General features: G+C 37.5%; 3 protein-coding genes and 2 long non-coding RNA genes across 6 annotated transcripts; 4 read left to right on the top strand and 1 right to left on the bottom strand.

Annotated features, from left to right (window-relative positions):
* The first annotated feature begins 9,311 nt into the window (after positions 1-9,311).
* On the top strand, positions 9,312-12,171 carry LOC133852591 (ABC transporter B family member 25-like). The gene is made up of 8 exons (XM_062289363.1): positions 9,312-9,316; positions 9,474-9,604; positions 9,702-9,778; positions 10,210-10,275; positions 10,398-10,505; positions 10,765-10,872; positions 10,971-11,168; positions 11,930-12,171. Exons 1-8 carry the CDS (start codon positions 9,312-9,314, stop codon positions 12,131-12,133), a joined length of 897 nt encoding a protein of 298 aa, XP_062145347.1. The 3' UTR covers positions 12,134-12,171.
* Positions 12,172-32,679: 20,508 nt separating this feature from the next.
* Positions 32,680-44,836, bottom strand: LOC133852368 (uncharacterized). Its single transcript, XR_009895926.1, has 6 exons — positions 44,624-44,836; positions 43,930-44,014; positions 43,581-43,770; positions 42,871-42,962; positions 42,085-42,220; positions 32,680-33,161 (listed from the first exon to the last, which is right to left on the bottom strand). It is a non-coding gene; the product is annotated as an uncharacterized LOC133852368 (long non-coding RNA).
* On the top strand, positions 34,431-38,131 carry LOC133852464 (protein FAR1-RELATED SEQUENCE 5-like). 2 transcript variants are annotated; one of them, XM_062289222.1, is made up of 7 exons: positions 34,431-34,521; positions 34,610-36,861; positions 36,960-37,046; positions 37,134-37,202; positions 37,295-37,420; positions 37,502-37,800; positions 38,028-38,131. In XM_062289222.1, the coding sequence occupies exons 1-6, from the start codon at positions 34,443-34,445 to the stop codon at positions 37,778-37,780; spliced, it is 2,892 nt and encodes a 963-aa protein (XP_062145206.1). In that variant the 5' UTR covers positions 34,431-34,442; the 3' UTR covers positions 37,781-37,800; positions 38,028-38,131. The 2 variants fall into 2 exon arrangements, with proteins under 2 accessions (XP_062145206.1, XP_062145205.1); XM_062289221.1 differs by lacking the exon at positions 38,028-38,131 and adding an exon at positions 37,889-37,935.
* On the top strand, positions 38,263-40,938 carry LOC133851309 (uncharacterized). Its single transcript, XR_009895795.1, has 3 exons — positions 38,263-38,368; positions 40,024-40,123; positions 40,713-40,938. It is a non-coding gene; the product is annotated as an uncharacterized LOC133851309 (long non-coding RNA).
* A 13,526-nt stretch (positions 44,837-58,362) lies between the features above and the next one.
* On the top strand, positions 58,363-59,603 carry LOC133852590 (rubisco accumulation factor 1.2, chloroplastic-like). The gene is made up of 2 exons (XM_062289362.1): positions 58,363-59,018; positions 59,501-59,603. The coding sequence occupies exons 1-2, from the start codon at positions 58,363-58,365 to the stop codon at positions 59,601-59,603; spliced, it is 759 nt and encodes a 252-aa protein (XP_062145346.1).
* Positions 59,604-61,621: the final 2,018 nt, after the last annotated feature.

Here is a 61,621-nt window from a genome sequence, read left to right as displayed (position 1 = left end):
CCAAGGAGGAATTTTACGACTACCCCAATGCACGGGATAGACGCTTTTTATGCCACCTCCTATCCGAGGAGGACCCCCTTTTTCAAGGAGGAATTTTACGACTACCCCAATGCACGGGATAGACGCTTTTTATGCCACCTCCTATCCGAGGAGGACCCCCTTTTTCAAGGAGGAATTTTACGACTACCCCAATGCACGGGATAGACGCTTTTTATGCCACCTCCTATCCGAGGAGGACCCTCCTAGCCACAGAAGATGGTGGGTGGTGCTCTCAAATGGAGCTTTACCTCTCGAGCAAATTTGCTTCGGTATTGGAGAAGTCGAAACATCAGCACATAAATCTTCGTAGAATCTGCATATTGCTAATAATGCACGTATAGATGTGTGCTCTTTCCAAAAGGGGAAATAACAAGTTAGCATGAGATAAGCAGGTCTTTAGTTAATATTCCCCCCTAAATAACTGTGGCAATTTGTACAAAATTGCCCAAGTTATTTATCAAGGGTGCATCAATAAATCTGAATTACTTGTTTCAGACAACCAAATTTTGCTTCAAAGATGACTTAACACATCCTAGAGATTGCTGAGAACAATGAAGACTATAACAAGCCTCAGAAGTCTTTATCCGCAATGTTCATGCTAAACCGAGTTACCCCCTTACCCGAAGGAGGATAACCTAAATTTAAAAACCGAGTTACCCCCCTATCCGAGTGAGGGTAACTTAAATGTAAAAACCGAGTTACCCCCCTATCCGAGCGAGGATAACTTAAATGTAAAAACCGAGTTACCCCCCTATCCGAGCGAGGGTAACTTAAATGTAAAAACCGAGTTACCCCCCTTGTCCGAAGGAGGATAACCTAAATGTAAAAACCGAGTTACCCCCCTTATCCGAAGGAGGATAAGAAATTTTTTGCCGAGTTACCCCCCTTGTCCGAAGGAGGATAACCTAAATGTAAAAACCGAGTTACCCCCCTTATCCGAAGGAGGATAACTTAAATGTAAAAACCGAGTTACCCCCCTTATCCGAAGGAGGATAACTTAAATGTAAAAACCGAGTTACCCCCCTTATCCGAAGGAGGATAACTTAAATGTAAAAACCGAGTTACCCCCCTTATCCGAAGGAGGATAACTTAAATGTAAAAACCGAGTTACCCCCCTTGTCCGAAGGAGGATAACCTAAATGTAAAAACCGAGTTACCCCCCTTATCCGAAGGAGGATAACTTAAATGTAAAAACCGAGTTATCCCCCTTATCCGAAGGAGGATAACTTAAGTGTAAAAACCGAGTTACCCCCCTTATCCGAAGGAGGATAACTTAAATGTAAAAACCGAGTTACCCCCCTTATCCGAAGGAGGATAACTTAAATGTAAAAACCGAGTTACCCCCCTTATCCGAGGGAGGATAACTTAAATGTAAAAACCGAGTTACCCCCCTTATCCGAAGGAGGGTAACTTAAATGTAAAAACGGAGTTACCCCCCTTATCCGAAGGAGGATAACTTAAATGTAAAAACCGAGTTACCCCCCTTATCCGAAGGAGGATAACTTAAATGTAAAAACCGAGTTACCCCCCTTATCCGAAGGAGGATAACTTAAATGTAAAAACCGAGTTACCCCCCTTATCCGAAGGAGGATAACTTAAATGTAAAAACCGAGTTACCCCCCTTATCCGAAGGAGGATAACTTAAATGTAAAAACCGAGTTACCCCCCTTGTCCGAAGGAGGATAACCTAAATGTAAAAACCGAGTTACCCCCCTTATCCGAAGGAGGATAAGAAATTTTTTGCCGAGTTACCCCCCTTGTCCGAAGGAGGATAACCTAAATGTAAAAACCGAGTTACCCCCCTTGTCCGAAGGAGGATAACCTAAATGTAAAAACCGAGTTACCCCCCTTATCCGAAGGAGGATAACTTAAATGTAAAAACCGAGATATCCCCCTTATCCGAAGGAGGATAACTTAAATGTAAAAACCGAGTTACCCCCCCTTATCCGAAGGAGGATAACTTAAATGTAAAAACCGAGTTACCCCCCTTATCCGAAGGAGGATAACTTAAATGTAAAAACCGAGTTACCCCCCTTATCCGAAGGAGGATAACTTAAATGTAAAAACCGAGTTACCCCCCTTTATCCGAAGGAGGATAACTTAAATGTAAAAACCGAGTTACCCCCCTTATCCGAAGGAGGATAACTTAAATGTAAAAAACCGAGTTACCCCCCTTATCCGAAGGAGGATAAGAAAATTTTTTTTATTGTAACTTAGAATGCAAGGGCAAGTGGTAATGTACCGTCATCTTAAAGAATTCAAGCATTGCAAAAAATCATTTTCCATAAATTATCATATACTGTGAATAGGCTATTCATGAAATAAAATGCCAAGAATAGACTTATCTCGTTGCTTGCTCGGAATGCTTTGCTCGGGATGCTTTGCTCGGAATGCTTGCTTGGAATGCTTTGCTCGGGATGCTTTGCTCGGGATGCCTGCTCGGAATGCTTTGCTCGGGATGACTTGCTCGGGATGCTTTGCTCGGGATGCCTGCTCGGAATGCTTTGCTCGGGATGCTTTGCTCGGAATGCTTGCTTGGAATGCTTTGCTCGGGATGCCTTTTTTTTTTTTTTTTTTTTTTTTTAGTAATTAATCTCGACGCTAGAAAGTCAGATGTAGAGATATATTTTTGTTGAGTCTTTGCCCGATCGATGCTGATTGCACCGAAACAGTGTCGGCGAGCCAAAGTCCGCAAGAGCCGAATCACTGCTAAGGGAATCTCGGCAAATGCCCCTTGAAGAGACCTCTCTAGGCTCCAGCCGGGTTTCACATACAAAAACGTCCCTCTTGGCCGATCAGCAGCTAGCAATACACCTAATAAGAAAATAAAGAAACATCGCTATTGACGAATGTCGTTGCTCCCAGAAATGTGCGCCTGAAACTAACTCGGTTACGACTTCTCGGAGATCACAGATCGAGTCTTTCTGTTGCTCGGTCGGGTCAACTTCTGCTCGGCTGGGTCTTTTGCTGCCTAGACCAACCTGGGCCAGGGGAATGCTTGTCAAAGTGGGATTTATTCCCAACACCTATCATCACCAAGGTAGATAAACTCTCAGCCCAAACATTTATCCACAACGCTTCCCTCGCAGATCGCTTTTCAGTACTGGAGACTCAAATGCTGACATAAACTGACATCCACACCCCTGCATAATATGTAAGACTCAACCAAAGAGATCCCGAACGAAATGTAGCAACAACGGTTTCACACCCCAACCTAGTCCGAAACACAGCAACCCCAAGCTCGTATGCCTCATAGACCAGAACCATCGAATTGGTTGTGAACTTCATACCTTGCAGCTTTTTTCCCTCTCGGTAAACGTTACCAGTCTTCCCAGTCGGAAGTACCAATAAGAATCGACGCGGTCACAGGCTGGGGTGTGAACCCATGCATGACGCCCAGATGGGGCTCATTCAAATGGTCCCAGAAGAGTCTGAGATCATGGCCCATTGTTTGTAAAACTTGCAAATGAAGATCGAGCGACGGACAGATCCAACATTCCTATAGATTGCACTTAGTGCAATGTAGCAGTACAGACCAAGAGTAAGGACTAAAAGCTCTTAAACTAGTTTTCGGGTTCAACACTTCCCGCCTCCGCTCGGGACGTTTCATAGCGGTAGAGTCTTGATCCATTCTTCAAGCTCATATTTGTCTTCTCTTTGAGAGCTGGGATCCATTGAGAAAGTTCTACGTTGGGATGAATGGGAGTCGGGACCCACCTCCACTTATACATATTTCAAATCTTCTTTTTGTGAAGCAGGAGCACACTCCTCTCAGAGTGTGCACCGACCGGGTTGTCGGAAAAGCACAGAGCGGCTTTGTCAAAGAAGATCAGCCCCCTTTTTTTTTTTTTTTTGAAGAACATGTTGCAGCAGCATTAATTATTATTATTATTATTTTTTTTTTGCAGTATCTCGGGCAACGCATTCACCCACATTATCTACAACCATTCTGATCTTCACCGAATAATCAAAACATCCATCTGCCGCGCATCTCTCACAGACTGTCTTGCCGCACGGGAGACACAAACCGACACCCTCATCTCGGCACTCCCTGCAAGAGCTAAACGGAGAGTTCCTAATTGTACCGAAGAGAATTGCATGCACCAGGGGGGACCACGCGAAACAGAGAGGGGCACACTCCTCTCTGAGGGCCCTGCTAACTAGACACCCCGCCATCCCCGACCAGTTCGACCCATCTTCCTTCGTATCGATGGGTGCCTCTACTGAAGAGATGGGTCGTCTCCCTGATTCTGTCTCTGTCCGAGTTCAATCAACCCACCGACAAGCTCCTTGTGTAAACAGATTTGCATACTTCGACCCGTTGACATGTTGAGCATTTGGATGCTATCCCATAGTTCTAGTATTTAGCTCTAGTCTTTGGGGTTTGCTTCCTGACCCTTGAGGCTTTAAAATCCAAAATAAGAAGCACACTGACCCGACACGTTGGGAAGTTTACTGGGTGCTGTCTCGGTCGAACGTGGACCGGACCGACACGCTGCAGAGTTTACTCACCGACCACCGCGGACAGCCCGAGAACTTGCTCTGCATCTCAGGGTGCAAACCCATGCATGGCATCCGGATAGGGCTCACTCACGTGGCCCGACAAGTGTCCGAGGACTCACTGCTTCCCGGGTGGCGGGTGAGCCTACCGGATGTCCACTGGAAGTCACTGTTGCTCTTGGGCCTTATGAGCTCGACCTGTGGTTTGTAAGACTTGCAAATGAGCACTACGCGGTGGACGGATGAAGCATCCCTGTAAACTGCACTTGTGGAATCATGAAGCGGAAGCCATTTTGGATTATCAACCGGACAGCCCACCTGAAGCCAGAAGCCAAGGGCCCGCCTTTGTTTGCAAGCAGTTCTCATGACCGACCAGTCACGTTCAGCATGCTGTTGGTAAAAGAGTAACCCGAGGATTTCTGATATGCTCCCGCTTGCCCAAAACGACCAGAAAAGTGCCTCACAGATCGAGCCTTTGGATTTGCGGTCTGCGCTGGGAGTCTGGGAGCCCATTCCGCTGTGTTTTCCTTGTAACGAGTTATCGAACGGTGAGGACTGAGGGGGTATCGAATAGAAGGAGACAGTCTGCCTGAGTAGCTATCTGCAGTGCATTCCTTGCATACCGCCTTGCAACACTCCTTCTCTTTTTTTTCAGTTAAATGTTTTTTACCAAATTTCCCCACAACCCGAGACTTGTACTCTCCGAGGAGGCCAGTTTACCGATACTACATGGATTGCCGATGTGTGCGATTCAGTCTAACACGTACCAAGGAAATGCCGGCAGGAACAGTGCCACCTGTTCGTTGTCGACAAATCGGGGTCTTCGTTCATGCCTCCACGTGAAATTAATACCGACAACTGCTGGGGAAGCACCGACCAGTTTTTGAAGTGAGCTAACGAATGACACCGTCATCTCCTAGGAGACTTCTGAACGTCGCCTGGGCCCCCCAAGCTCGCCATCATGAACCTCTGGGAATTCATCAACGAAAACTCTTCACCTCATGAGTTAAGTCTCAGGGCGGAGGAACCGAGCGACTAATCTCCATGCACGGACCGAGAAGACTCCACCCAGCTTCTTCCGATCATTCGGCCACTTGGAAGCAAAAGCAGGCGCCTTCTAACAGAGTCATTCCCAGAACTAGTGGGTGACAGTTTGCCGAGACAAATTGTTGACGCTTCACTGGGTTAACAGTCAAGGTCCCTGGACCGTGCCTGAGAACAAAGGCCGAGGAAGCGGCTTTACTTGGTCGGTGGCCGTTCCTGCTTGCTGGCAAGCTTCTGCGAGGTGTTTTTAAGTAACCTAGCCGGTGCAATCAGTAGGGCTACGACGGTTAAGGCCCCAAGACCACTCTACACGCGGTCGAGCGGGACATAGAACTGACTGGGGCTCCCCGGCCCAAAAACTTGAAGTTGTAATTCGAGCTCCGAGTGACCTCTGGGGAGAGGCCGTCCCTTGTTCTGCATGCCGTTCCCGTGACCAACCTGCCATCGTCCCCGACTGGGGCGCTCGCAGATCTGGTAATGTTGTTTTTTTTTTTGTAAGCTCTGGGCGATATGACTGCTTCACGATATCTTTAAGCCACAAATAAATTGGTACGTAACCGAGTCCCAATTTCGGTGTGTGCACAAAACCTGTGATGTCAGTAGCTAGGTTTTGCCTCACTTGCTGAGGCGATGCGGGCCCAGCTCTCCACTCCTACTTTTTCGTTCCTATCAAGGTCTGAGACATCCTTCTTTTCCTCTTTATGATCGACTCACATGGATCTACTTCGCCAACCGTATGAACAAAGTTCACAGCATTTCCCACCGAGACTGCGATCCAAACCCCATCTTGAGTTCTTAATCTTTATAGCCGAAGAGAACATGTACAGAAGGTTTTTGACGAAGATAACACGGATCTAACATCAGTGAACACCGACTCAATATTTCCAAGTGCAAACCCAAACTAATAATTATAGATTTGCTATAAATAAGCCCAGATCTGCTGCCCAAAAATTCAGATCTGTGAAAATCCACAGTTGACGAAAGACGTGTTCTGCCGGTCACCACTTCCAGATTTTTCTTTTTGCAAGAACGATTGAATCGTTCCCACAGACGGCGCCAAACTGTTGATATTGATTTTCGTCCTGATGACGTGGCAGCCTCCGCTCGTCTTTTCGCCTGTAATCTGCGACAAGGGAAAGACCCACCGGGGGTTGGCCGGTGGTGCCTCCTCCGACGCCCAAGTTAGTAGGGAGAGTAAGAGAGGGTGATCGTATTAGATTGATTATATTATTTACCTCTTAGTTGATTGGCATATATATATGGGCTCTTTTTTTACTGTTGATGCATAGCAAAAGTCTTGTTATTGTACAGTGTGAACAGTGACCAGTAAGGTGTGAAGATATTAGGCATGGTGCAACATGCTGATTTCTGACTTGATTTGACCCGTACTAAGATCCTAATAAATGCTAAGGATCCTAATGACTCCCGACCAACCATATGTTCCCGAGACCTTGGTTACTCCCGACCAAGCATACATCCCCGACCAACCATATGTTCCCGAGTCCTTGGTCATTCCCGGCCAAGCATACATCCGAGTAGTCATTCCCGACAGAGCATATAATCCGACACGTGTACTACCCGAGTGGGGAATAATAATTCCCCAACAAATCATATTTTCAATAATATTAAATAATACCGTAATTGATGGGAGAATATTTTCGTAATATGCTGAGAATATTACGAAAAGATATGGCAAGTATCGTATTCTAACAAAATGCATTTTTGCTTGCATTGAGATGGTTGTAAGACGGCCTAAGAAGGATAATTAATAGTGCATTTGAGATAGAACTATCTAAATTAAAGGATAAGTTTACCTGTATGTGTAGGTCTGGTGATTATGTTGGTATATTTGTATCCTTGTTTCATATTTTAAGAGCCCATATTAGGTTCTGCGTTGTTTGCTGTCAATTGACCATAGTTTTTTTCAGTTCTCTGTCCACAGGACTTCGAGAATGGTTGTTTTCTTATGCAAGCGAAAGGGTTGTAGCTCGTTTGAGAAAGGACTTATTCAGTCACCTTCTCCATCAGGTTAGACACATTAATTCTCAGAATTAAAAAATCTGGAGCAGCCATCTTTGAGATACAAAAGTACTAAAAACACACAAAATTTGTTTTTCCAAACCATGCACTGTTTTCCTAAAAAACACACACACAAATGTACGTATACCAATTTCTAAACCACTGTACATGTTGGTTTGTTCCGTTCTTAATCAATCTATCATACTGTCAAGATTTTCAAACTGTCAATAACATCTTTAGTGTGAGATTCAAGTGTGGCAGGTTGAGCAGTATTAGAAACAATGGAAGTCAATATATATTTTAGATAATTATTACCAACTAATTCTATCATTCTCACACTGGTATTGATGTGAAACTCTGAATACCATTTTTCATGGTTGATCCTGCATCGTTCAACAGGAAATAGCATTTTTTGATGTTACTCGAACAGGGGAACTCCTAAGCAGGCTGTCTGAAGACACACAGATCATAAAGAATGCTGCAACTACCAATCGATCTTTCTTGGGCACTTGGAAGTCTAACAACTGCATTTATTGGCATTGGCTTCATGTTCTCATCTTCACGGAAGTTAACATGTAATTGATTTTATTCACTTACAGTAATGTTCATTACTCTAGTCCAATTTTGCTTACTGTATGTTTCATCCTGCTTAGTGTTAGCTTTGGCCGTAGTGCCAGTCATTTCCATTGCTGTTCAAAAATCTGGGCGCTATCTTCGTGAACTTTCACACTCAACTCAAGCTGCAGCTGCAATGGCTGCCTCAATTGCGGAGGTTTGTGAGCAAAATATCAATTTTGTATTGGAATTTATTTATTTTGAAATGCTCAATTCATGGTATTGGGAACCATGCATTTTCGACATTACTAACTTTTTTGTTGCATAAATCATTGTATTTGGAAAAATCGAAGTGCCAAAAAGAAATTCTAAAAGGCAGTTTAAGAGGCTAGATTTAAGATTATGATGAGTTTTATGCATGGCAAAGATGGGGTGCATGCAGGACAGGGAGAAGGATATTTAAAAAAAAAGTAGGAAAGATGAAAAAAAACAAAAAAAAATTAGTAACTCAAATGTAGTTCTGTACTGATTTGTGCATGTGTTCCTCTTGCTTCTGGTATCCTAGGTCAATTTATTGACGTTAATGGTTCTAGACAAGTAGAACAGCCAAGACATTATTAATTAAGAATGTTTGTCAATTTTTTAATTCAGAAAGTCAACCTTTTTTCTGAGCAATATTGCTTTTTAGGAATCTATTGGGGCTATTCGAACAGTCAGATCTTTTGCTCAAGAAGCTTATGCGATTTCAAAGTACTCGGAAAATGTTGATGAGACATTGAAGCTTGGCCTCAGAGAAGCTGTGAGTTTCTTGACAAATCACACTTGGAAGCTGTGAGTTCATATATTTGAGAGAATTTCTGAGCTTTTAAGGTTTGCTTTTTCTGCCACAGAGAGTAGAAGGCCTATTTTTTGGAGGATTAAATGCAGCATCCACATTATCTGTCATCGTAGTGGTGGTTTATGGAGCTTATTTGACAATAACAGGCTCCATGACTGCAGGCGCTCTTATATCCTTCGTTCTTTATAGTCAAACAGGTACTTTCCTCATTGTTTACTGCCTTGGGAAAATCATGTTCGAGTTTAGCTTTCATCTTAGACATAATCACAAGACACTCATAAAATTTCTAGGAAACTTGGCCAATATTATAGATTTTATGTTGTAATAGAATATTCTGAATAAATATAAAATAAAAAAATAAAAAAAGAATATTGAAAGTGTTCAAAGTATACGTGATAGGTTTCTGTCTTTCATTGTTTGTTTGAAAGCTTTATAGCTACTAAAACTTTACAAAACTAATAAATTTCTCCGTCTGCAGTTGGGTCCTCAATATCCTCTTTATCAGGAATGTATACAATAGCAATGAAAGCTACAGGAGCAAGCAGGAGAGTTTTTCAGCTCCTGGATCGCGTCTCATCCATGCAAGATCGGGAGATAAGTGCCCTATTGTATTGGGTCAGTTAGTTGCACCACCTCCTACTTTTATCCTCTTATACATTGAGATTGAAGTAATCTTGCTCTGAGTAACATTGAAGCCTTGATGGCAGAAATCCTGATGGAGATGTGGAATTGGATGATGTCTGGTTTGCTTACCCTTCTCGCCCAAGTCATACGGTACTTAAGGTAATAATGAGAATTCGTTTCTTGTGAACAAGATGATTGCATCATTAATTTGCATATATATATATTTTGACAGTGGAATCAGCTTTATTGATCTAACCCTTTCATGCATCAGGATTAGGACACTATAAACTGAAAGAAGAATAGTAAATTAAACATGAAGGAAATGAAACATTACTTCTAAGATTCAATTGAGTCTGCTCTGTTGCCCAGTAATCCTACTTCGGATTGAATTATTGAAAGAATCCAAATCAAGTTTATCATACTTCGAGCATTCTTAATGGCTTAGCTATTTTTATCTTTACGCTAAAATAGCTAGCTTATTCACTAAAAAGTCACTCCATCCGATTGTGCAAATCAAATGTAAAATGCATTTGTGATGTTAGCTCCGCCGCTGCATGTGACTCCATCTACGACCACTTTTTTAATTGCAGGGAATAACATTAAAACTGAGGCCCGGTTCAAAAGTTGCTCTTGTCGGTCCAAGTGGTGGTGGAAAAGTAATAATATTATCCTTACCTTTACATTTTCATTTTCATTTCCTCTTGTATCATTTTTTTCCTTCATGTGAAATGGGACTTTTTTTGAATGTTAGAATTATTTATTTGTCTATTAATTGCAGACGACAATAGCCCACTTAATTGAGAGGTTCTATGACCCATTCAAGGGAAAGATTTTGCTAAATGGGGTTCCGCTAGTGGAAATATCACATGATTATCTCCATAGAAAGGTAATTTAATTTGTTTTTGGATATTTTTCTGCTCGATCATGCATGTAATTTAGGGTTTAGTAGAGTGTCTTTGCTTGTCTATTATCTGCAAATTAAGAAAATTGTAGCTATATCAGAGATGAGGGCTGCATTCTGTATACAGCCAGCACAGAAGTTATAAGCATGCCCATGAACTGCTTAAGTACAGATATATTTGTACCTTATATTTGTAGCTATATCGTGAGATTCTGCGGCACCTTACATTTCTATATTTGTACAGATAAGTATAGTGAGCCAGGAGCCTGTTCTTTTCAATTGTTCTGTGGAAGAAAACATTGCCTATGGGTTCAATGGAAAAGCAAGCTCTACTGATATACAAACTGTAGCTGTGAGTTTAATCCTTCCCCTACCTTTTCCTTCGGACAAATGAGCGTCTTCAACTTTTACTTTTCTCCATTTATACTAATAAAGAGATAAATGTTTCAGAAAATGGCTAATGCCCATGAATTCATAGAAAAGTTTCCAGAAAAGTATCAAACTATCGTTGGAGAACGTGGGTTGAGGCTTTCAGGAGGCCAGAAACAACGAGTAGCAATTGCGAGAGCACTACTATTGAACCCAAGAGTTTTATTATTGGATGAAGCCACTAGTGCTCTAGATGCCGAGAGTGAATACCTTGTTCAGGTAAGATTGGCAGATCTTAGTAATTCACGGATTTGAAAAGTACCAAGTGTGTTTCATATATAAGATTATAAGCTGATGACATACTGGACCAGCACTTTTTGACTTAATTAATATTCATATCTAACTTTAATTTGTTTGTAAAAGAATTCATATATCGTTTTTGCCCTTTATGTAATTCTTTGTAGTTTGAGTATAGATTCAAAGTCTTATCTAGCCTTCCCCTCCAGAGGACCTTTAAATATTTCTTCCTACCCAATCATTTGTCATTCTTGTTGTTCTTCTTTCTTTTCACTAATAAATAATAGAGTATAACTTGTGTCCTATGTGCACAGGACGCAAGCTGAGTGTGTCACGTCAATAATTGATGATGTGTAACACCCCCAGCTTGTGTGCATAAGCACAAGACATAAACCAAAGCCTAAATAATAAGCTGCCTACTTTTGGTCTGGTCATTGGACCTGGTGGAGCTGCTCAACTTTCTTGTATGAATGTTTACTAGTCTCTCTGCTGCCCCATTTAACACTTTCTTGGCCACCCATAGCTTATTCCTTTCCAGCCCCAAGACGATCAGAAAAGAAAAGAAAAGAAAATGTGCACCTTTATTTTTATGCATCAGGAGCTACATCCTTCCCTTGAAATGCTTTATTAACATAACACTGTGCTGGCAACCACGCCTTTTCCAATCCATGTACTCTTAGAAGAAATTTTATTTTGTTCATTTATGAGACGGATCAATTAACCAATGCCAATGCTATGTATAGGATGCCATGGATTCTCTGATGAGGGGCAGGACTGTTCTTGTCATAGCACACAGGCTTTCAACTGTCAAAAGTGCAGACACTGTTGCGGTTATAGCAGACGGTCAGGTAGCGGAAAGCGGCAGCCACGAAGAGCTACTCAGCCAGGATGGAATTTACACTGCGTTGGTGAAGAGACAGTTACAAGCCACAAAGACTGAACTCTAGTTTAAAATGATTTATAGCCAAATCTATGAATCACAATGACTAGTGAAATTACGATGCTGGCTTTTCCTACTTCACATTGCAGGATGTATACAAACCTTGTAACTTCTCAAATCTTATGGATGTAAATAAATAAAAGCGTGCTTGAAGTTATTTTTAATAAATGGCTTTGAATTACTCTTGGCCCAAGCGTCTCTTCATCCTTCGCTGGTCGTTTGTTTCGACGTAAAATGTTTTTCGTCGTAAAATATTTTCAACGAAATCATTTTTTTTAAAAAAAAATTAATTAATTTTTCTGAAAATATTTTCTAGCATTTGGTTCATATGAAAAAATACTAACAGCGAAAAACCACTGGTAACAAGATTCTGTCACTGCCTGGTAGGATTCTAGCTACTTTCACCGGATTCTGGCGACAATGGCCAGATTCCAGCCAATTTTGCCAGAATAATTTTAAGTTTTATTTATTTATTTATTTTCATAGATTTCTATTTTTTTTATTGTAATAGACACGTGTCGATTTCTTATTGGGTATGACGTAGCTAACTAACGGATTATGTTAACTTAGTAGACGGAAAACGTATTCAAGGAGTGATTCATAATTATAATTTACCACAATGACCCTCAATGAATTTTTTGTATCACATGGAATGATTTGTAATTTAGCCCAACCCCAGGGACTAATTGTGCAATTATCCATGATAAAATAGAGACAAGAGTTTTTACATTGTTTGATCGATGATTTATGTCAACAGGATAAAGCCTAAAGGGCTACATTATATTCTTATTCATTTGATAAATTCACAACACACGATGCTTCTATTTATAGAAGAATTATGGAGAGTTTACGTAGATAAGTATGGTAATAAAATTTAATTTGATTTGATTACCATCAAATCTGATTACAATCAAATCAATCCGATTTGATTGCCTTCAAATTTGATTTATAGGAGATAACAAAAAGTAATTACTATAAATCTCTTAAATCAACCCCCCTAATATACTCTTAACATTGTTAACAATTTGAACAGTTTGATATGAAATTCACGTGTTCAGATAAATAGTTGACTAGTCTAAAATTTATTTGGGTACTTATGTTTTATATAAATTCTCTCACATTAACGGTTGAAATTGCTAGCAATTCAAACAGTTAATTACTATATTCAGGTTTCATATATTTTTAACAATTCAAATAGCTAATTACTATATTCAAGTTTCATATATTTTTAGCAATTGGAATTTTATTTAGAAATTCTATTTTCTCACTTTTTACTCTTAATTTTTTCCAAACGACAACTGTTGCCTTTACGTTCCTCTTGTTTGGGATCTTGACGCTTGGAAACTTCCTCATAAAACTTATTGATAGATAAAAACTGACCAACTCAGGATCTAGGAACTCTCGTTCCCTAATTACAATACTAAGGATACTATATATTAGGAATATCCTCCAACAATACGTAAGTAATTCTGAAAATAATAGCCTCCTTAGCAAGAGTATGAGCTATGAAATTAACTTCCCTAGGAATAAAAACAGGAGGATCTAAGGAACCCCAACTCATGGTGAATGCTTTCAATAAAATGGTCAATCCAGTTAAGGAAAGGTGTATCCGAATTTATCCCGCGAACCACTTGTAAAGCATCACATTTCAACGTAACATCCAAAAAATGACCAACTTCCTTGCTGAAGAGGACTGCATTTAGTGCTGCGCGCCATGGCTTCTGCCAATTACTTGGCCAGGGTCAGCTGAAATCTGTTGATGTATACATTTTGCTCCCAAAAAGTTACCCACACAAGTCTCTAGCTACAATTCCCATACCAATGCACTCATCCTTTGTGGTAATCGCCGCATCTCAGTTTACCTTAATAAAACCTATTGGTGGAGGCTGCCAATTAAGCTCTACTATGAGGAATACAACTGTCAACCTCTTGTATAGAAACATTTGGATCCTGCATATGACATTTTTTAAACTCATCAAGTGCATCAACAGCCCCTTTGAATACAATATTTGGATGGATAAAAGTACCTTCAAAGACTAATGTATTTCTCCTCAACCAGATCCAGCGGGCCAAAGCTGCCAATAAATCTAATTCATCATTGCTGCAGCACATGAGAAAAGAAGCAAAAGTGGAAAGGAAGCCAGTCCCCCACGAACAACTCTTCTGAAAAATTAATGGACTGGATCCTCACACATCTTGAGCTACTGGACAACTCCAAATTAAAGGGCATGAATGACAGATTCTTCCTCCCTCCAATAGTATGGACACAGATTATCCACCACAACCCCTTTGCGGAATAAGTTGAGATTAGGAGGCAGAAGATTATTGCATGCTTTCCACATAAAAGGCTTAAGAGAATTATGGACTTTAAGACTCCACAATGCTTTCCACACATCCATGCCTTTGTCTGTGTTTGAACATTCACCCCGGCTTCTTTGTTGGATATCCTTCCCCAAGTGATAGGCACTGCACACTGACAAAATCCCATTGATGGTTTCATTCCAAATCAGCCGGTCTTGTGGTGGCCGGAGAGGGACTAAGTGGTATATTAGTTATCACCTTTGCTTCCTCCGCATTGAAAATCTCCTTAATTAGAGCCACATTCCAGCCCCTTCGGTCATGATCAATAAGAGCTGCAACCCTTGTATCTCCTGGCAGTATGCTTACAGTTACAGGGGACTGCACTGTGAAAGTTGTAGGTATGGGCAGCCACCGATCGATGCCCCCATAGTTTGATATATATATATGAGACGATAAGCTAGTACTTGTAATACTTGCTATCATACAAGAAGCGAAATTTCGAATAGGTTGAGGATTTTTATTGTATAATGCACCACACGAAATCGGAATTTTTCTTGGATGAACAACCGTAAATTCTCAAGTCTGAAGCCAGTTGTTGGCTATTCTTTATGATTACTGCATGCTAAGCCTCCAAGAAGGTGATGAGGGGACAAGACAACGTGACTCATTTCGCGAGAATTTCCGAACACCACACGGCAACCCAGAATCCGACCGGTTGGGCTGGGCTGGCCTGCTCGTTCCAAGCCAAGAGTTGAGCCATGTGACTTGTGCGAAGGCTTTGGGTCACGTGGTTCCTAGAGTGATGGGTTCTGCGTGAGGCTGGTTTCACAGAGCAGCGTTTTTTCCTCCCGCTCATGGCAGTGGAAGGATAACGGGTCAGTGGCCCCTGGATCCAACACGGCCCGTTGGGTTGACCCCAGTTGGACCATCACATTTTTTGTTTTATTATTTTCTAAACTTGAAATTTGAAAACAATGGTTTTCGGCCCAACCTGTTTCTAAGTTCGTTCTCTTAATAAGAGCATTGTCAGTAATTTTATCAAATTTTACTAGGTAAAGTTGTTTTTTTCTCTATTTTGGTGAGTTACTTTTGTAATGTACCTCTAGTAGTCTCACCATTTTAACTATTTACTATTCTATTTAAATAATTTTTTTTTTCGTATTTCTTTTTTCTTTTTTTATTTAATCTTTTTTGAATGTTTGTCTTTTCCTAACGATCATATATTTGAATATTTGTCTTATTATAATGTTCATATTTTTTAAATTTTGTGCTATATTATATTTCTTTACTATATTTAAATTGTGAATACCAAGAAAATTTGTTTGTTAAAATTACATTTGGATAGTTTAGAGAATCCGAGATAAAATTGAAAAAAGTTTGATAAAATTTAAATAGAATTTGAATTTAAAAAACTTACCCAAACATGTTTTTAAAAAATAATAAAAAATAAAATGCTACCCAAACATACCCCTTTAATTCCCCAAAACCTGTTGGAATATGTAAACAAGAAATTTGTACGATTGGATTCCTAAAGTGTGAAAATATTATAGTTTTTTTTTTTAAAAAAAAAAACGAAGAGAGATAAAATACCAAATTATTATAATTTTTTAATAATTTAGTATCACTAAAATGATTAAGAAGCTGTTTTGGTGAGAATGCTATCCATGCTCTAATGGTCGGGCCCGAGATGTGCTTGTTTATCTACAGGCTGCAGATAAGTTTTGTTGGTATATTTATCTCTGAATATTACCTTGTCTCTTTATACAGAGTTTTCGTTCATTCTTTTTAATATATATATATACACACCTTTTTAATCACAGAAAATAACATACAATTATCTAAAAGAAAGTGATTCTTACACAACACACTTTACACAATAATTATACAACACATTTATATACATGGGGTGGGACTTATATAGTGGGTCCCACTCATATAGGTCCCATCCAGATCTACACATCTCCGTTGCTTTTTCCAAGACACGCGCCCTTCAACCGCGTTTTCTGTCGTCGTCCGCTCTAGCCCACCGGAAGCATAGGCCACGTCGGCCGTTGGTGTCCGACGCGTGGCCTGCACACGCTAGAGAGCCTTTTGCTCTTTGGCGCGTGTGATGGCCACGCTCCACCTTTTCTGGCAGTGCATGGTGGAGAATGGGGTCTACGATAGTCGATCTACAGTTGGGTGGTGCCGGTGACAGCGTGTGTCCTCCACCCGCCGCCGTCTTCAGCAGATTCCGCCCCTATCTCTTTTGTCGGCAACCTTTTTTTTTCTTTCTTTTTTTTTTTTTTTTTTTTTTTTTTTTTTTTTATGCTTTTGTGTTGTGTATTCCTCTTGTTTCTCCTGTACAGTATGCTTGCGTATTGCTCAAATTTTATTGAAATTTTAGTTGGCTAGATGATAGATCGGCCCTCTTTTATTTGAAAGTGTGCGTTAATGTAAGAGAGGCTCAAATGTAATCCTAGTAAGGTTTATTGTCTCTGCGCAGGTAGCTGTTTTTTAAGTTAGATTTTTCTGGCTTAGAGTATAAGGGGTCCTGTCCCTCTATTTCTTAAGATGTATGCCTTAGAGCTTTTAGATTTTATAATAGCACATGCTATTTGTTTAAAAAAATAATAATAAATAAATAAAAAATAAAAAATAAAGAATAAAGTGTGTTGTGTGAATTTATCTAAATATCCAAACAGTTGCGCTAGTATATCTTCAGCTTTTTCTAAGACACACGCCCCTCAACCGTGTTCTCCGTCATCGTCCGCTCCAGCCTGCCGGAAGCAAATTAATATATATATATATATAATCCCCCACGCAGACAAGAAAGTAACCAAAGAGATGGATGGTACCAAGGAAATGGCCGCTACCTGGAAGCATTTGTTTTTTTCTAGGACAACCATGTAAAGTGATCGGCCAAGACCACTTCACATTACCAATCACATGGGCCATGGCTTTTCAATCTGACAGTCAATCTTGCTCTGGCTGAAAGTTTTCCCTTACCAATTGGAGTGGAAACAAATTATATATTCAAAACTTGAAGCAATGCCCACATGAATAGTACAGCATCGACAGCCATTATCTCATTTAATATTTTTTTTGTCCATAGAAGATAATAATAAGATAATATAGGACTATAACGGAGATTAGAAGCCGATCATTTAAGGTATGCTTGTTAACGGAGGTTAGACACCCACGTTCACAATCATGCTCCTACCTCGTTCGAACAATACTGTGAAAACCCTAAAAATCCCCTATTCTTATTCTTCTCTTTCTTTTCTGATCTTTTCTTTTTTCCCTATTCTTTGTTCTTTGTTGAATAAATTAAATAATCTACAGGGTTAGGTAAACTTGTACGATCACGACATCACCTTGCTGTGCCCTTTCTTGTTTGCTACGTACGTTGTACGTGCTAGCTGCCTAGTTCTCCTTATGATCAAATTCTCTAACAGAAAAACAGAAAAACAGCTAAACAAGAGGGTGGAACTTGGCCAGTACAAATGGGAAAGAAAATGAGAGTGAGGTAAATGTGTTGGAATACAGCCAGAAGAGTAATGTAGTTATGTACACTTATTTCATGCCGATTAACATATTGTGTTTAATTTTTTATTTTTTTTTTCTCTTTTTAATATGAAAACTTACTCAAAACACGTCATGACGTTAATCGGTATGAAATGAATGTGAAGGATATCATTATACTTATTTATAATTTCTCTAATCTATTACGCTATGTACGTAATTAATAACCTTATTTTTCTGAATCCATGAGGTTGCCCCAGGAGACAAACCGCTTAATTCTAAGGGAAGGGAGAAAAGGAAGAAACAAAAAACAGAAGGAGAAGGAGCTACTAAGATTTCAAGATGGTCTCAGAGAAGCCCCCCATATATATATATATATAGTTCGTACTTGTAAATTGATGCGAGTATCCTTATACTTAGGGGACAAAAAAATTAGAATTATTCATTTTAGAAGGCCAATGAGGGATGAAGCTTAATTTTGAAAGGGTCAAACCTAATTTTTAAACAAAAAGTGCACATGCATATATTTAAGTTAATCAATTTTTTTTTGGCCCCCTTGTCTTAATGTGGTTTTGTCTTTGGGTGCAACCGGCCACGTTGTGGCACTACAAAAATAGCAGCATTTTGACGCGTGTCTATAGTACCCGTTACTGTAGACACGCGTCAAAATAGACACGTGTCTTTGGAGACACGTGTCTAATTGTATAGCCGTCCAAAATAGACACGTGTATTTAATACACGTGTCGAATTTGACACGCGTATTTAATACACGTGTCCAATTGGACACGCGTATAAAATACTCGTGTCAAATTCGACACGTGTATTAATACACGTGTCGAATTTGACACGAGTATTTTACACGCGTGTCCAATTGGACACGAGTATTAATACGCGTGTCAAATTAGACACGTGTCTTAAATACGCGTGTCCAATTTGACACGTGTATTATTACACGTGTCAAACTGTTATTTTTTGCTAAATATATATTAAAAAAAAAATTTCGGTGTTGTATTGATTTTTTAAAACAAAAAACAAATAAAACTCCTTATCTTATTAATCATACAAATCTTTGAAAATACGGTGTACATAACTTATACACATAAAATTAGGTTTGAAAACTATATGCTATATGTAAATTATATGGTTGAAATTTATACTTTTTAGGTTCTTTATTTATATATATATATAGTATACTATATTGTACTATATGCATAATTAAACAAATTTGGTGCTATATATCTAATTAAACCAAATAGTTCAAATTAGGATTTAGTTTTGTACACCATCTACGTTTAGAAACAAAAAAAAAAAATTTAAACATAACAAAGTTAAAAAACCTATAATTAATACTATATATATAGATATGCATGCATGTAAACGGTTTAGAAACTATATACAGTAACCTTGCTATTTATGGCTATATATAGTAAATGCAATTATTTTAAGAGTTCTGCGCTACATAATGAATTAAATATTTATAGTTTAATCCTTCATATAGTACATACATTTAGGGTTTATGGCTATATATAGTACATACACTTAGGGTTAGGGTTTATAGCTATATATAGTATATATAGTATATACACTTAGGGCTACGGTTTATACCTATATATAGTATATATACTTAGGATTATGGTTTATCGATATATATAGTATATACACTTAGGGTTTGGGTTTTAGGGTTTATAGGTATATATAATATATACACTTAGGGTTATGGGTTATAATTTAATTGATTTTACATTTAATGAATAATAATGTCAATATATTTTTCACGTGTCATTACTGTACACTTTTAAATATATATATATATATATATATATATATATATATATATATATATATATATATATATTAAATCATGAGCAGTTCAAAATTAGATTGTTCCGATATATATAGTATATACACTTAAACTTATGATTTATAACTATATATAGTATACATACTTAGGGTTAGGGTTTATCGCTATATATAGTATATACACTTAGGGCTAGGGTTTATAGCTATATATAGTATATATACTTAGGGTTAAGGTTTATCGCTATATATAGTATATACACTTAGGGTTAGGGTTTTATGGTGTATAGGTATATATAATATATACACTTAGGGTTATGGGTTATAATTTAATTGATTTTACATTTAATGAATAATAATGTCAATATATTTTTCACGTGTCATTATTGTACACTTTTAAATATATATATATATATATATATTAAATCATGAGCAGTTCAAAATTAGATTGTTCCGATATATATAGTATATACACTTAAACTTATGATTTATAGCTATATATAGTATACATACTTAGGGTTAGGGTTTATCGCTATATATAGTATATACACTTAGGGTTAGGGTTTATAGGTATATATAATATATACACTTAAAGCTATGGGTTATAATTTAATTGATTTTACATTTTATGAATAATAATGTCAATATATTTTTCACGTGTCATTATTGTACACTTTTAAATATATATATATATATATATATATATATATTAAATCATGAGCAGTTCAAAATTAGATTGTTCCGATATATATAGTGCATATACTTAGGATTATGATTTATAGCTATATATATATAGTACATGTACTTAGGGTTATGATTTATAACTATATATATATATATATATATATATACTTTTGGACAGAGGATTAGGGTTAGGGTTTATGACTATATACAGTACGTACCCTTAGGATTATAGTTTATAGCTATATATAGTCTATGCACTTAGGGTTAGAGTTTAATTTTATGGTTAGGTTTTAGTTTTTATTTTTTATTTAGGGTTTAATATAGTATATACACTTAGTGTTAGAGTTTAATTTTAGGGTTAGGGTTTAGTTTTAAATTATAGTTTACGGTTTAGTTTTAGCGCGTAAGGTTTAGCTATATGTACGGTACATACATTTAGGGCTGCATGGGTTTGTATTTTTTTTTTTATGTGGTTAAGTTATATAAATACATATATATAAAATTTTTTTTTAAATAAATACAATTGGGGACGTGTATTTAAATACACGTCCCGGATTGGACACGTGTACTCAGTACACGTGCCCAATCCTTTGGCCAGGACGGCTGCGCGGGAGTTCTCCCGCGCGCCACCTGGCCTTGTTGTGCGTCTATATGTATATATATATATATATATAAACTTTAAAATTCAAATAATAATATATTAAATATATCGGAAATGGGTAGCTTCCTCTGGAAGCTACCCATTTCTGATCACTCACTCTCTCTCTCTCTCTCTCTCTCTCCCCCTCTCCGTCGACACATACAGCCGCACCGGACAACTTCCGGCCACCGCGATCCGCCCTTCCCGCCGGTGAGACGCCCTCTCTCCACCTCTCCTCCTCTCGGTCTCTCTCTCTCTAATATCTCGCTCCGTCTCTCCCTCTCTCTCTACCTTTCTCTCTCTGTCTCTCTCTTCCTCTCTATCTCTTTCTCTCTCTGTCTACCTCTCTCTCTCTATCTCCCTCTTCCTCTCTATCTCTTTCTCTCTCTGTCTACCTCTCTCTCTCTCTCTCTCGTTCTCTCTCTGTGTATCTCTCCCTATCTCTCTCTGCCTCTCTCAGTATACTCTCTCTCTCCCTCTCTCGCTCTCTCCCTATCTCTCTCTTCTCTCTCTCTGTATCTCTATGTCTCTCTCTCTCTCTCTCTCTCTCTCCCTATCTCTCTCTGCCTCTATCTCTCTCTGCCTCCCTCTCTCTCTCTCTGTATCTCTACGTCTCTGTCTCTCTCTCTGTGTAATAATATGAAGTTAGTTTTTTGTAATTTTGTGTTTTTTATTTTTGCTGATAGTATTAATTTGTTCCTCCCAAAAAATGCAGGTACAAAAAATACAACAATCAGTCGTATATTACATCACAGAGTACAGGATTGTGAGTAATTTTCAAAAATTGTTTCCTACATTTTTTTGCTATAATAAATGTCAAATATTTGTGATAGTATTTATTTATACATTTTTCTTAATTGTTTATCATTACAGTATTACTATATATTGTTGTATCATTTTTTTGATTTTTCTGTGGTTGGTTATTATGCATGGAAAATATGCATGCGTACAGTTGTATATTTTTTTGTGATATATTTTACCATTTACAAATTTGTGTTGTTATTATCATTTTCGACAATTATCATATTTTGGTTTTTGGGAATTCTATAAAATCGAAATCTGACAAAATGACTCAACAAAATGATCCTCATATAGAAAATCACTTTTTAAAAATAAAATTATGGAATTATTTAAACTAAAATTGAAACAAGTATATCGTACTATTCGTTTTTTATATTTTCTTAAAAAAATAATTTGAGAAACATAAAATGACCCAAAATATTTAATTTATGACCAAAAACCCTTAAAAAAACCAAGCTCCTTAACCCTAAACCACTAAAAAAAAACAAACACCCTAACCATAAACCCTAAATCCTAAACCCTTTAGAAAAAGCAAAACCCTAACGAACCCTAAAGCCCAAACCCTATAACAAAACAAAAACTCTAACCCTAACCCTAAACCATTTTTTTAAAAAAAATACCCTAACACCCTAACCCTAAACACTAAATTCATAACCGTAAACCCTAAGCCCTAACTCTAAACACGGAACAATAAACATTTTTTTTAAAAAAAAGAAACACCCTAAACCCATATTTGTTTTTGCTTTTTTAAAAAAAGAAACACCCTAAACCCATATTTGTTTTTGCTTTTTAAAAAAAGAACATTCAACTCTTAAAACAAAACAAAAACCCTAACCCAAGAAAAAACCCTAAACTAAAACCCTCTAAACCCTTAAGAAAAAACTAAAACCCTAACCCTAAACCCTAAAACAAAAAATTCCTATACTTCAAAAAAAAAAACTAAAACCCTAAACCCTAATCCTAAACCCTTTTTCCAAAAAAAAAAAAAATCCTACACTTTCTAAAAAAAATACCCTAACAAAAAAAAAAATCCTACACTTTCTAAAAAAAATACCCAAACCCGAAACCCTAAAAAAAAAAATCCTACACTTTCTAAAAAAAATACCCAAACCCTAAACCCTAAAAAAAAAAATCCTACACTTTCTAAAAGAAAATACCCAAACCCTAAACCCTTAAAAAAAAAAAATCCTACACTTTCTAAAAAAAAAACCCTAACCCTAAACCTTAAACCCTAAATCCTAAACCCTAAACCCTAAAAAAAAAATCCTACACTTTCAAACCCTAAAAACCCTAACCCTAAACCTTAAACCCTAAACCCTAACAAACCCTAAACTCTAAACCCTAAAAAAAAAATATCCTACACTTTCTTAAAAAAGAAACCGTAACACTAAAAAAAAAATCCTAACCTTAAACCCTAAACCCTAAACCCTAATCCTAGATCCTTAAAAAAACAAAAAAAAAAACAAAAAAAAAAATTCCTACACTTTCTAAATTTATACCCTAACCCTAAACCCTAAACCATAACAAACCCTAAACCCTAAACCATAACAAATCCTAAACCCTAAACCGTAAACCGTAAACCCTAACAAACCCTAAACCATAAACCCTTATAAAAAAATAAAAAAAAATAAAACCATAAACCCTAACCCTAAACCCTTAAGAAAAAAAAAAAAAAAAACAAAAAAACAAAATCCTACACTTTATTTTTTTTTAAAAAAAAAAAAAAAAAAAAAAAAAAAAAAAAAAAAAACCAAACCCTAAACCCTAACAAACCCTAACCCTAAACCCTTAAAAAAAAAACAAAAAAAAAAAAAAAAGAGTTACTTACACTTTCTAAAAAAAAACTAAAACCCTAAATAAAATAATCCTACACTTTCAAAACAAAAATAACCCTAAACCCTAACAAACCCTAACCCTAAACCGTAAACCCTTACAAACCCTAACCCTAAACCCTTAAAACGAAAAAATAAAATAATCCTACACTTTAAAAAAAAAAAAAAAAAAAAAAAAAAAAAACCCTAACCCTAAACCGTAAACCCTAACAAACCCTAAACCATAAACCCTTATAAAAAAAAAAAAAAAAAAAAAAAAAAAAAAAAAAAAACCATAAACCCTAACCCTAAACCCTTAAGAAAAAAAAAACGAAATCCCACACTTAAAAAAAAAAAATAATAAAAATAAAAAAAATAAAAAATAAAATAAAATAAAAAATAAAAAAAAAATAAAAATAAAAATAAAAATAAAAATAAAAATAAAAAAAAAAAAAAAACACACTTACACTTTCTAAAAAAAATAAAACCCTAAATAAAATAATCCTACACTTTCAAAACAAAAATAACCCTAAACCCTAACAAACCCTAACCCTAAACCGTAAACCCTTACAAACCCTAACCCTAAACCCTTAAAACGAAAAAATAAAATAATCCTACACTTTAAAAAAAAAAAAAAAAAAAAAAAAAAAAACCCTAACCCTAAACCGTAAACCCTAACAAACCCTAATCCATAAACCCTTATAAAAATAAAATAAAATAAAACCATAAACCCTAACCCTAAACCCTTAAGAAAAAAAAAAAAACAAAATCCGACACTTTAAAAAAAAAATAAAAAAAACCTAACCCTAACAAACCCTAACCCTAAACCCTTTAAAAAAAAAAAAAAAAAAAACACTTACATTTTCTAAAAAAAAACTAAAACCCTAAACTCTAACCATAAACCCTTTAAATTCGTACACCCCAATTTTTTTACTGTAAGACGTATGATTTGTCTTGTCCTCTTAACCCTATACAGAGAAATATGGACAAGTCTTGGCTGTCAGCACCTAGGGGTACGACACGGTATAACGACGGGTGTAGGGCGTTTGTGGCATTTGTCGTTAGTAACTGTACGGCCGTCGATGGAAAAATTTACTGCCCATGCAAGTATTGTCGAAATAACCAGCGTCACACTTCAGATTACGTTCTTGCCCACCTGACTGGAGGTAGGGGGATGAATCCGGGATACAATTTGTGGTATATGCATGGTGAGACTACGACTGGGTCCGCTATTCCTGGTCAGTGTTCGAGTTATCACAGTGGCACAGATACCGCTGCCTGTAGCACTGAACATGGTGAAGTCACAAAACAGGAGGGTGTGGCCGTGGAACAGGATGATGACATGCACGCCATGTTGCGTGACGCCTTCGGCGTGAACGATGTTGCTGAAGCCGTCAGTATGGATCCGCAACAAGTTGACGAAGATACCTCTTGCGTTGATGCATTGAAGTACCATGAGTTGTTAAAGACCGCCGAGAAGCACCTTCACCCTGGTACAAAGCATAGTAAATTGAGTGCTACTGTACACATGTAGAATTTGAAGTGCGTTGGAGGTATTAGTAACAAGATTTTTTCAGACATTCTCGAATTTATCAATCAGTTGTTGCCTCCTTGCGATGAGGCATTGCCAGATAACACGTATGGGGCGAAAAAGTTTCTAAGTGGCATGGGTCTGGGGTATGAGAAGATTCCAGCGTACCGTAATGACTGTATGTTATTCTGGAAAGACAATAAAGAATTAGATTCATGTACCGTATGTGGAGAGTCTAAGTGGAAGGCTGATACACTTGTAGATGATGATGGTGAGATCATATCAGCGAGAAAAAAACGCCCGGTGAAGATCTTGAGGTGGTTTCCACTCATCCCACGGTTGCAGAGGTTATTCATGTCTGAGCATACTGCGCCCCATATGAGATGGCATGCAGAAGGCCGCATTAGGGATGGCGTATTGAGGCACCCGGCCGACGGTGAGGCATGGAGATCGTTTGACATTTTACATCTAGATTTTATGGCAGAGAGTAGGAACGTCCGGCTTGGTTTGACAGCAGATGGATTTAATCCATTTGGGAACATGAGCACATCCCACAGCACATAGCCCGTAATGCTTGTGCCGTACAATTTGCCACCGTGGATGTGCATGAAACAGTCTTCCTTCATCCTGTCCCTGGTTATCCCTGAACCGAGCTCACCAGGTATGGATATTTATGTTTACCTTCAGCCATTGATTGATGAGTTGCTGGAACTGTGGAATGTAGGGGTACGAACATTCGATGCTTCAAAGGAGGAAAATTTTATTATGCGATCCCAGTTGATGTGGACAATAAACGACTTGCCAGCGTATGCAGATTTATCTGGTTGGCCTAACAGGGGTGTGAAGGCATGCCCTTGCTGTATGCAATCAACACGTTCTGTACGCTTAAAGAACGGTTGCAAATTTTGCTATATGGGGCACAGGAGATACCTGCCGGCTGAACATCTGTGGCGGCTGAACATGAGAACATTTGATGGTACTGAAGAATTTGACAGCGCTCCGATTGTGCCATGCGGAGACGAGATCCTCCAACAGTTGGACGGAGTTGCGTTTGGGGATGAGACCGCGGGTAAGAAGAAGAAACGGAAGAAGCGGAAGAAGGGTGTAGGGAGTTCCGATGTTATATGGAAGAAGAAAAGTATATTTTTCAGATTGCCGTATTGGAAAGACAATTTGCTTCGGCACAATCTTGACGTTATGCACATAGAGAAAAATGTCATGGACAATATACTTGGCACTATTTTGGATATAAAAGGGAAAACGAAGGACAACTTGGCAGCTCGGCTAGACTTGCAGGAAATGGGGTTGAGACCTAAGTTGCATCTGTTCACGGCCGCCAATGGTAAAACGTATATTCCCGCTGCCTGTCACACCATGTCTAGAGAGGACAAAGAAGACTTTCTGAAGGTTCTTCGAAATGTGAGGGTCCCGGACGGATACGCCTCGAACATTTCACGATGTGTTCGGCTCAAGGACCGTACAATTTCCGACTTGAAGAGCCATGATAGCCACATACTGATGCAACAGCTTCTTCCAATTGCACTGCGTAAGTCATTGCCTGATAAAGTTGTTAGACCTCTTGTGGAGATTTCTGCATTTTTTAGAGGCATATGCTGAACAAAGCTATCACAAGAAGATATGGACCGACTGCAGGGTGACGTTTGTATCACTTTGTGCAAGCTAGAACAGATATTCCCTCCAGGGTTTTTTACCAGCATGGTTCACTTGGTCGTGCATCTTGTGAGCGAGTGTAGACTCGGCGGACCCGTGCAGTATAGATGGATGTACCCGGCAGAGAGGTAAAATTCGGCGTAATATGTAAATATATAATTTGATTTAAATGTAACCATAATTGACGACAATTAAATTGTCGTGTATGTGTGTACACCAAGAGTCTAGGGAATTTCAAGTCTACTGTGCGCAATAAAGCGGCTCTTGAGGGGTACATTGCGGAGGGGTACATAGCGACCGAGCTGGTAACGTTCTGTTCAAGGTATCTGAATCACGCACCAACATTCCACAACAGACCTCAGAGGAATCCTGATGGATCCAAGGGGGCGGGCACGCGTGTTACCCTGAACCGGTTGATAATGCACCAGATTCATCGTTATATTGTGTTCAACTCTGAAGAGTTTCACAATTTGCGGACGTAAGTAGTGTTTATATATTTAACATAATTCGAATAACGCAATTAATAACAATTACTACATAATTGTATACGCTGAATGTAGGATGCACAAAGACGCGCTTAGGCGATCACGCACTAGAGGTCGCATTACGGAGGCTCTTATTGAAGCACAACATCATGAGCAGTTCTGCGAATGGTACCCTGCATATGTAAGGAAATAGTTGTAATTTTGAAATTGGATAAATTTATGCGGGTTCAATATAATTACCTAATACACGTATTTAATATTTGTAATTATAACATAGGTCGATGGCCTTGACGATCAACGTAGGAAGGAATTGGGCCACAACTTGGTTATGCGTTGTAGAGGGCTGAAGGAGACAACGGTCAAGTACAACAGGTACGTGGTAAATGGGAAATTGTTTCGCACGCTTGCCCATGATGTGGGAAGGAGGACTCAGAACAGCGGCGTATGTGTTCCTACCGTTGAAGGCGAAACGTACTACGGGCAGTTAACCGATATAGTTGAGGTCGAGTACTATGACAGGACTACGTACGTCCTATTTAGGTGTAATTGGGCAGACCCCACGATGGAAAGAGGATTCACAATAGACGAGTATGGCCTAGTGTTTCTCAACTTCAATCACCTCGTCCACAGGGGAGAACTGATTCAGGACGAGCCGTACGTGCTTACATCTCATGTGGATCAAGTATTCTACGTCGAAGATGGAAGGAACCCAAATTGGGTTTGTGCGGTTAGGACCAAACCGCGCAACGTGTACGACGTTGGCCAGGGGGATGGGAGTAATGAGGATGGTACAACCTACCATGAGTGCGTACCGCTCGTACTAGCCACTGATGACCTACCCGATACGAATGATGAATTCGAGTACGACAGGCCCGACATTGATCCGATTGAAGCTCCCGTGATACAATGATTGATGTATTTGTTGTGAGTATAATTAGCTTGAACTCAACACACTTGACTGATATATATATTGTTTGTACAATTCGCTTGAAGTGAATACGAATTTTTATTATTTGCATAAATTTCGTTGTATAATTTGCATATTCATTAAAAATATATTACAAAAAATATTCTAATTAATTTGTCTACATTTGTTCGCAGTTATTGATGGACCAGGGACGCCCTCCTTATGCATATCGGGCACCTCGCCCACCCGTGCCCCCCATGACCACGCCCACTGATTCGACGGCAGTATATACTGCGGCGTGGCCACACCACCCAGACGGGGCTTATAGACCATTGTTGCCGGGTATGGTGGCCGTGCCCACGTCAGATCACGGGCAGACCAGCACAGCTGGACCTTGCAGCTCTCCATTGTCGGAGCTGCCGACATTATCTCAGATAGGGTTCACCCAACCGGGTAACGCCTATCGATGGTGGGTGCGAGAGGGGATGGGGTCACAGGGTTATGCGCCGTACTTTCCGTATACGTATAGTGGACCTATGACGTGTAACCCTGATAGTGAGACGCAGGATGGTCGATTTCCACTGTCACAGACCGGGGAGATGCAGATGCCGGCTGTGGGGTTGGACAGATACCGGCACAGGCGGCGATGCAGGGCCAGATTTTGGGGGCGAGACAGATGCCAGCATCGGGGGTGAGTCAGGGCCCGGGGCATGTAGAGAGCCAGATGCCGTTACCTGGTGAGAGCCAGATGCCGCTTTCCGGTGAGAGTCAGATGCCAGATGTGGGGGGGAGCCAGAGTACCCATGAGGAGGACGTTGCGATGTTGGGTACCGATCAGTTGGCCCCCGGTAGTCCCCAGGGTATGGATTCAGATGATGATCAGCAGCCTCCACCAGCCGGAGAGGTTGGCGAGGAGGTTGCAGGCGACCCAGCGACGCAGCACATAGGGATTGGGCAGATTCGGTTGATGGGTAAGTACATATTTAGACATCCTTAAAACTCATATTATGTTACCAAAATATTTTTTTTGGTTTGGAAAAAAATAACTATTTGATTACATTTTGTTTATATATATATATATGTGTGTGTGTGTGTGTGTGTGTGTGTGTGTGTGTGTGTGTGTGTTATTTAGTGTTAACCAATTAAATGTTGAATATATTTTTCATTAGGGTACAACCCAGACGAGACCATTTATTATGAGGTGATTGACGACCCAGCGAGAAACTGGGTGCTCCCAAGGGGGAAGAAGGTTGTATTGCAGTACAATGCTGCTATACAACCTGTAGGACGAGCCTGCAATCGTTTTCGGCGGGCAGAGGGCAAGATGATCAGGAGTGGGTCCTACATACACATGCGGGACGAATGGGCGAGGGTAAATAGGCAGATTAAGCAGGCAATGTGGAACGCGCTGATGGTATGTTTATGAATATAATTTAATTATTTATTTGAATTAAACTTGAGATTAATGTTTTCCTTGAAGTTTTTAAACCTATAATGCTTTGATTGAATGTGCAGGAGGAGTTCTATATACCTATATCAGTAGACGCGCGCAGGGCACAACAGGAGGCGTTGAATGATATTGGCCGTAAGCACCGCTCGTGGAAGTCGAGGTTCAAAACCAAACTATGTATTGGAGACGGTGACACGCCCGAGATTATCCGTGCGAGAATGCCGGAAATTTTTTTTGAGAAGTATGATGCAGCAGATGTAGAGTTCCTGCTGAGAGATTGGTGCAGGGAGCATAAAATCGTATGTAGGCCAAAAAAAATGTCAACTATTTTTTAATAACAGTTCATTTATTTTTAGTTTTAATTTAAGTGTGTCAATTGTTACATTTTTTATTTTTATGTTCAATGCGTAGGCAACCTCTGAACGGATGAAGAGGCTGTGGGAGCGGAATGACCTTCCCCATTGTGCGGGATCTAAAAGTTATGCCAGATTTAATCACGAGGAGGTAATTAAATATATATGTTTATGTTTTTAATATTTGTTGGTAATTGTTTTTCTTTTTCTTTTTCTTTATACTATTTTTATCGCTATCTGTTTGTTATATATGTCAATTGCATAACGACAGACATGTACATCTGGCACGCCCCCCACTCGCGCCGCGTCGTTCGTGAAGACCCACACAAGGAAGGACGGCACTTACGTGAACGACCGTACACGGGTCTTATGCGTATGCTACTGATTTAGTTTACTAATATTTTTAAATTATGTGTGATATGTCATTATTCAATATATGACTTTTTCATGTTGACGACGTACAGGAGAGGATGACGCAGAGTTTATCCAGTGATCTAGCCACCACGCAAAGCGTCTCTGCAGACACGGTGCGTTGGGCACCGAACGACGCTTACGAACAGGCGGTTGGGAGGCCTGAGTATACAGGGAGGGTTCGGCAGGTTGGGCCGAATGTCACACCTATTCGAGGGACATGTTTCTCATATAGGCCTCGGTTACAGGGGGGACCATCTCAGGGCACGTCTCGGGATTGGGCCGAACAGTCTCGGAAGATGGAAGAGATCCAAGCGGAGCTACAGGCTGAGCGAGCGAGGAATGACCGGTTGGAGCAGGGCGTGCAACAGTTCGATGGCATAGAGCAGCGCTTGCGACAGTTTGAGGTCTTCATGTCCTCCATGAGAGTACCAGCACCATGTGTTGGTAATCAGTCTTCTCCTGCACACGTAGGTAGTACGTCGTCCGTTAGTAGTGCATCTGCAGGTATGATTTATATTGTGTATAGGACAAAATTAATTTCAATTTGTTTTCATTACCCCTTTAATTTTGCAAGTAATATTATATACTTTAATTATCTATATTATTTGCAGGTAATTCGACAACGGTTGGTACGTTGTCGCCTGTTGGACGACAGTTGAGCCAGCACTCCACTGTCACTATACCTTCGCCCGCTACACCATTCATTGCGCAGCAATCGCCGGTTGGCGAGAACACGCCTGGGTCGGTACCTCGTGATTCCCAGGGACGCCCTTCAGATTTGTAGATATTTTGTGTAATTATTTTTTGTTCGTAAATATTTGCTTGTTAACGAATATGTTATTAATTATTGGTTTGTATAATATGATTTCGTGTTGTTTTTGGGTAAAATAAATATTGCGTTATTTGTGGTCGGAAATTACAAAACTTGAAAAAATCAAAAAAAAATTTAATTAACCCAAATAAATTTTAAAAAACAATAACAAAATTTTTTTTTTAAAAAAATCCAAATTCAGTTTTTTATTTAAATCAAATTTAAATTTAATTATTTAATTGTATTTTTAATTAATTCTTTTAAAAAAAACAATTTGACACGTGTATTCCAATACATGTGTCAAATTTGACACGTGTATTCCAATACTCGTGTCAAATTTTTTTGACACGTGTATTGGAATACACGTGTCAAATTTGACACGTGTATTAAAATACACGTGTCAAAAAAATTTGACACGAGTATTGGAGTACACGTGTCAAATTTGACACTTGTATTCCAATACACGTGTCAAATTGTGCAGTTCGTGACATGCACATTTGACACGCGTAATACGCGTGTCAAACTGCACATGTCTAACTGTTTGACACGTGTACGACACTGTACACGTGTCAAACTGCACGTGGCTATTTGCATGCATTTTTGTAGTGTGGTGTCAAATTTCTTTTTAAAAAAAACTCACCTAATATATATATTTTTATATTCTTTTGTACATATTTTGTTTTTAAAAAATTTAAAACAAAATACCACATAGGACTTTGTGTACAAAGTGTGAAAAAAAAAAAAAAAATCATATATATATATAGGAAAATGATATTTCTACATCACATTATCCTACATCGATCAAGACATAGATGGTGTGAGACTCATGCATGTAGGTCCTATATATGTGAGTCTTATATACATGGGTCTTATACCCAATGTGTCTTAGTGTAATATTGATGTGAGTAATGATCTATACACATCTCGTTTACAACTTCTCCACAACATTCCAACGTGGCACTAATAAAATATTATTTTTTTTTTCTCTTTTCGTCATGCTGCTAGTAAAAACCGGACGACCAAAAACCGTGGGAATTTCAAATTTCAGATTTCTACCGAACACCTCTCTCTCTCTCTGAAATCTCTCTCCGTACAGATCTGGAATACCCGTCGTCCGGCGTCCGTCGTGCGTCGTCCGTCGTCCGTCTCACCCGTCGCCCGCCGTCCGTCCGTCGCCCGGTGATTCCAACGCTGCCCAGTCCTCTAGAGAACCCGTCGTCCGCCGTCCAACGCTGCCCAGTCCTCTGGAGAACCCGTCGTCCGGCGCCACCGTTCAAAAGTCGTCCAACGCTGCCCAGTCCTCTGGAGAACCCGTCGTCCGGCGCCACCGTTCAAAAGTCGTCCAACGCTGCCCAGTCCTCTGGAGAACCCGTCGTCCGGCGCCACCGTTCAAGAACCCGTCGTCCAACGCTGCCCAGTCCTCTGGAGAACCCGTCGTCCGGCGCACCCGTCGTCCGCCGTCCAACGCTGCCCAGTCCTCTGGAGAACCCGTCGTCCGGCGCACCCGTCGTCCGCCGTCCGTCGTCCGGTGCTTCCAACGCTGCCCAGTCCTCCGAGTTCTGAAATTTGCCTCCGGTCAGTGACGTCGCCGGCTCCGTCGTCCTGTGCTTCCGTCGTCCGTCTTCCGGCGCTTCCGTCGTCCGGTGTCCGGTGATTCCAACGCTGCCCAGTCCTCCGAGTTCTGAAATTTGCCTCCGGAATAGAATTTTCAGCATGTGCTCATTGATTCATCAACATTGGTTTGGTTTGGCTGTCAAGTGGGGCTGAATAATCTTTTCTGTTTCCCTGGTTTGACCTTGTAAACAGTTTGTTGGAGAAGAAAAGTCTGTCTCAATTACAACCTCAACCTCAACCTCAACAAGTATGTTCCTCTTCCTGTCAATTATATATGCATATTATTTAGGCTAAGGATTTCTTACCACTTGCCTTTTCTTTCCTAATATGGGCTATCCTCTTCTTCATATGGGAGTGCCTTGGAATGAGTTATCTCATGAATAAAACTTAGGTTACATTTACTTTCATGTTTTCACTCATTATGTGGTTGTTTTATTCTCCTATTCCTGTCTAGCTACCTTTGTTTATACTCTACCACTCGATTGTGTTTTCTCTTTGATTGATTTAGCTGTCATAACAATTTATACTCTTCCTTCCACTCGATTTTGTTGTCTCTTTGATTGATTTAGCTGTCATTAACAATTTGGTCCTTGACATTCTCTTCCTCTCTTTTTCCTATTGAGTTGTTGTTATGTGGTGTTGATGTTTTGTTCAGACACTTTTGAACTGTTCATGCTAATTTTGATTAGGAATCTTCTTACCAACCATGGAATGACCTCTTTTTGTTTCTTAATTAGGGTGAAAAGCACCCCACAGCTTTAGACTTACAAATAATTAGTTGAATATGTATTTGTTTAAATACTTAATTAGATAATTTAGATTAGATTGATGTATATCGATCCCACTACTACATTAAAGCATGAAGTTTAAAAATATGTGGGAAACCAATGTTGATGAATCAATGATATGTGTCGGCGTGTGATTGGAGCTATGTTAGCTAGCCATTAAAAAAATTAACACCCTGCAATGGCATGCTGACATATGTCGTCTAGCATTTTTCTTTGGTTAAATGGAAGGAGTTAGGTCAATATTGACAAAGAAGTTAATCCACCAATAAGTTGGTGAACAAACCAGGCATACCTTTACTGGTAGTGACTTGGGCTGTAATTTAAGCCCATTGCTTGCATGTCTGGCAAAAATGGGAAAATGCAATCAATTTTCCCGGATTGCATTAATGTCATGCCCTCCTCCCTCATCTCTAATAAATTTGATATTGTAAAAAATACAATATGTGGGAAATTTTTTTTATCAATTAACCATAGGAGGATGTTAATTATGCAAGTAGATTTCTATAATAAATTTGACTATAATTTTCTTCCACCTTGAATCCCTCATCTCTAATAAATTTGACTATAATTTTCTTCCACCTTGAATCCCTCATTTCTATAATTTTCTTTCACTATTCTTGTGTTATATATTCATGTCTAATCTTACTTTTTCTACAATTCTCTAATGTGTAATAGAATTTTATTATTATTAACAAATTCTTACATTTTGGGTGCAAATTAACTTGTAGTGCTTTTTAATATAGCATTTTCCAAAATGGACTCTTCAAGTTCACGATTGGATACCGAGGGTCAATTTGACGGTGCTTTAACCCATCAAGACGACCATCAAAATGGTTAGATTTTTGACTTTTTTTGTTTTTATTTCTTTATTATTATTCTAGGCTTTTTTTATAAATACACATTGTATTCTTTTTTGGATAGATGTGGGTGAAAAAGTTGAAGAACCGAAGGATTTAACGACGTTTATTTCAGATGAAGAGTTGAGTGATAAGGATGATGAGAAAGTTGAAGAACCAAAGGATTTAATGACTTTTAGTCCAGATGAAGAGTTGAGTGATAAGGAAGAAAATGTGGTCTTACCTGTGGTGTTAAAGGATGATGAGAAAATTGAAGAGCCGAAGTCATCAATGACTTTTAGTTCAATGGAAGAAGTTTGCTCTTATTATAGGAGGTATGCTAAGCAAGCTGGGTTTGGTGTAGCTCATAGAACCTCGAGAAAAACGAAGGGTATAAAAAGTTACATAATGCTTATATGTACTCGTGGAGGTGACGAGCGAGCTACAAATGATGTTGCGAAGCCAATTCCAACAACTAATAGAACAGGGTGTGGTGCTAGGATTTGTGCGAAATTATGTGGTGATGGAACGTGGTTTTTGAGTAAAGTTGAGCTGACGCATAATCATTCGTTAAGCCCGGGTAAAGCGAGATTTTTTAGAAGCAATAGAAAAATTAATGATGCTGCAAAAAGAAGACTTGAGCTAAATGATAGAGCAGGAATACGTCTGAGTAAGAATTTCAATTCGTTAGTCGTTGAAAGTGGGGGGTTTGAGAGTATTTCTTTTGGAGAGAGAGATTGTCGGAATTATATTAATAAGGCAAAAGAACTCCGTCTTGGTAAAGGGGGTGCCCAAGCACTTTGTGATTACTTCAGAAGAATGCAAAAGCAAAATAGTGGCTTCTACTTTATGATAGATATGGATGATGATTGTAGGTTACGAAACGTTTTTTGGGCGGATGCACGGAGTAGGGCAGCATATGATTTCTTTGGAGATGTTATTACGTTTGACACAACGTATTTGACCAATAGCTATGACATGCCCTTTGCTCCTTTTGTAGGAGTGAATCATCATGGTCAATCTATACTTTTGGGGGCAGGACTCATTTCAAGTGAGGATACAGACACATTTGTGTGGTTGTTTAAATGTTGGTTGGAGTGCATGAATGGCCAAGCCCCTAAAGCAATTATAACAGACCAGGATAGAGCTATGAAAAATGCAATTGCTATTGTTTTCCCTGGAACTCGACATAGATATTGTCTGTGGCATATTATGAAAAAGTTCCCTGAAAAATTTGGATCACATGCTAATTTTGATGGCATTAAGAGTGCCATAAATAAATGTTTGTATGACTCTCAAACGTGTGAAGAATATGAGGAAAACTGGAAAGATCTACTGGAGAAGTATAACCTTCATGATAATGCATGGTTGAATGGGTTATATAGGGAGAAGACATTTTGGGTGCCGGCATACATGAAAGATACGTTTTGGGCGGGAATGAACACTACACAGCGAAGTGAAAGTATGAACGCATTTTTTGATGGGTACGTGCACTCACGAACCACATTGAAAGAATTTGTTGATGAATATGATAATGCTTTAAGGAGAATGGTCGAGAGTGAGACACGTGCTGATTTTGATTCTTTCAATCGCACAATCTCATGTATAAGCGCCTTGCAGATAGAGAAACAGTTTCAAGTTGTCTACACAAATGCGAAGTTCAAAGAAGTACATGATCAGTTTGTGAAAATGATGTCCTGTAATAACTCTCATCTCAAAAGTGAAGGTGCAATTTCCACGTTTGAAGTTATTGAATATGTTGCCGTTGGAGACCACTTAATAGAAAAAACATTTCTTGTTTACTTCAATGAAGATGAATTGGAAGTGAAGTGCACATGTGCATTGTTTGAAGTAAGGGGCATCTTATGTAGGCATTCACTTTCTGTGTTACGGACAAAGAGAGTGACAACTTTGCCACAAAGATATGTTCTTGATAGATGGAGGAAGGATATTAAGCGAGAGTACTCGAAGGTTAAGAGTAGTTATGATGCCATTGGTGATAATCCACATGCCCAAATATATGACAAGGTGAGAAACAATTTTGAGGAATTACTGTCGCTCGCATCAGAAAACACTGAGGAACGTTGCATGGAACTAATGAAAAGAATTGATCAAATGAAGGAGTTGTGGCGTTGCGAAAATCAAGCTTCTGGCATTCCAGCTACTGTTGCATCTTCTAGTTGTCAAAAGGTGCTTAGTCCTCATAAGGTTACTTGTAAAGGGAGGCCAAGAACAAAGAGAAAGGTGTCTGTTATAGAAACAGTGGTAAAGAAATCTAATGTATCAAGCAAGCCACCAAGAGACAACAATGCTAGAACGAAGAGACGGAAAATTGAAGTTAGTGATTTCTTATTTTTTTTTATTTATGTCCATATTTTACTTGCTTAAAAACATGTGTGCTTTCCCACATTGCATAAACCATTCTTTAATTGTAGGCCTCGAAATCAACGGAAAATCAAGGCAACACTAGTCAATCTCCGTTGCCTTCTGTACCTTCTGCAACTCACGATCATAGTACTCAGGTAATTAGCCAATATCTCTTTATTTATTAGTTGATTTTTGATAATTATTTGATATTTCACGAGGATATTTAATGTTTGTTTTTGCAGGATTCCGTCACTTCGTCATCAACAGTTGCTCACACCTTCAGTGGTCACCATCATTCTATTCTTTCTCAGGTATAATTTGTTTTTTTTTTTAAAGTAATTGTTTCTCGATTGGAATTTATATGCGTACAATAAGAGAAACGAATCATGCGTGCATTCATTAGGTGAATTTGTCGATTGACCCCATAAATCTGTTGTCCACAATGATAAGCCAACACAAATACCAAGAGGCTTTAACTACAGCCTTACAAATGCGTGATGTGTCAATTGTGAATTGGATTTGCTCCCAGGTAAATCACTTGATAGTATTGTGTTATTAAAATGCATCCATTTTAGATTTTAGATGTATGAATATTAAAGTTGATTTTCAGGTCTTGACTATGGATCCTCTCCCTTTGAGTCAAGAAGTATTGGTTCAATTGTTGTGGTTTTTACCATATTGTATCAATACCAACCCAGCCGTAATAATTGCTTGGATGACACACGTTTTTAATTCCATAATCCCAACTGATCCGGCAATTGAAATGCATGTGCGGCCCATCTTCAATCAAGTTTATGCCGCACTCAACCATATAAGTGTCCTGCCCACAATTACCGATGATGTGCGGTCAACTATACGTCTTCTGATGAATGGTTTACTTCCACCTTGAGACAAAAATGATAGTTAATGGTATTTGATTTATTATTTTAGTTATCGTTTGTTTTCTTCAGAACAATATAATGGTCTTGTTTTATAATATGTATGTGTTTTCTTGCAGAGCTAAAATAAATATTTTGTGTGGGAGTTGTAATGGCCTTATAAAAGTACGAGTTTTCTTCCCCTTTTAACTTATCCAATATGTTCCTAGCCATATTTGGATATTTGCTAATATACATTTTCTTTGGTCTTTTCCCCAGGGTAACTAGTGTAGGCACAGTGAAAAAATAAAGATGCAGATGGCTTGTGTTCTCTGCAATGATATGACAAAAATGCACTTTGTGGTGCCATGTTTCTGTGTCACAACAGCTTGCATTACTAAAAAAAAATGCCATTAATTTTTCTCTTCATGCTTGTTTAACATTCGAGATTTTATAAGTACCCGATTGACAAGTGATGAAATTATGTTTCAGATTGGCATTCTTGCTTCATATGCTATAACACTGCAAAATTTCGTTGCTTTTGCTGTCCAAATGCTTTATGTGGAAGCTGCATTGATGTCCAGAGAGGTGTATTTAACTTGCACTGAACTGCAATTTTGGTGAGGGGTTTCCTTCTCATATGCACTGAACTGCATTGATGTCTATGTTCTTGTTTTTTTGATGGGTTCGTTACTTTAATTTTATAGGAGATTTCCTTGATGAATGTGATTGATTTGTTTCCCCACAACTGCAATTGCCACATTTTTCTGAAATTTATGTATTAGTATGGTCCAATTCGGTTATAATCGTTGTTTTTGTTAAATTTTTCGGGCAATTGTATGTGTTTGTTAGTTTCTGTGACAGATTTGGTCGTGAAGGTATGCAATGCTTGATTATTAAGTAATGTTACATCAACACAGCCGTTCTTAGTGCACGTGCTTAGTAGATTTCTCATAATGGGATTGTGCGCATACATCAATTTTTGGCTGCAAATCCATAGATTTTATAGTGCGATTCACCTATTAGGTCCTATATTTCCAAACCAAAAATCACTTAACAAAGGACTAAATCTCTCTCAAGTTTTTCAACCCATGAATGGTGGTTGTTAGACTGTCTATTTTTTTTAGAAGGGGAGCTTCATTTAAATCCAATTGGATTTGTCATTACCAATGGATTTGTCTGTCATATTACTGATCTCTAATTAAGGTCATTTTATTAAATTAAAGCAGCAGGTTTTTCTGGTTGATGTAGTATTTTTTCCAAGGATATATATATGTTACATGGAGCCTCTTTTCCTCTCTCTAGTAGTAGTAGGCAGTCCTTTTTCCAACAGAGGGGATGAATTCTTCCTCAAAGTGCATTATTGAGTGGTGAAAAAGGTGAAGTTCTATATGGTCCAATGATTTGACAAACTCGGCCTAGCCATCCATTAGCGCGTATCCTTTGTACGACTGTCGACAATTGTGCATGCATGTCCTAATTGCATCTTATTTTTTGCTTGGCCCTCCTTCTTTCTTTTCACATTACATTCTGGTGTAGCCAACTGGTTTGCAGCAAAGTGGCCAACTATATATATCCACATTATACAGTACTTCCCATCATCTGCTTGGACCACCCTTCATTCATTATCCTATTTAATGGTCCCATCTGTGCAAGGGTGTCTCTTTAGATACCATTTTGATCCAGTTTCGTATTGATTTCTGTTTGTCAGTTCAGTAGCTGGCACGCTGTTCATTAGGGAAGAATCTGCAAAAAGAGAAACGGGGTTAGAAGAGTTCAGTGGAACTAGATTCGAAGAGACCACTATAACACTCAATTCAGTTAACGAATATGAGAAAAAAAATCAGCAAGGTGTTGGTAATGTTTAAAGTAAGGCATACCCGAGTGAGTGTCATTTTCATCCTGATATATATAGGCTGTTGACTCTAGCCTTCTTCCTTAGGGTTTTTGGATCTTCAGTCAATAGTTTGTTATTGATGTGAAAAAAATTTCTCTTCAATATAAGATGTCAAGCCCCCAGGATAGCTATTGGTTTAATTTTAATAAACCAATTCTTATTCTCAGCATAGCTTTCTTTTTATTTATTTTCAAATTTTGGTATAATTGTGTAATTGATCCCAACCTGGATTAGCAGATGCCTGTGACCTTAAATGAAACTTAGGTTTTGTAGTTAATAATTTAATGTGACAGACATGTAAGTGGGGCTGATGACTTATTTGCCCATTTTTTTTTCTCAAAATTGGTTCAATAACCCAATTGTCTTCACAACTTACAGGTGGCTCTTCCAGCTGAGACCACTTCAGGGACATGTTTCTTACAGTATTACATCGAGTGTATTCTGGCTCTTCAAGAAGCTAGCTGTAGACTCACACAAGGTTTGTTATCACCCAATGCTCTTATTGTCATGATAACACAAGGTTTGTTATCACCCACTGCAAAAATATTTATTCTGAATGTATTCTAAAACCCTATTTGATAAAAAGTTAAGGTGCCACTAGGAAGAGAACAGGATCTTGTACCATCTTCTTGCATGCCTTGATATTGTAAAAAGATTTTCCTTTCCCTCCTAGTTCACTTCCTCTTCTAGAGAATTTTGTTGACTGCAAGGACTTAATAGCTGCGTTATGTGAGACCAAAGAACTTGAGACTTTGAAAAACAGATGCAAATGGAAGAAGCAGATGAACAATCACTTGGTAGCTGAAAATTTGAGGTTGATTTTTACACCACGAAATGGTTCAGAGTGACCCATTTATTCTGGCAAAAAGTGTAATCTGTTGATTTGTGAGCAACATAACATTGGATTATTGGGCTAACATTGCTGTTAAAGAGTTGCATCCTTTTCTGTGATTCCACATCTTAAATATGGATATTCTCCGCTTGTTAGCTTTTTCTTATTGTAGCTTTGATATTGACAGTGCTGGTTTATCAATTAAAGACCTTACCATTGTTTCTTTTGTATGTAGGGAAGTAGGTGTAGTTATCAAGAATCTGGATATTTGGGCATCTAGAGCTTCTCATTCTATGAAATTTCTAACTAAAGGGGCTGCTGTTTCTGCCTATCTAAGACTTCTTTAAGTTGTTGACGTACTATTCTGGTGTCAATGTTGTAACAATGGTTGTTTCGCATAAACCTTCCCTCCACTTTTTCCTTCTCCATTTATGTTCCAACGTATGTTGTTCAATGGATCTCTTTTACTATTCATGTGCAAAGGTTCCTGTTTTTTTTTTTTGTTTATTTTTTTTTTTCTTGTTATAAGCAAATACATGGAACCAGGAAGTCATAAGCTGTAACTTCTGGTTTAAAGTCATAACACATTGAAATTATGTGTTGACAGTCAACAAAATCATGTTGTTCTTCAAGGTTTACCAATCGGACGTTTATTAGGATTTACAAATGTGCACCAATCATGGACCACATATTTGCATTCGGATTCATTAATATGAAAGCAATAGAAAGCTCTGTACCATCAGATGCTTAAGAGATAAAGAGCAACACATTGATGAGGCACAGAATCAAGGAAGCTCTCGAAAAATGGTAAAAAAAAAAAAAAAAAAAAAAAGGAAAAGAAATGTGCATCAGTGAACTCAACCTATCAGAATGGACAGTCATTGATGTTTGCAGAGATCAATAAATTCAAGACAAGGACTCAAGTTACATAAAACAAGACTTTCTTCTAAGGAAGAATAGGAAGGAGAAATTACAGGGATTACATAAAACAAGCTTAGATCAATGAAAAACCAGCTTTAATTTGTCATGACAATGAAGCATGCAATCACTGCTTTTTCGTTAAAGTATCAATACCCATATCTACAAACACTGATTTTACATATCAACTTCCATCATAACTAAAATTCAGAATTTCTATTGTTCAACTAGATACAACATAAAATATTTGACAATGATCATTTTCAACCTTCTTGTTTCCATCTTTTCATTCTAACATCAAGTAGCTAACTTTAGAACCACTATAACCACTGAGATAAATTACAAGGCCCAAAATGACTACGACTACTGCTACCCAAAACATCTTTCTATTTCTTTGACGCAGACCCAACTCCAACCGAAGTCTAGCATATTGTTCATTGTGTTTTGTTTCAATCAGCTTCTCAAGTCTGTCAATATTGGTCATTGTCATCTTCTCAACTTTCTCAATATCGGCCCGTCTCCCTTCCTCCATGTCTCTCATATGTTCCTCCATTCTCTTCTCATAATAAGTCATGTCGTTATCAGCCCACTTAAAAAAATCACAATCCCCAGCTTCCTGTGTGAAAACGAATAAATGTCATAAACCACTAACAAAAGAATAAGTCACAATTAATTAATTTTAAAATTACCTTATACTTTATACAGCCATACCACTTTCGTCCGGGGTTGTCACTAGTCCATGAGTACCTTAGACGTGCATGCACTCCACAGTAACATAACGGAGGGGGTCTTGACACATCACTATTTACCGACATTTTTTCGAGCCTACACATGTGAATATTATTTAAAACCTAAAACTAAATCAGAACCAAGAAAATATACCAACATCATCCAACAATCGAAACCAGCAAAATCACTAACACTATGCAACAACAAACGAAGACCGAATTTTTTTCCCCTCAAACCGAATTAGAGACCACCAACAAATTCAAACAATATGATTCAATAATTTAGTTTTAACTTTAAGAGACAATTGGGCAACCTTTAGCCATAACCCCTTCTGCAGTTGGGCAAGAATTTATTCCACTACAGAAACTTGGGAGTTGGGAATTAAGCTCTCCGAACAAAGCTCTTAATTATTACATAGAATCCAAAACAGCATTTGTCTTTCTTTTCAACGTTTTAGCTGAAATATGGCGGGGGGAAATAAAAAAGCATGCTTACAATATATATAGTGGAAATTTTTGAAATAATTCAAATGCATATATATATTTTAATGGAGACTAATTAGGGTCGAAGCTAGGACCGGCATGATTCCCAGAGATTTTTTTTTTAAAAAAAAATAAGGACCAATTTTTTGTCATTATTCCAATGGTCTCCCCCTAAAGAATCCAGCCCACATAACATAGAGAAAATTGTGCCTAATTTCATGTAACAAAAATTGTGCCTAGTTCCATGTACATGAGTTTACTTACCTTGGTCGTACAATACCCCAACAAATTCCTCCCTACATAATAGCGCTCCTAGCAACAGAACAGAGTTGATGATCCTTGGATATTAAATGGTACTGTTTGGCACGAGAGAAAATGTATAACAAGAGAAGATAAAAATGGTCAGTGGAGCATTTTATCAAGCAACTTGTGTGCACTGGAAAAACAACCCAAAAATCAATCTAATCAAGTGCAAAAGAAATCATTCAAATTTCAATATAAAATACATTGTCATAATGGATTCATAGAATCAATCTAATCTTTTTCATTGGCGTTTCACTAATGTCCATATCAAAGCACAGACTGTAAAAAAACAAATTAAAATGAAAGAGACAGTGAGAGTTCCGACAAATTGCATTGCAGAATTTATATCAATTAATGGTATGTTGACTTGGCAATATCCCAGATATGTAAGTTTTCTGGTTAAAAGCTCAAAAAAGAGTAAATTCTTAGCACCAAGAAGAGTATGCGTGAATCCAGTCCTACAAGGATCTCCATTTGGTTTCTAAAGAAAAAAGAACAGCGAAAGCAGCAAGGCAAAAACAGAACTAGCCGAACCGAAATCACTTTCATTTCAACAAGATTCTTCAAAACCATGAGATTCACTGACTAAAACAATTCAATTTGCAAAACCATGACCTAAACAAAAGCCTCTAAGGTACCAAATCATTGTAAACTTACAACAGAAAACTTACAACAGGAACACGGCGAGAGAGAGGGAGGGGGTTGCTCCGATGGGTGACAGTCGGTGGGTCTTGGTGGCAACAGATCCGGCCAAAGAGAGAGAGATCCTTTTTTATGGGCGTCGCCGGAGACAGATCCGGCCGCCAAATCTACCGGATCTAATTCCACCGATTATATTGTGGAGAACTTTGTCTCCAAAAACTGCAAAGACAAGCATGGATTGCAAAAAATGCAATTAGCAAGTGGTAGATCAATCTATGACACCAGAAGCACCACCATAGGAGCAAAAATTGTTCAATCAAACTATCATATGGTAGACATATGAGAAGATATCATCTAAGGCAACGGAAAATTGCTTACCTCACTTCACTCGCTCAAAAGAGATCTTCTTTCAGAATGACCAAGGATGACCCAAGGAATGCTCAAATTCACAAGCATCTCAGCACTGTGGAAAGAGACATCAGCTTCACATAAATTACATAAAACCAATCATATTGCACAAAACTCAATACGGAGTAAATAAAAAGTTCAACTACATAATCAATAAAAAAAAAAATTTGTTTTCCAACTATGATTTGAGAATGGAAAAGTTTTAACATATGAAGCACCAAAGTGGGAAACGTGGTAGATTAAATTAGGAAAAATACGGAATGTTCATAAAAGTAGTAAAAAATTCCCACAGTGTAGGGTACAAGAAACTAATCAAAAGATTTGCAATTTCACAAAAAAGAGTCTCAATGACAACAGACATTTTTATATTATTTTATTTTATTTTATTTTTTTGTCATGTTCTTTTGGGATAAGTGCATAAAACATAAACCTCTTACTTAATATTGAAGAATTGATAATGAAACTTTGAACCTAAAGCTCAATAGGAAGTATTCATTCAGATAGCCCATTCAATAACGCAAACATCAATAATGATTAATGACTGCATTCTTATCATTTGCCGTCTATGAAACTTACAATTAGCAAAACCAAAACCCATTTTGGCAAATCATTCTACTTTAAACTGCGCTGAAACAGAGATAAGGAAATACGATGTAAAACGTACCTAATCTCTCCAGTAAAAGCACCACCTTTGCGAACCCAACAGTTCTGGGCGGCAACATGGAAATCCGATCGCAATAAGCTTTTCACCAGAGGAAGAAACACAAACGGAGGGCTTACAACAACCTCTGCACAACAAAGAAGGAACCACACCGATCTGAACCACCTCCTAAAGTAGAAACTAATACTGAGAGCCAGAGAAAGCTCAAACAAACAACCTCTGCACAACAAAGAAGGAACCACACCGATCTCAACCACCTCCTAAAGTACTTTAGAAACTAATACTGAGAGCCAGAGAAAGCTCAAACAAAACTCACCCACAACATCCTTAGAAGGGACTTCTACCCGGTGGGGACGCCGGACGACGGAGGACGCCTACCGCCAAGAGATCTGACCGGAGAGCAGATCTGTACGGACAGAGATTTCAGAGAGAGAGAGGGAAGCGCTGGACGACGGGCGACGGACGACGGAAGCACCGGACGACGGAAGCACCGGACGACGGACGGCGGACGACGGGTGCGACGGACGCCGGACGACGGGTATTCCAGATCTGTACGGAGACGACGGGTTCTTGAACGGTGGCGCCGGACGACGGGTTCTCCAGAGGACTGGGCAGCGTTGGACGACTTTTGAACGGTGGCGCCGGACGACGGGTTCTCCAGAGGACTGGGCAGCGTTGGACGGCGGACGACGGGTTCTTCAGAGGACTGGGCAGCGTTGGAATCACCGGGCGACGGACGGACGGCGGGCGACGGGTGAGACGGACGACGGACGACGCACTACGGACGCCGGACGACGGGTATTCCAGATCTGTACGGAGAGAGATTTCAGAGAGAGAGAGAGGTGTTCGGTAGAAATCTGAAATTTGAAATTCCCACGGTTTTTGGTCGTCCGGTTTTTACTAGCAGCATGACGAAAAGAGAAAAAAAAAATAATATTTTATTAGTGCCACGTTGGAATGTTGTGGAGAAGTTGTAAACGAGATGTGTATAGATCATTACTCTATTGATGTAGGGTAATAGGATGTAGGAATAATATATTCCATTTATTTATCATTATTAATGCATGTGTTTGAGTTCTGAAAGGCTAATTTAAAACATTTGGCCGGTAAAGACTTGCCAACGACTTTCTGACCCACTTCCATTTCCCGATGTTATTAATATTATTGATGTGATACATATTACATTCCAATACAAATAAAACTCATATAATTCTGAACATTCTAAAAATATATATAGCAAACTAAACAAAAAAAAAATTATGAATAAAATATAAAACAAAATATTTCACTAAACATTTACAATCAAATAAACCTTAAATTATGTTCAATGCTTAGTTTTTCGAAAGTATTTATGTTCATTTTATGCACAATAAAATAAATTTTTGCCTTGTTTTGCTTTCAAAAAAAGAAAAAGAACACTTTAAAAAAATGGTTGAAAATCAAGTAAATCATAAAAATGAAAACAAAAATATTCCGTAAAACATTCAAATAAATTAAAAGATAAGACCCTTAATTTTAATTTAATCCATATAACTTAAAACATGTTAAAATCTTTGTGCCCATATGAATAGTTTAGAACAAAAATAAAGTATAAAGAAAAAAAAAAAAAAAAGAATAGCAAGAAGAAAACATGTTTTATCTAATTATCAAATCATTACTAAAAAATTAGTTGGAATCTATGATATTGTTAGTGTGATACCTATTATATTTAAATACAAATAAAACCTATGTAATTCTAAACATTTAAAAAATACTGAACAATTTTATTAATACAAAATAAAACAAAATCTTTCATTAAACATTTAACGCAATCAAATAAATCCTCATATCATGTTCAATGCTTAATATCTCTTTGGTATTTCAAAAGTATTTATATTCATTTTATGCACAACAATCAAACAAATTTTTGCATTGTTTGCTTTCAAAAACATAAAAACACTTTCAAAAAATGGCTGAAAATGAAGTAAATCACATAAACGAAAAGGAAAAAAAAAAAATCTGGAAAACATAAGAATCTTTATCTTAGTATAATCCATATACATTAAAATATGTTTAAATATTTGTCCCCATAGGTATACATGGTTTAAAATGAAAAGTATAAAGGAAAAAAAAAAATATCAAGAAGAATACATAGTTTAATCTAAATATCAAAGCATTAATACAAAATTAGTAGGAATATATTAGTGTGATACCTATTATAGTTCAATACAAATAAAACGCAAAATAATTCTGAATATTAGAAAAAAAAAAAAAAAAAAAAAAAAAAAAAAAAAGAGAGAGAAAAATAAAATTTTTTTTTTAATGAAAATTTATTTCCATAAGTAAACATTGTTGAAAACGGAAAGTATAAAGAAAAAAAATATAGCAAGAAGAATATCTGGATTCAAATTCTAAAAATGCATAAAACACAAAGAAACAAACAAACAACAAAGTTTTTTTTATTAAATAAAACACCAGACTGAATCAATGAGGGTAATACGACTTTTCAACCTTTTTTTTTTGTTTTTTTTTTTGACATAATGCATGCAATACCTATCTGATCAAGAGGGGGGAGGAGATTCGAACTAGTAACCTCCGCTTCATGAGGTGTGGTCCCCAGCCGATTGAGCTACCCCTTGGGGACGTTAATTATGGGTAGTTAATGTAATACGTTCTTAATTTTAAATTTTATCTCTCTATAGTTTTGAAGATGAGTAAATTTTGAAACCATAATATTGTACATTAAAATTTTGAACTTAATGAAATTCTATAAGGAAATTTTTTGAAATAAAATTTTGGAGAATAAAGAATCTCACCACTTGGAATTAATGGGTGCAATACATATTTAGTCGAATATGGGTAGTTAATGTAGTGTTTTTTTAATTTTAATTTTAATTTTTTTTAAAAAAATCTCGTCATTTAATATGGCTATAATGACTCTTAATGTTACAATGCGAAAAAATTCTTATTTTGATCTTACGAAGATTCACACCTATAATCTTTTCATTAAAGCCTAACAAATTTATTAAAATCATGACAAAACCAGTTTAACCTTTAAAACTGATCAATTTTTTTTACTTAAGAGACTGGTTTAGTGTTCGAAAATTATGAGTTCACGCCACGTGTCATAATTGTATGCCAATTCTGAATTTAAATACATCTTCATCGTACTTTTTATTATAAATAAAAAAAATGCGTGTAAAAAGCAGTACTATCACATATCTTTCAATAAAAAAAATTAAAGATTAAGACCCTTAATTTTATTTTAATCCATAACAAGTAAAACTTTTTATAATATTTGTTAACATAGCTGTTGTTTATAACAAAAAGAAGTATAAAAAATAAAAATAATAAAAATAGCAAGAAGTTTCTCTTTGGAAGGGGAGTGAGCCATGTACTCCCAGTGCCCTTGTTTATATTTACCCTTAGCCTGGTCAAAAAGTCATGGAGTGGGTCCACAAAAATTCTAATTCAATAGACAAATAGATATATAAATAATGGAGAGAACAAAAATTTATTTTAATTATTTAAAACATTCCCATATAATTGTAATATAATTGAGATAATGCATGTGATAGTAAAAATTAATTATTAATTTTTTTTAACGAGTTCTGATTCAATAGTTAATTTTTATGAAATTATGAAATCATGCAATTGTGACATATATATATATATATATTTATTTAAAAATTCTATCCTCTGACTATTCGCTCTTAATTTTTTCCAAACAAGAAGTAAAATTTTATTTGTATTATGAGACATTTAATTTTTGATAAATAACATATTTTATGTTAAGTGAAGTATTATTTATTTATTTTTTTAAAATGTTCAATTTTAATTTGCACCATAAATTCCTTGGAATATGGAATATGCCAGTTCCTATTATTAGCAGCTGTATAAAATAAATTCATAAAACTTTTGATATTATATGAGACGATAAAGCAGTAGATGTAATTACATGCTATCATACAAGAAGTCAAGAAGCGAAATTTCAAATGGAAATAGGTTGAGGATTTTTATTGTATAATGCACCACACCAACTGGCTCAAGTCTGATGCCAGTTGTTGGCCATTCTTTATGATTTACTGCGAAGCCTCGAAGAAGGTGATCGAGGCGACAAGACATTATGACCCATTTCGCGAGAATTTCCCAACACCACAACGTCCCTCAGTCCCACATTGCTCAGAAGGAACAAACTTCTGCGCTTTATAACGCACTTGTGTGAGATGATTGTTCGCCGGGCTTAGTAACGCGAGCCTATAACCTGTGTAGGGGCATTATTGTGATGGGACTCTGGCCCAGCCCAACTGGTCGGAGTCTGGTTGCTCTATGCTGGCCTGCCTGTTCCAAGCCAAGAGTTGATCCATGTGGCTTGTGCGTAGGCTCTGGGTCACGTGGTTCCTAGAGCGGAGGGTTCTGCGTGAGGCTGGTTTCACAGAGCAGCGTTTACCTCCCGCTCTTGGCAGTGGAAGGATAACGGGTCAGTTGCATCCGAATTCAATAAGGCCCGCTGGGTTGAACTCAGGTGAACCATTACTTTTTTTTTTTTCTTCATATTTAATTTTACTATACTTGAAAACCATGTTTTTGGCCCAACCTCTTTTTAAGTTCGTTATATGTTATAAGAGTATTTTTAGTAGTCTCATCAAATTTTACTTTTTAAATTTATTTTTTTGATGAGTTACTTTTTTAATGTACCCAAATCATTTTAATTATTCACTATTTTATTTAATTAATATTTTTTCATATTTCTTTTTTCGTTCTTTATTTAATCTTTTTTGAATGTTTGTCTTTTCCCAATAGTCATATTTTTGAATATTTGTCTTATTCTATTGGTCATATTTTTAGAATTTTGTTTTTGTTTTTTTTTTTTTTTTTTCTATTCAAATATGGTGAAAGGGGAAGAGATTAATCTACAGATCAACCAAACCTCAACGGAAAAGACAATAAAATACAAACACAAATAAGTAACAGTAAGCAATTAATGGTGATTATCTATGAGTTCAAAAGAACCAAAAACAAGTTGGGCCTATCCTGGGGCCGTACAAGGCGGTTTAAAAACAACCATCGTGAGATAGTTGTTGCTAAGGAAACACTACCAAAAACCGGAGAGGAACAGTTGCAAAAGAACGAAAATAAAAACAATAGTCTCCACCAACAGATTAGCCTGCAAAGGAGCTAAGAGACTATAACCCAAACCAAAAAAGACAAACAGCAAAACACCCACAAAAGTGTGGGAAAACAACAGAAATACAACAAAGAAATTACAAAAAACCACAAAACGGTAGCAGCATCGGCGGAAGAGGAGCTCACACGAAGGAGGATGACAATCAATACTTCGGCGCGTAAGACCCACGCGCTAGCGAGTAAGATCTACTTGCAGGCGCGTGTGGGCCACGCACTGGCGCATACTGGCGGGATGGAGGTGGGATCGGTGGCAAAGGGAAGCGGAGAAGCCAAGGAGCACGATGGAATGGTGTGTCTGAGGGTGGGGCTTTCAGAAATTGACAGGTCTAAGTTTGAAAAACCCAAATCCAAAAACTTCAAGAAAATAACGAATCCGCCAAAGGAAATTGTGGGGGGAAGCAGAATCCGACGGATGGGTAAAGGAGGAGAAGCCGATGTAGCTATTATTGATAGATAAAAACTCTGAAGAGGTGGATATGGCTTCTAAGAAGGCTGATAAGGCCTTCAAGGAAGGAGGAAAATCCTCTAAGAAGACTGGTAAAGTCTTCAAGGAAGCATAAGTGTCCTCCAAGAAGACCAGTAAGGCCTTCAAGCGAGCATAAGGTGGACGAGGGTTTGACCCTCGTCCTCCGTATAGACGAACTCCTTTCAGCATGTGTTAATGCAGATCAATGTAATACTATTTGTTGATAAAAAATAAAAATAAAAAATGTAATACAATTTGATTTATAAAAGAGGAGACTTTTCATTCAAAAAAAAAAAATCCTCAGCGTCAATGCGTCACTCACTAGTCACGCATGCTTTCCAATTCACGCACAGCATGGTCCACAATTCACAACATAGAGCCACAAATGCCCTGACGCGATCCACAATTCACAGCTGACAGCACTGCACGGCACGGTCACCAATAGAAAATCTGTCCACAATTCAAGCACGTCGCACGCGGCTCCAGAAAAAAAAAAAAAAAAAAAAGAAAAGAAAAGAAAAAGTCTCATTTCCTTAATTTTCTGGGCCGTGCGATCTGCTGTTGGTGAATCTCAGCTGTTGGTTGCGAGATTAATGGCATACAGCTGAAACCAATTATCTATGATGGTTTGATAAGTAATTATATAATAGAATATTTATTTGAATAGTAGTAAGAATTAATTGATGTGATATAAAATTTGAGAATGTTTTATAGAAAAGTGAAAAAGTTTTGTTTTATAATGTGTTTTTTTATTTGAATAATAATAAAAAATTATTGATGTGATATAAAAAATGTAAAAAAGTTATAATGTTTTTTATTTGATATTTTTGGGAGAAGTGAAATGGGAATTGAAAATTTGCCATTTGGTTACCATTGTTTGTCCTATCCGAGAAAATATATGGCGTAACTAGTGTTTAAATTAATCGTGTGCTCACTCTTACTAGATTTGATCCAACGACTTTAGTTTCTATCGTGAAATTAGTTATAATAATTAACGGTTAGGATCACAAGTGGCCCTGATTTCAGCTGTATATGGGCGTAGGGAATTATTCTCAGTCATCAAATCACAACTTTTAGCCTTCTCTTCCCCTCATTTACGCACCAACACATCAGCCATGCGCCCAGTGACTCACACAGACTGAGCAGACTCACAAAAAGTTCACAACGTCGATTATTCTCCAACTTGCTTCTATATCTAATATTTCATTCATACATACACCTCATGAATTTCTCCTTACTCATACCTGCTTGGCCCTTGTGTAGCTACTAAGATCTCCATTGCTGAAGGTCACTGTAGATTTCATTACAAACGTGGGTGCTGGTGACGAACTTGGGGCGTCTCGTGAAAACCACAAAGATAAAGTCAATGGAGCAGATCTACCTCCACTCGCTGCCTATCAAGGAGCGCCACATCGTTCCAGTGCACCAGATCGTGATATCATTAGGCAAATTTATGTTATGTTATTTGGAGAAATTAATTAATAAAATTTGTAAATTTTTTCAATTGATTTTTTTTTTTTTTTAAGCTTAAAATGCTCCAACTCGAGCCAAGCTCAAGCCGAGTACTCAAACTCGAGATCGGCCAGTATGATCGAGCTCGAGCTCGAGTTCACACAGAGATCCCCACTTGGCGAGTCGATCTCGAACACAAAAATGAAGCTCGTGTTAAGCTCGAGCTCGAGAAAAAATTAGACGAGCCGATCCCGAACAATCAATACTCGCTCAGGATCGGCTCGTTTACACCCCTACCTGTAATTAACTTTTTAATCCAACCCTCCTTGTTTTTTCAACATTTTATGAAATAATTGTCTTGGATTTTTTTTTTTTTTTTTTTTTTTTTTTTTTTTTTTTTAAGGAAAACATAAACTTAAAAGAAATTAAAAATAAAGTACGGAATAATAAAATAGAGATAAAAGTTTTTATGTAGTTCAATTCGGTCTATGACCTACATTACAAGATAAATTTTTTTAAAAAAAAAAGGTTTTTTTTTTTTTTTTTTTTTTTTTTTTTTTTTTTTTTTTTAAAGAAAAAGGCTACGTTGTCTTTAGTTTACTCCAATATCTCACTAACATCAAACACAAAACCCAATGTATAAGAATCATGAATACTTATTGGTCTGTTTGGTTTGAACATTATTCAATATTTGAATCGGGTTTTTATTCGAAAACCCACGACCCGCAACAAGTTGAATAAAACCCACCTGCAGTTTGAATATAATGTGAATGTAGTTTGAATTTTGAGGTGAAATGATAGAGGCTTGAATTTTGTTCTTTCTATGCTATCAGTTGAAATAGGCGTGGCTTTTGAGTTGTAGCATTAAATGCTAGTCTGAAACTAGCTGTTCAGTAGCATATTTTGAGTTTTGTAGCATTTTTTTTTTAAAAAAAAAACTAAAAACTAAAAACTAAAAAAATTAATTTTTTTTTTTTTTTAAAGAAAAATAGGAAAATGGGGTGGCCAAAAGCCACCCTTTTTGGCCACCCCGCGACCCCCTGGGGGTGGCTTTCGAGCCACCCCAAATGGATTTCGGGGTGGCCCGAAAGCCACCCCTATGCGTTAGGGGTGGCTCGGAGGCCACCCCTGGGACTGGGGGTGGCCGCGCGCCACCCCTGAGCCCTAGGGGTGGCTTTCGGGCCACCCCAAATGGATTTCGGGGTGGGGGTGGCTGCGCGGCTACCCCCAATAGTCGGGTTTGGCCACGCGCCACCCCTTGAGCACTAGGGGTGGTTTTCGGGCCACCCTAAATGGATTTCAGGGTGCCCCGAAAGCTACCCCTAAGCCTTGCGGGTGGCTTTCGGGCCACCCCTGGGGCCGGGGGTGGCCGCGCGGCTACCCCTCGTGGCCTGGGGATGGCTTTCGGGCCACCCCAAATGGATTTCGGGGTGCCCCGAAAGCCACCGCTAGAGGGTTGGGAGATGGCCCCGGCAGCCATCCCAAAACACTATATATATATTAAACAAAAATAAAAATAAAACTAAAAATTAGTTTTATTATTTTTCAATTTAGTTTATAAAAATAAAAATAGAACAACTTTAGTTTATAATTTTTTTTTTTTTTTGTTATTCGTTTTATTATTAGTTTTATTATTTTTCAATTTCTAAAAATTAACACTTATTTTTATAACACCAATCATTATACATAACTTTTCATACAATCCAATCACTTTCTACAATTATAAAACACTTTTTTCCAATATCAAAAATTCAACATCCAAACACATATTCGAAAAGAATCTGAAATTATATTCAACATCCAAACACATATTCGAAAAGAATCTGAAATTATATTCAACATCCAAACACATTTTCATTGTCTTGAAATCTGCAATCAGATTCAGAATATTATTCATATTCGAAATATTCAATACCCAAACGGACCATATATCATTCACCTAACAATAGCTAGCAGAACAAAAGTTGTTCTATTTAATAGTAACAAGTCATTTAAAAATAGTGTTTATAGACAATCATTCAATTTTACCAACTACGAAAAAATAAGAACCGAATGATTAATTAAACATATGATTGCTATTTTAAATTTTATATTTCATTTTTAATATATATATATATATATATATATATATATATATATATATATATATATTCATATACATGTAATAATGTACACCTTCAAGTAGATCAACACAATTAACTTTAAATTATCATATTTTTATTAGGACTATATATTATGCTTAACATCAGAACTTTGGTTGGTTGATCATCTTCATGTAGACCCTCTCACCTACTATACTACATCATATAGATGACTATGTCAAATATATTTTTTTGTTGGAAGCATTCCCATAGGATTTATCATTCTCTCTTCTATTCGGATTAAGAATGTGAAATATCTCTTGTAACTCCTTTTTTTTTCCTCATTAATTAGAGTATATATATAAAATATCTGTTGGGAAAATAATCAGCCCCAAAGACATGTAGGTCTAAAGTAGTATCAGGGGCCGAGCCCATCGGGTCGGTCCGTCCAGATCAGACTTAAGTACAGGACGCATCCTTATCTCCAAAAAAACTCATATCCCAAGTATATCGAGATGAATAATGATTCAATGCCACCTAAATATACAACTTTTCACCACCTTGCCTATGTGGTAAGGTGGTCCCCCACTACTTTTTAAGTTTTTTTATTTTTTAAAAATAAATTAAAGTGGGGGACCACCTTGCCACATAGTCAAGGTGGTGAAAAGTTGTATATTTAGGTGGTAGTGAATCATTACTCTATCGAGATAGGCTCATATCCCATCAAATATGGGATAAGGTATCTAATAGTATGGCATCACATGAAGAGGTAATGTCATATTCAGTTTGGACTCTACTACCCAATTCAAATTCTATGAAGATAAGGCTTCTGAAGATAAGACAAAAGACTCATAATCAGATTATGCTCCAAGCACTCCAGTAGTTCTACAACTGTGGACTGTGAGCCTATAAGTAACTAAGTAAGACTACTACGTCAAGTATTTAGATAGAGATATATTCTCTAAGTTTTGAGATTTTAAGTACTCCTAAAAAGTCAATAAGTTTGTAACTGACTTAGGCATCGGAGTGGGAGTACGGTTGGCGCCCCCGACGAGTCGTTTATTATTTTGCAGATTACGAGAAGAGCGAATTACTAAGGAAGGCTGGCGAATCACAAGACGACACGTCACCGTACCGGAAACTGTACCAACAATCTCCATCTTCTTTATATATGACTAAAACTATTTTTTGAAATCTCCCTAGCTCTCACCTATATACTGCTATATTAACAACATTGATCTTATTTATATTACACCACGTACTGCTACCGAGTTAGAAAACATATATTAATTTTGAAATCCTAGGTCCCTATGAATTTTCAACTATATGCAATAATATAACTACTTGCATATTATATTATTGTAATATAATAATAATATTATATTATTATAACCATTGATGGGGGGTGGCAAGGGGTGGCTGCCCAACCGGCAGCCACCCCTTCACTAATTTCAATTTTTTTTTATAAATAATTTTAAGTTTTATTTATTTATTTATTTTAATAGATTTATATTTTTTTTATTGTAATGGATATATGTTGATTTCTTATTGGGTATGAGGTAGCTGACTAACGGATTCTGTTAACTTGTTAGACGGAAAACATTTTCAGGGAGTGATTCGTAATTATAGTTTACCACAAAGACCCTCAATGAATTTTTTGTACCACATGGAGTGATTTGTAATTTAGGCCAACCCAAAGAACTAGTGGTACAATTATCCATAGTAAAATAGAGACAAGAGTTTTTACATAATTCGATCTATAACTTATGTCCACAGGATATACTCTTATTCACTTGATAAATTCACAATACATGAGACTCTTATTTATAGAAGAATTATGGAGAGTTTAGGTAGATAAGTATGGTAATCAAATTCAATGTGATTTGATTACCATCAAATCTGATTACAATCAAATCAAACAGATTTGTTTACCTTCAAATTTGATTTATAGGAGATAACAAAAAGTAATTACAATAAATCTCTTAAATCAAATCCCCTTATATGCTCTAACATTGTTAACAATTTGAACAATTTGATATGAAATTGATGTGTTCGGATAAATAGTTGACTAGTCTAAAATTTATTTGGGTACTTATGGTTTATATAAATTCTCTCACATTAACCGTTGAAACTGCTAGCAATTCGAACAGTTAATTACTATATCCAGGTTTCATATATTTTTAACAATTCGAATAGCTAATTACTTTATTCAGGTTTCATATATTTTTAGCAATTGATAGAATTTTATTTAGAAATTCTATCTTCTCACTTTTTGCTCTTAATTTTTCCCAGATGACATGTAGAATTTTATTTGTGTTACGTGACATTTAATTATTTATAAATAACATATTTTATTTTAAGCGATGTATAATTTTTTTTTGAATGTAAAATTTTAATTTGCACCATAAATTCCTTGGAATATGGAATATGCCCGTTCATGTTATTAGCAGTTGTATAACATAAATTCATTATAATATGCAGGGAAAACATATATTTCGGCCACTCTCATTTGGCTATTTGGAGTGGCATGACCACATATTGCTTTTTTAAAAAAAATTCATATATTTATGTTTGATTTATATTTGATTTTTTTTATTATAAATGACACATGTGACACTACAATTGGCACTAATGCGGTGCCAAATGAACGGATTCTCAATTCTTAACAATTTTTTTTTTCTTCTTATAATTTATATAATTTGTTTTATTAAATGGGACACATGTTACCTTTATGTTCCTCTTGTTTGGGATGTCAACGCTTGGAAACTTTCTCATATAACTTATGATATATATATATATATATATATATATTGAACCATTGAACACCTTCTTCATTGATAGATGAAAATTGAACCAACTCAGGATCTAGGGAAACTCTTGTTCCTTAATTACAATACTAAGGATGCTACTAGGAATATTCTCCAACTATACATTAGTAATTCTGGAAATAACAACCTCGATCCTTAGCAAGAGTATGAGCTATGGAGTTAGCTTCCCTAGGAATAAAAGCAAAACAGGAGGATCTAAGGAGCCCCAACTCAAGGTGAATACTCTCAATAAAATGACCAACCCGGTTAAGGAAAGGTGGATCCGAATTTATCTCGAAAACCACTTGCAAAGCATCACCTTCAAACATAACATTCAAAAAACGACCAACTTCCTTGGTAAAGAGGACTGCATTTAGTGTTGCCATGGCTTCTGGTAACTTGAGGTCAACTGAAATATGTTGATGTATACATTTTGCTCCCAAAAAGTTCCCCGCACAGTTTCTAGCTACAATTTCATACTAATGCACCCATCCTTTGTGTTAATCGCTGCATCCCAGTTTACCTTAATAAAACCTACTGGTGGAGGCTGCCAAGCTCTACTGTGAGGAATACAACTGTCAACCTCTTGTATAGAAATATTTGGATCCAGCATATAACATTTTTTAAACTCTTCAAGTGCATCAATCAGCCCCTTTGAATACAATATTTGGATGGATAAAAGTACCTTCAAAGACCAATGTATTTCTCCTCAACCAATTCCGGCGAGCCAAAACTGCCAATAAATCTAATTCATCCTTGCTGCAGAGCATGAGAAAAGAAGCAAAAGTGGAAAGGAAGTTAGTCCCCAACGAACAACTCTTTTGAAAAATTAATGGACCGCATCCCCACACATCTTGAACTGCTGGACAACTCCAAAGGGCATGAATGACAGATTCTTCCTCCCTCCAATAGTATAGACATAGATTATCCACCACAACCCCTCGGCGAAATAAGTTGAGTTTAGAAGGCAGAAGATTGTTGCATGCTTTCCACATAAAAAGCTTAACAAAATTATGGACTTTAAGACTCCACAATGCTTTCCACACATCCATGCCTTTGTCTGTGTTTGAACATTCACCTCGGCTTCTTTGTTGGATATCCTTTCCCAAGTGATGCGCATCGAGAAAATCCCATTGATGGTTCCATTCCAAATCAGCCGGTCTTGTGGTATCGAGGGACTAAGTGGTATATTAGTTATCACCTTAATTTGCTTCCTCCGCACTGAAAATCTCCTTAATTAGAGCCACATTCCAGCCCCTTCGGGCTTCGGTCATGATCAATAAGAGCGGCAACCCTTGTATCTCCTGGCAGTATGCTTACAGGGGATTGCACTGTGAATTGTGAAAGTTGTAGGTATGGACAGCCACCGATCCCCCCATACTTTGATATATATGAGACGGTAAGCTTGTAATACTTGCTATCATACAAGAAGCGAAAATTCGAATAGGTTGAGGATTTTTATTGTATAATGCACCACACGAAATCGGTATTTTTCTCGGATGAACAACCGTAAATTCTCAAGTTTGAAGCCAGGTGTTGGCCATTCTTTATGATTACTGCTAAGCAGGGACAGAGCCAAAAAGTATTTCGGGCAGGGGCCAAGCTGCCAAAACTTACTTCGGATTCTCAAATTATGTTTTTTTTTTTTTTTTAAAAAAAAATGCTAGCTCATTTTTAACTTCTTTCTTGTATTTATTACAAATTATGTACTATTTTTCCTCCACTCTTCATGAAGTAAAAAAAAAAAAAACACTTAAATTTTTTTAAGATATGATTTATCTACAGAACCGCCTCGTGGTTGCTGCCCAAGTCCGGGACTCCCTTCTTCAATCCATCACGGACCCAGAACTCGCCTCCTCGTTCGACACTAGCGGCGATGAGTTATTGTACGAAATTCAGCTTCTGAGCGCCCAGCAACGCGCCGCCGCTGCCTGTTTCATCGTTGAGAACAGGCTTGATGCCAAGGGCGCCCAGGATCTCACCCTCGCCATGAAGGATTTTTCTCGCAGGCTTGGGAATAAAGGGTGGGAGATTTTTGATTATGCTCTCCCTAGAGATTGTCTCTCCTTTTTGTATTATAGGCAGAGTAGAGAGCATAAGAACCCGTCAAAGCAGAGGACTGCTGCTCTAGAGCAGGCACTGAAAGCTGCCGAAACTGAGAAAGCGAGAAGCAGGGTGTTGGAAGGGACCAGTGAGGGGAAAGGAGGGAAAGAATGGGATATGGATTCCGCGGATTGGGTTCTGGTGGTGAGGTTGAGGCTTGGAGAGGTGGCGGAGGGGAGTAGCGTGGTAGTATTGCTGGTTTGTAGAGCTGAGGAGTGGGAGCAGGAGGTTTTGGCAGCGCCGTGGAAGTGTAGGAGCGAGGATGAGTTTGGTGTGGTGGTGGCAGAGAAGGGGTATAAAAGTGCCTGGAAGCCTGGAAGAAGGTTGGCCATTCTTTACGGCCTTGTTTGGCAACATAAATTTTTTTTACCATCCCCCTCTTCCCTTATCCTAAAAACAATCATCTTCAAAATATTTTAACTTTATATCACATCAATAATTTTTTATTATTATTTAAATAAAAAAATTCACTATAATAGAAAACTTTTTCACTTTTCTATACATTTTTTTTTTTTTTTTTATATCACATCTATCACTTTCAACTCCCAGTACCGATTCCCCTTCCCTCACTAAACAAGGCATATGACTACTGCTAAGCCTGGAAGAAGGTGATGAGGTGACAAGGCAATCTGACTCATTTCCCGAGAATTTTCCAACACCGCAACGTACCTCAATCCCATATCAATCAGAAGGAACAAACTTCTGCGCTTTATAAGGCTCTAGTGAGAGATTTTTGATCGCCGGGCTCATTAATGCGAGCCTGTAACCTATGTAGGGGCATTAATGTGATTGGACTCTGGCCCAGTTCAACTGGTCGAATTCCGGTTTCCATTTGCTGGCTTGCCCGTTCCAAGCCTAGAGTTGATCCATGTGACTTGTGCAAAGGCTCTGGGTCACGTGGTTCCTAGAGTAGTGGAGGGTTCTGTGTAGGCTAGTTTCACAGAAGCAGCGTTTACCTCTCGCTCTTGGTAGTGGAAGGATAACGGATCAGTGGCACCTAAATCCAACAAGGCTCGTTGGGTTGACCCCAGTTGGACCATCACCTTTTTGTTTTTGGCTCAACCTTTTTCTAAGTTCATTCTATGTTACAAGAGCATATCAAATTTTACTAGTTAAAGTTATTTTGTCTAGGGATAATTGCACCGTTGGTCCCTGTGGTATACCATAATTATTTTTTACTCCCTATGGTTTAAAAAGTTCATGGGAGGTCATCGTAATATGCAATAATTACAAATCGATCCCTGACGTCAAATTCTGTTAAAATTTTTAACAGATTCCGTCAAATGCCACGTCAGCAACACGTGTCGCCAATAAGATGGCGACACGTGTCTACCGTAATAAAAATATATAAAATTATTAAAAAATAAATAAAAATACTTATTCTTTTTTTTAAAAAAAAAAAAACAAAAAAAACCGTTAAGAATACTCCAATGGCGGGGCCCGAGTTGCATGTAGCTGTGCATCCACAGGCTGCAGATAAGTTTTGCTTGTATATTTTATCTCTGAATATTACCTTGTCTCTTTATACAGAGTTTGCGTTCATTCTTCTTAATATATATATATTATCTTCACCTTTTCATTCACAGAAAATAACATATAATTATCTAATCTAAAGAACCAAACCGTTAATTGCGCTAGTGTATCTTCAACTTTTACAATGATGTGGACCAATCCTAATATATATATATATATATATTCCCCCACACTGACAAGAAAGTGACAAAGGAGAGGGATGGTTCCAAGAAGGAGATGGCGGCTACCCGTAAGCATTTGTTTTTTTTTTAGGACACCCATGTAAAGTGATTGGCCAAGACTACTTCACATTACCAATCACATTTACATGGGCCATAATTGGCTTTTCAATCTGACAGTCAATCTTGCTCTGCCGGGAAGTTGCCCTTACCAATTGGAGTGGAAACAAATTGTATATTCAAAACTTAAAGCAATGTCCATATGAATAGTACAGCTAGCATGGACACCCATTATCTTATTTAATATTTCTTTATGTCCATTGAAGATAATATAAAGATAATATAGGACTTTAATGGAGATTAGAAGCCGATCATTTAAGGTATGCTCGTTAATCGAGGTTAGAAACTCACGTTCACAATCATGCTCCTACCTCGTTCGAACACTACTGTAAAAACCTTAAAAACCCTCTATTCTTTATTTTCTTTCTATTCTTTTTCCCTATTCTTTGTTCTCTTTCTTTTTATGATAAAAGTCATCAATTATCATATCCATACTAAAAAACATTTTGGTAATTTCATTCTCAACATAAAGAACCAAATAACTTCTAAGAAAGTTGCTTTGGACTATAGTTTCTAGATTATCAAATGTTACAATGGTGGATCCTTCTTATTTTTGATCTGAAAAGAAGAAGTTGGTGATCCAATTAATGAAAAAGTGTTGGGCTTCCCAACAGTAAACCTAGAAGGCTAGACCAAACTAAAATAGCACTGGGGTGATCACAAAGCAAAAAAAGTAGGACAAACATACAAATGACCCGATCGTATCACATTTACGGTTCACCATGCACTCAAATATTCTAAATAATATCCGCCTCCCCAAGAGATAAAAATAATAATAATAATAAATAAATAAATAATCTACAAAGTTAGGTAAACTTGTACGACATCACCTTGCCGTGCCCTTTCTTGTTTGCTACGTTGTACGTACTAGCTACCTAATTGTCCTTATGCTCAAATTCTCGCATATGTTTATTCCTAATAAAAAGTATAGTTTAATACACACACAAAAAAAAAAAAAAAAAAGAAGAAGAAGAAGAAGAAGAAGAAGAAGAAGAAGAAAAAGAAGAAGAAGGTAAAGTAGGTAAAATTGTTGGACAGGATATTCATATGTACGGATGTTTATATTTGATCATTGCATTCTAAATGTAAATTGATTCATGTTAGGTTTTTGATCA

This window comes from Alnus glutinosa, chromosome 12 (assembly GCF_958979055.1).
Source record: "Alnus glutinosa chromosome 12, dhAlnGlut1.1, whole genome shotgun sequence".
NCBI lineage: Eukaryota > Viridiplantae > Streptophyta > Magnoliopsida > Fagales > Betulaceae > Alnus > Alnus glutinosa.
Note: the sequence above shows the minus strand (reverse complement) of the source record. Positions and strands in the feature narration are given on the sequence as shown.

Bases quoted from the DNA above. Each gene is read 5' to 3' on its own strand.
- LOC133852591 (XM_062289363.1), top strand. The intron at 10,276-10,397 runs GTAATAATATTA...TATTAATTGCAG, and splicing joins GTCCAAGTGGTGGTGGAAAA to ACGACAATAGCCCACTTAAT. The intron at 10,873-10,970 runs GTGAGTTTAATC...TAAATGTTTCAG, and splicing joins CTGATATACAAACTGTAGCT to AAAATGGCTAATGCCCATGA.
- LOC133852464 (XM_062289222.1), top strand. From the start codon at position 34,443: ATGGACTCTTCAAGTTCACGATTGGATACCGAGGGTCAATTTGACGGT. The intron at 34,522-34,609 runs GTTAGATTTTTG...TTTTTTGGATAG, and splicing joins TCAAGACGACCATCAAAATG to ATGTGGGTGAAAAAGTTGAA. The intron at 36,862-36,959 runs GTTAGTGATTTC...CTTTAATTGTAG, and splicing joins CGAAGAGACGGAAAATTGAA to GCCTCGAAATCAACGGAAAA.
- LOC133852590 (XM_062289362.1), top strand. From the start codon at position 58,363: ATGATTTATCTACAGAACCGCCTCGTGGTTGCTGCCCAAGTCCGGGAC. The intron at 59,019-59,500 runs GTTGGCCATTCT...ACTCTGGCCCAG, and splicing joins GCCTGGAAGCCTGGAAGAAG to TTCAACTGGTCGAATTCCGG.